The following is a 72089-nucleotide window of genomic DNA, read 5'->3' on the forward strand; positions in this document are numbered from 1 at the left end:
TCCATTATGACTGCTACGTACTTTGGTATCTACTGGTCCAATTATCACCTAACATATTACATTATACAGGTGACGGAAAAACACGTGCCTTAAGTGGGATTCTAAATCTCAACATACTGTATAACAGAGACATAACGTTATTACAATAAAAGTAAATACGTTACAATGATATAAATGTCCAATAATTATTCATCTCTCCTCAACAAATGCGATGTATGATCAAATGGATGTATTTAGAAATATTTTTCTGACAAATATGTATGCTTATAGCTTGTTGATAACCATAAAATATATCCTGGAAATTAATAAAGCCGCATGTAATATGGTCATAAATAACACAAACAAAACAATGCGCACCATTTATGGACATTTATTAAAACAAAATCCAGCAGCCGGTGATAATATGAATCACATGGCGTGACAAAAACAAAAAAAACAAGTTACAGTTCACTTCAAACTTCCAACAGCTCGTTTAAAAAAACTCAGAAAATAATTAACAATGAGCCTATTACATAATTTGTCAATTCGTATACTTATTCCAATATCCACCTATTCAACCAAAATTCGTCAAGCCATTACATCTACCTATCCGACAATCCACCGATGTTCTCTCCCTGTTTACTCAACCATTCATCTTTCTCTTTGTGCATTCTCCTTTCCATCCATCCTCAATTTTTCCAAACCTCTCTATCTACCCATTCTTCAACACACATTATACAATCTCACCATCCATCTGTTCTCTTATTGACCTGCATAACTAACATAACTATCTATTCGTCCATCTAGGCCTGCACAAACAGCGCTCAACGAGCGCGCGCGCTCCTTCGGAGCGGGAGAGCTGTGTTTACCGCTCCCCGAAACGGAGAGGAAGATACGTCAGAATGACAAACTTGCTATAGGCAAGTATTTGCTATAGGTAAAGGAGAGGGAAACGACCACTCATTTATCTAGTGGAGTGCAGTATGTAGGCCTATTCTCAGTAGCTGTTTCACGTTGTTTACCTACGGCTACAGTACAGTATGGAGAAATCTAAAAGATGGAACATAACATTTAACGATTTACATCTCGAACTTATTGATCTTCAGTGTGACCTAAGGACTAAAGATCGTTTCAATAATACTACTAGCCTGGTTGAGTTTTACAAGACTAAACATTAGCAATAATATCCACGGCTACACAGGCTGGCTGTAAAAATAATTGCTATGTTTGGCTCAACATTTATATTTGTGAGCAACTGTTTTCTATAATCAACTTTAATAAAGGCAGACATCGAACATCTGTAACTGATGTTTCATTATGATCAGCAAGCTACTGTTCCTTTCAACTGCCAACAGCATAAAACCTCGTTTTGATTTACTGATAAATAAAAATATAACAAAGTGATATTGTACATTTAATTAGCTATAGAATTTCTATTACTTCTGTAAAATAAATATTTCTTTATTAATTAATAATAGTCCGAGATAGTTTTGCAAACACTGAACGGGAATTCATTTCATAAGCACCTGTAATAGTACTTCCTTTTGTGTATATTTTGTCCAGTCCACCTTTATACAGAGCGCAGCTAATATCTGCATTCCGCTCATGAGCTGTGAGCCGGTTCGGAGAGCGCAAACCTTGTGCAGGCCTGATCTATGCACTTAGATAAATATACATATCGATTTCTTCATATATCTATTCATCAAGCCATCTATTCATCAGCATACCCATCTTGCCATCCATCTCTTTACCTATCCATCAAACCATCCTGTACTAGACAAAAACATGGAGCGACACTAAACATAACTTATGCATTTCCTTTTTATTATTGATTACACTATAAACTTCACACTTTCCTCTCAAGATCAGTCAGGCCATATTGCATTTCTTTGTGAAATGCGTGTACGGAGGGGCGGAAGAAGGCCTCTATGAAATACTTGGCCTATTTCCGCATACAACCCGAGAGGAGAGGGGCAAGGGTGAGAAGAACTCCCTAGATGAGAATTTGCAGGCCCCGGAATGTGTTATGACAAATTATTGAAATAATTTTAGTTTTGTTTTTGTGTAGAAATCTGACCCGAACAAATGTAACTTCTCGTTCTAACTTTCAATGTTACATTTGTTCGGATCAAATTTCTGCATTCATTCCTAATATACGTATTTACTAATTTACAGACCAAGTCATTCTTCCAACCTACCATCATACTTGAAGTCCCAACGTAGAAATCCCACAACGTAATCGTTACGTGTAAGATAAAAGTGCAACTAGGATTCAATATCACACTGTAATTCACCTTTTATCGCAGTTTAAATTAATAAAAACAATAGGTTATAAAGACAAAAGGTTAATATCATTATACAGATAGCTGTAAAATACACAATTGCAGCATATTTATCTAAAACACGACAGAACTTCGCTCATGCGAGAATCCTACGGCAAAAATCGTTGTTAACTGCAGCAGAGCCACAGTACCCGCGAGGGTTTACCACTTCATGTTCGTGCAGTCACGCTCGTGTCAACACTTAACATCAATAAATACGTTTCAAACAAGGTTACACTGCAGATGTCTGCGTATTTGTCAACATTTGCATTAGTCGAGCCTATTCATCGTTAAATGAACTAAACAGATATTGAACACCTATACTGCATTTAAGATCACGCTGAAGCAAATAAAATCAGTACAAGCAATGAAACACACTGTCTAGAAGTTAGCATCCTTTGTAAAAGCAGATTTCAATACAGAAATTTTGTAGTCCTAAATATAAATCGGGTAATTTTATTCCAACTCTAAAATAATGAATCAGAGGTATCTCTAAACATTGGTATTCACATTACTGTATATACCACACCTGTGGAGTAACAGTTAGCGCGTCTGGCCGCGAAACCAGATGGGCCGGGTTCGAATCCCGGTCGGGGCATGGTTGAGATTTTTTTCCGGGGTTTTCCCTCAACCCAATATGAGCGAATGCTGGGTAACTATCGGTGCTGGACTCCGGACTCATTTCACCGGCATTATCACCTTCATCTCATTCAAACGCTAAATAACCTAGGATGTTGATACAGCGTCGTAAAATAATCTACTAAAAAGATTACTGTATATACAAATTCAGGACATTTCGTTAAAACTGAGACAATGAAAAAGAGTTTCCCAAATTATGACTCACGGATAACTAGTGGTTCTGGAGGTGTAGACTGGTAATCAAAAGTGTAATCATACAATTTAGCAAAAAATTTGACCACAACACAGAGAATTTTAACTTTAAATGAGTGGCAGGTCACTGTCTAAGGGTTGACAACTATCCACATAAAATTAATACCGACAAGCTCAAGTCAGTCCGACTACAGCAGAACTGTAGCTCCTCAGAGCGACTGCCTTACTACACCTTCTCACCCCACCCACCTTTTCTACTAGTGCGGTCATGGCGTTCTAGTTACGCTCGGTTGCAACAACATTCATTCTCGCGGCGGCAGGTATACAATACACTATCAAGAATTACAAATGAACAGATAATAAAATCGTTAGGAACATAACTTTGGAAAGTAAGAGAAAAATGAATGAGGGAAATAAATAAGTTAAAAAACATGTAAAATAAATTTTAAAATGTATGTGTGCATATAATGTAAGAAGGTGTACCTATGTACATATCGTCCTATTACTAGTAAAGCCGATTAAGTCCGCTTTTTTTGTAAAATAAGTTAAGTACAGTCCCCGACTTATCTTTCCGTGCTCTGTATTCTACTAAAATGAAATAAGTCCGAAATTTTGCATGCAGGCAACAAACCAATTACTTTATTTGAAAAATGCATTATCATTTTTCGTGCATTAATAAGTTTTAATTCATGTTTTTACAAAACTTGCATTACTGGTCTTAACTGGTTTTACTAGTAATAGGACGATAAATAAATTGTACGTTGATAACTGAGTGAAAGCTATATGACCGGATGTCAATGCTGTCATTCAACATTGTAACGCACTCCAGCCAAATAAATAAATAAATAAATAAATAAATAAATAAATAAATAAATAAATAAATAAAAATGTATACACACATACATAATACGCGTACTGCAGTGTAAAGAGAACTGGAACATGGCAAAATCTAATCCCGTGAAGAAATACTACTTCCAAAGTAAATGGGAATATGATTATTTTGTTATTGAAGACGAAAGAATTGCTTGTGTACTGTGTCCAATTTATTTATACTCGCCATTTGAATATTAAACCACATTTCAACAAAGCCCATATTAAGAATTATGGAATGCACAAAATTTCGGGTAAGTTCATTATTACGAACTGTATATTGATTATTTATTTATATACCTACTGTTAAATTAAGGACGTCACTATTTGTGTTCATTTTGAATTTAAATTAATAGTGACTTTCAAGGTTCATTACTTAAATGCTATAAATTTATATTTCCGTAGGTGATGGTAGGAGGAAAGTTTTCGAAAATCTAAAGCAGATTAGTTGCAAAGAAATCTCAAAGAAACTACCGAGAGGAAATCTAGCATAATTGTAAACCTTGAAACGAGATAACGCATTGAGCGTATTCCGAATCTCAGCGCTGGGCAATCTGATGGCATCACGGTGTTCCAAATTTCAACGATGACGTCACTGATGCTCCACCGGTGTCGCGCTGGTTCCATCAGCTTGCAGAGGTGGTGGCAGTATCCATCAGCCTCCATTAGTGAATCTGATTGGTTCTTGTATAGGGCGGAAATTAGCAGACGAATAACATCGTGCATTGTTGTGTCATGGCGGTGTGTTCTGCTTTGGTTCTGCTGTATTGTTTGTAATGAGCATGACGTAAAAACAATATGTTAATAGCATATGAGCGAACATGTCAACGGACCAGTTATTACTACTGGTTCAAGAAATAAATTGTTTATGCACTCCTTTCTTTGATCGAGATGACAGTACGGAAATTTCGCAAAATCTTGCTAGCGTAGCAGACAACTTGTACAGCCGCCATGATAGCCATTGAACCTTCCAGCAGTTTTGTTCCTATTTCGCTGCAGCGTGACGTCATTGATGTCCACCGCTCCGGTGAGATTCGGAATACGCTGATTATAAATACAATGAATTTATTACAATCCTTTTTGAAAAATATATGCCGCCACTGATGGATCTTTGCACGGGCAGAGAATGCAAACAACTCTAAGCGGAAGTCGATCATCTCAATAGAAGTGGAGTGAGGCTGACATATTTCCCCTACTTACGGGTTCTGCAGGCCTGGACTAGAGGATAGTCACAAAGTGTAAAAATTATAACACTGCCTAACACTCCTCAGGCCGTCCATACTTGATTCTTATCAGAATATTGTAGGTACTTAGAAAATTTGTTTTCAGCACTAATTAAGGATTTTAAAATACGTTACTAATAGTTTTACGAGGACATTACTGGACTATGAAATAACATATTATGTTTTATTAATTTTTTTTGTAATAGTATTTACATGTCAAGTACAGGGACATCATTTTATTTTTACTTCAATTTTTATTGTATCTGAGTTTTTGAATGTACTTCACTCCCACCCCTTCGACTAATGAAGTTCCAACTGTCCTCCACACAGAACCAAGGCCGCATATAGTAAACAGTACTGAGTTAGTGAGTATAGTACGTTCCAGAAATATGTTCGCGTTTTCCAGTGACGAAAGAGATTTCAATATTGAATATTTTTCAATCATATTTTCGCACAGGTACTGTCGTCCATTTGCCTACGTCGCATCCCGGTTTCCCCCACCTGCTTCTGTTCGCCCCTCTGTAAAAGCCAGTGGCTAGGCTGTCTTAGCTCTTTTCTGAAAACATTAATTTCCGTTAGGAATTGGACGTCTACGTAATATTATACCACTGTTAAATAAAAGGGCCTCGTTAAGTAATTAACTGTCACGTGATTTCCCCCCTTTCTACGATCCTGCGACATAACCACTTGGACGGACAGTAAATAGCATGTCTGAGTAATTTTATCTTTTCGGATCAGGCAGAAGTGAAGATTGAATTTACAGTACGTAAGGTACTCTTTTATAGAGTAGGTACAGAACTATTTCAACATGAGTTACTAGTATGAAGGACGAAACTGGTAATTGGAATTAGATGCAATAGTCTATAGTGCGATAATATGCATAAAAGAACTGAAGCCTGTATCGAAATGAACGGCCACCATTTTCAAAAATGTGTTTAAATATCCATATTATGATTATTTTTCAATTTAACTTCATTCTCTATATTGTACTCTAATGTGCTGTAACAGTACAATATACACTGCATAATGAATACGTCCGCATGGATAGCTCAGTCCGTGAGTAAAAACACTTCTTGTTAATACTGTACTGTAATTTGATTAAACAAAAACCTAATGAAAATTATCAAACTGAAAATCGCGATATTTCCTACTTTTCGTAAATGGATGAACTACTTTTCTTTCCTCCTATACCTAGTAAAGTGATTTGTTTGTATTTTACGCCAATATCATCGAACTCCAGTCGTGGAAGGGGTTAGCAAACGGTGTTTCCGGTTCTCAATCTTAATCCAAAGGTATAGCCAGGTTAATATTTAAAAATGTTAGTAAAAATAAAATGATGTTCCTGTACAACTGCGGACCATAGATTCCGTAGATCAAAAGGGATAGGCCTAGTAAGTACGTAATTAAGGATAAGAAAATTGTTTTGGAAACACACTGTACACATGGTTTAACAATATTTTATTGTGCCGCACATTGAAAGAGTTTGCACGGGTTGTCGATGAGACGGTCGCTTTGTCAGGATGACCTGTCTCGAGAGAAAACATCCGTGTGCGTGTTTTCCAATGCGAAGCACCACAATACGCCATTCAACGTACGGGCGTTGCTGCCTCAATGACGCAGCTGCTGTGACAGGTAACAACACGACTCACATCCTAATTACGTTTATATAGGGCTGATACAAGTCCTGTAATTGGAAACGCATTCAAATATTTCTGCACCCATAGCTGATTACTGGGACAGTGGGGGAACATCAACCACCACCCTTACATAAAATATCAATAACAATGATAGGTGTCTTCAATTAATTATCAAATATATTGTAATGCTTTATTACTACCACGACCACGACGACGACGACCACCACCACCACCACCGCCGCCGCCGCCGCCGCCGCCGCCACCACCACCACCACCACTATATCACCGTCCTTCGCAAGTTTTTCGTGGCTCCGACTCAAACGTAGAACTTTACACTCTTTCTTTTTACTCTTTCGAATTCTGCACACCTCAACACCAAATTATTTTTCGTCTCGTTTCTCTTATCTATACCCTAACCACGACGTAAATACCAAATCACTTAACTGTGGCACGCTAAGTATATTTCTTCATAGAACATCTTGTTATTCATCATCTTTTACAGTATCCACCTCGCGACAGTGGAATTTCTTGTCACAAAGTATTAGGGACCGCAAGACAATAAAAATTAAAAAAAATAGCTTAAAGGATAACCTTCTTAGCAATTTACTCTAATTACACTGACTTAACGGTCACTGACTATATGGTAACTTCTTTCTTTAGACATGCATCCTGACAGCGCTGTATTTTCAAAATTGTCTCTCAATAATCTCTTCCTATTATCTAATATTATTTGAAATATATAAACATTCTATGTATTTTAGTTTAAGCCAGCTAAAATAAATCATTATTATTATTATTTTAAAATTAAATTAACCCTATAATGCCCCTTGTTACATGTGTTATTATTATTATTATTATTATTATTATTATTATTATTATTATTATTATTATCACGACAATGCCGCAAAAATGAAGGAAACAATAATAGGCCTAACCTCGAAACTCGCCATTACGGAAAAGTTTTGGCGAACCGCTTGAAATATTTTGCGAACCCCCTGGGGGAAACGATGCACTAAGCCACACCGGATTCCCATCTCGATGTCGGATCGAATCCTCTCAGTTTAAGTTCCACCTCTTGGGTTCCCTATTTTCCAAGGTCTGCTGGAACGTTCGCTGCTAGGGCCAAATGGTTTAATAAAATCAATATAACTAAGTTCTTCAAAATCCTGAAACAAGAGATGGACAAACTGATTTCCCTCCAGACATGATTTTTATGTCAATGAGAGTGGCTTATCTATTGTCAGAACAAGAATGCAGCAGATAGTATTCAAAAAAGGGAAACGGCAAATAGGTGCTCTTACATCTGCTGAAAGAGGAACGTTGATAACAAATGTAGTGCATAACAGTACCGGAAGGACGTATGTTCTTCCACTAATCACCTTTCCGAGGAAGAATTCTATTCTGTTTAATCAGCAGTCCGAAGAGTGTTAACCCTCAAACGATGAAAGGTGCACCGCTCTATATTTTCATTCCATTCATCTGGATGGATTCAAACTTGTTTAGCCTCTGGTTCGACATTTTTCAACAAAATTGAACCTCTCAGCTGAGAATTCAGCACCCTTGATTTTAGACCTACATAACACTAAAACACATATTAAAGTAACAGAGCTGGTCAGTGAAAATCACGTCACCATTGTCTGCTTGGCACTCAATGCACCCATAAGTCCAGTAACTAAATAACCCATTAGGGTGCTATGCATAGGCATTTCGCTAGCCCGCGCTACGAGCGTGCTAAACTAGACCCGGCTATCGAGTGATTATTTGTACAGGATTCAAATTATATCATATCGCTAACTCTAGTTTATGAATACGAAAAACGTTAGTTCGCTGGTCATCCACCGAAAGCCCGCGCTAAGAATGTCTATTAATATGGCCCTTAATGTTTTAAAGGCATATTACAGTAAGGAAATATATGCGTGGGGCTCTGGGTTAATGTTCGTTCTTTGTCACACTTTGACTTAAATTACATTTTTGGAAAAACATATTTGAAGGCACAAACAGTGGCAACAGCAGTCAACGGCGTCAGGACAACAGAACAGTCTATACTCACTTCATCCAAATATAGTTGATGAGCATGAATGCTTGGATGAAGAGCAAAATAAAATATCCTACAATTATGAACTTCTTAGATGTTGTTCATGACAATAACTGTCACCTGTGGCAAATACGTCAACACCAGAAGATCGAGAAACAACGAGAGGTAGGCGTTCTCGTGACATGTCCAGTCCAAAGTAACACGCTTTAATAAAACCAGCTGATATTTTGCCAGTTGCAGAAAAAAATTTGAATCGTTGAATAAAACAAGGAAAAGCAATTATGCCAGGCTAATACGGAGTTGTCCAGATTAGCCTGGGGTAACGAACCCAACAGAGTAGGCGACATCTCTGGTTTTATCCCAATGGTGAAACCTGAATGTAGTTCCGAAACGTCGGAAATGTCAAGTTATAGGACACGGTGGATTACCCAAAAGCCTAATTCCAATCATAGTCACCGTGAAAACCTAAAAACTCATATACCGAAAACACAACTTTAGTGTAATAGCGGGAAATAGCTTTATTTTTACTTGCATTTTTATTGTATTGCGTTTCTGAATGTACTTGACACCCACCCCTTTCACTAATGTCTTGCTCCCGTCAGCCACACAAACTTACGGCCGCTGTTGCATTCGAAGTATGGTAGCAGTGAAGTAAACAGTACAGAATATAGTGTGTTTCAGAAATATGGTTGCGTTTTCTAGAAGAAAGAGCCTATATTATTGAAGCTTATTTTCGCACAGGTACGGTGTGTAGCATGAATGAATAACTTTATCTGTGTGGATTGAGAAGAAGTGAAGATTAGAGTTATGGTACCGAAAGTATGGTAACCTATAATATGGTACAGTATTTAACAACATTATTTAAACAAGAGTTTTGTTTTACTGTTTCTAGGTATGAAGGACGATGATGGAAACTGGAATTACAATATAGCCGAATGTGAACAACAGTTTTCTTCACACTTTCCTGATTATGTTATTACGGAATATTTTCGTAGAAATATCATTAATCTGGTAGATACAATAGAGCAAGAGGATGTACAGAAAGGAAGAAAAGTGTAAGACGGCCAACAAAGGCGACAGAAGATGCTGTAGAAGATGCTAGAGAAAGGATGCAGCGAAGTCCTAATAAGTCGGCCAAGAAGCTAGCTGTAGAAATTGGGGTTTCTTACGGAAATGCTCACAAAATTCTCAGAAAGAAATTAGGAATGTTTCCATACAAAGTATTCACAACAAGACTTCAATAATGTCATTGGTTTCAACAACAGATAACAAACGAAATCCTGAACCTGACTTTTTATACAGATGGAGCATGGTTTCATCTCTCTGGGTATGTCAACATTCAAAATTTCCGGATATGGAGTACAAACAATCGGTATGAATTTATTGAAACACTCTTGCACACAGAGAAAATTGGAGTCTGGGCTGCTATGTCACGAAGAAGAATCACAGGACCAATATTTTTCGATGAAACTGTAAATGCTACGGTATACAGAGAACAATTGTTGCAAAAATTCTTAGACGAAGTCCATGGTGATGAATTGCAAGAGGGATATTTCCAACAAGATGGTGCTATTGCACATAATGCTAGCAGTACAATAAACTTCTTGGAAGAATTCTATGACACAAGATTAATAAGCAGAGGATTATGGCCCCCAGGTCGCCCGATTTCAGTCCTTTGGATTATTTTTGTGGGATTACTGTGAAAGAGCTGTGTTTGCTAAACATTCGGTAACAATAGAAGAACTAAAACATTACATTAAAAAACGATAAATTCAATTTCAGAGAATATGCTTTAAAATGTTTTTAATAATATGCATAAAAGAATTGAGGCTTGCATTGTGATGAACGGCAACCATTTTCAACAACTTGTTTAAAAATTCAGATTAGTTTATTTTGAATTGAGGTGGCTAGAGGCAAAGGGATGAAAGTGACATTTCTAATAACATGAGTTAAGTGTACCCAGGGTAAGATAAAGCCCCTAAAATTTTAGTGGCAAAGGGATATATCTTTTAACCACATCACACATAAAAATTTAAATTAAAAATTTCACCGATTTATTAAGCTTAAATACCGGTACTTTCAACCCCTTTTCTCAAAAGTAACTTAAGTGCACTTAGGCTACATCCCTTTGCTTCTGACCCCCTCAATTTAAATGCAGTCTCTATATTGTATGTTAACCCGGTAATATGCTGAATAAAGTATAATGAATACAACCGCCTGAAGAGTTGAGTTTGTGAAAAAAAAAAAACTACTGTACTGTAGGCCTATTTTGATAAAATACCGTAAAATAATGATCAAACTGAAAATCGTAATACCGTATTTCCCTGTAACATGAAAGGAACACACTACTTTTCTTTCCTCCTATAGCTAGTAAAATGATTTGTTTACATATTGCATTAGTAACACCGAACTCCTGTAATGAAAGCGGGTTAACAGTGTTTCCGAGTATAGTCAGATTAATGATAAAAAATATTGATAAAAATAAAGTTATGTCCCTGTATATTAATATTTTAATAGTGGAATAATGGATTAACTACAGCAAAATTTTAGAGTAGTAGGCCTAGATTTCCTGTTATTATTGCAGACTTCTTTCGCCAGGTTCAGTATGCTAACATAAGCATTAATAAAATGACTTTATACTTACTTCTCTGTAAACACAGCTCAGAGGAAATATACGTCTCATACTATTTTTTTTCGAAAGCTGGCAATTCACGGTTAAAAGATGGTACTCTAGTTATTGTCGTTTTATTACTCTATTGGTTTTGTACCACATTTAAAATTATTAATTTGACGTCCGCGTAACATTTGTTCCGAAAATAAAACAAACATACGTGTGAACTAAAAATTATATTGGAAGCGCGACGCTTCAATCGAAGTTATATACAATACATCGACGTCACTACCCAATTTTACTAACACCACTGTTGTTATTATAACCAAAAGTAAACACAATTACATTAGGCATTAATCTCATTTCTTTCAACACGTTGAAATTCATATAAAAGATTACCAGACTAAAGCCTTGGGGCCGTATTCATAGATATTTTTAGCGCGGGTTTTCGGTGGATTATCAGCGTTTCTCTTCTTCATAAACCAGTGTTAGCGATAGGATATGATTTGAATTCTGTACTAGTAATCAGTGGATAGCCGGGGCTAAGTTAGTACGCTCGTAGCGCGTGCTGCGAAATGTCTATGAATAGCACCCTTGGCTTCTAACAACGGCGCTATGACGCGTGCGTGACAGTGGTGCTCCACAACGTGAAACCGTAAGACTGACTGTGCGTGGAGCGCACTGTCGTGGTTTTTAACAGACTGTCGTTATGATATGTTAATGATTTAAGATTAGGAATACTGGTTTACTATGCAACTGAGGGTGCCACAAATATGTTAAATAGAAGGATAGGCTACATTTCTAGATGTTTTACTTGACTATCCTGTAATTGTACAGTTTTTGCTAACATCATAAATAACAGGAAAACTATGCACACAATCTATTAATAATTTCTCTTCAAACTCTACTTTGAAACTCATGATACAAAGACGAACATTGTCGGCCTACAAATACAGGAATAATGCTGTACAGAAATTCTAACCTCATAATGGGTATGGCTGTAGGGGTTGGAAGTACATGCACTATAAAATAGTATTACTAGTTCGTATATATTTAATCACGTCCCCACATGAGTCTGATATCATATGTTTCTGAATACTTAGCTGTGGTATGGGAAGCAATGCATAATGTTTGTAGTGCTCGGGAAAAGTGACACAAGTAAAAAATGTTAATTTTACAGGAGAAGGAAAAAAAATGTCTTCACACTGATTTATGTCGATTTCATTTTCTTCAGTGTGAATTATTGTAATGGGAGAAATAGTTTCCCAAGCGAGCAGATGTTCCGTAAGTTGTCAATAAATTAATCAAAAATGTTTGTGGAAAGTGACTTATGCCACTTTTCCCAAGCACTGCAGATATGTCCAGTCACAGAAGTCTTTAAAGAAGACAAAACAAATTTAAGCGCAGTGTCTATTTATAATTGCTGTAACGGCAACTTGCACATGCGAAGTGCTCGACCAACAGTTCAATAGGTGACTATTTGCCTCTTTTAGGCATTATTAGATAAATACTGGAAGATTTAAACAAGCACACACAAAGAGAAAGAATAAAGGACGAAATATGCCGAAGAAAAATAAAATCTAACAACATTTCCGTAAATTAAATAACTGAGAAACAAAACAATTAATATGGTATAGACACGTGCAAAGCACGAGAACACTATGAAAACATATTGTGGACTGCAACCTGCAGAACAGAAGAGGAAAACATCTGACACAATGAAAAGGTGGAAGCCATGACGAGTAAAAACGAGCTACAAGAAAGTTAGTGGGAAGGAAAACACTATATGAAATTAGTTACCTCCAGATGTCAATAGTCGGCAAAAGCGAAAAACAAGTAACCCTATTTCAATGGATATTTATAATTTGTATTGTCTCCAAAGTTTATCAAAATATAAAATTGTTTAAACGAAACATTGGACATACAATTCCATGTTTTACGAAATCATGCCTATTTTCCAGTCTTTTCTGCCCCTACAAAAAATTATCTAAATTTCAGAAAGCGAGGCATACCGGAGTTAAACAAATCCTTGCTGATTTAGGATTGAAGTATAAACAGCCTCATGGCACAACGCAAGGACAGCAAAATCGCGCATATTTTTCAATTTTTAAGTCCCCCCTTTTCCTATTTCCTCATTAATTTGAGGGCATTCAATATACCTTCCGTGACGTGAGGTTGGCACGAGATCAGTTATAGTCATAAATTAACACAGGATAACACGTATAGGACGTACACACACGTACATACCCTAAGTGGGAATTGAATTCGGAAAAGCTGATTCCGAGCAACAAAGAATGCGCCTGAATTGCCATATAGAAAAACGGTCTAGGAAACACACTTTATAATGCGATTTAACGATGTAAAAGAAAATTTAATTTGCATTTTTAGTTTAACAGGTACGGTCACGCAAATGCCAAATGTTAATCTACGACAGTACGTTTCTTTTATACGAGAAACTGAATAGCAATGTCCTGAAATATTAATAATGTGATTATTTAACATTACATAGTATAAACTATAGATATTATTCATGGATGGTGATATGCTCAAAAAGGAGAACCGGTTAAACGATAAACAGAAGAGATATAAAATGCTCTTAAAAGAAGAACCTGAATTTTCAGTTCTGGACGAAGCTTCAATGAAGTACATTATATTAATTAATACGTTCTTGTGTGATGTGTACATGACTACCTAAATTCCATATAACAAAATATAAAAAAATAGGTTCTGAGACGTTGTATTGTATGTAAGACACAAAACAAAAGTTTTTTAATTCGTACTTCGTACTGTGGAAGTGTTCTTGTGTGTGTATATTTTAAAAATTCTACTTGTTCTATCTTTCATGAACTGGGCCATATGAACTGTTTCGGCTTCAATTCCATATTTTTCTCGGACGTCCCAGAGGCTGATGAATGGTCTTCTTTTAACATGGGTGGACACTAATCCAATTGCTTAACTCGCTAGTGGAGACCATTAGACGAGTTTCCATCTCAATTTCTTGCCATTTCGAAAGTTGAAAGTTCATAAGATTGCGAAAATTATAATACAAGATTAGAACAGAATAAGAGACACATTCTTGAATTTATGGAATGTTAGTATAGTGGTTGAAGTATGGGTATAAGAAACAAATAGGAATCTTGTTTCACAAGTTTCATTTTATCGTCTTACGGAATCTACACGGAATCGAATCCACGTTTTCGATCTGAAGGACAGTTGTTTGAACCAAAATTGTAGCTAAACGTTAGGGGCTACTTCACGTGCAATGTTACACTCCAAAACATACAAAACACTTGTATCCCATGAAACTCCAACTTAGTATGTTGCATTATTTTTAACAATGTATTCGACTGTAAAAAAAAAACACCGCACTACAACAGTTCCATTGCAACAGGTAACTGATATATCCTCGTTCACAATATATGTATGTTCAAAACATAAGGTTACTCCGTCACAATCACATGATCATAGTATCACAGTGGCCAGCGGAGTAGCAACCGTAGCCTGTAGAAAATGTAAGTACCGGAGAAAACCTGACACACAGACGCTTGGGTCAACTAATACATATATCTTACTCGATAGATAGTATGGTATAGGATCGGATATTCGGTCCGAAACTCTTTCTGACTACAACTCGTATGAATTGAAGGGTTCAGAGCCATAGTGGGCCAAGCGCCATTTATTAAAAACGGAGGAAAGCAAGGGTTAAAATTAAGTGAATGTCATGGTTTAATGAAGATTAACATATCATTTAGTTTTAATGTGTATACTTTATATTACTTGCTACAATAAATAAATAAATAAAAATTTAAAAAAAATATGTTTCAATTGAATTATAATAATAATTTCATTTTAACCCTTGTTTTCTACGGTTTTATAAATGGCGCTTGGCCCACTATGGTTCTGAACTCTTCAATTGTAAGTCAACTTATGAAGTGCTTCGTGTGGAGAAACATGGACGTTACGACGAAATGAAGACAAACGACTAGAAGCATTTGAAATGTGGATATGGAGAAGAATAGAGCGTGTGAAATGGACAGACATAATAAGAAATGATGCTGTGCTAAAAAAGGGTAGGTGAAGAAAAAATAATGTTGAAACTAATCAGAAAGAGAAAAATAAATTGGCTGGGTTACTGTCTACTGAAGGATGCAGTGGAAGAAATGGTGAACGGGAGATAAGTTTGTGGCAGAAGATGATGTCAGATGATAGACAACATTAAGATTTGGTTCGCATGAGGAAACTAAGAGCCAGGCAGAAAATAGGAAAGACTGAAGAATGCTGGATTTGCAGTGAAAGACTTGTCATTGGGCAAACATACTATGAATTAATTAATTATGACAAAGCTATCCTTATATTTTATACTGCAATGCTCAGGTCTTTACAATGACACGAACCACCGCACACGTTGGATGTGTGTGTGTGTGTGTATTTATTCAAACTGCAAATGGGTATATACCCGGTGGCAGTGGTAACTAATTACACTCAATAATGACAATTAATAATAAACACAACTAATAAGAAACAATAATTAATAATAATAATAATAATAATAAAATAATAATAATAATAATGAGAATCCTAAATTAAATGAAGCACGGTCACTTAAAATAACATTTAAAGTAAATCTAATTTGTATCTTAACCCTAAGTTCGAACTAAGACCCACGAGTGTGACAGGTTCATACTTGCACAAGTACCTTTCGGCACTACACTTATTTTGCTGTCAACTCACTCACTGCACTGATTCTACCTGATTTCACTAATACTTCTAAACATTTCACTGTTCAAATACATTGCACAGCCACTTCACTGACACCAACACACTTCATTTACACAATAGACTTCACTGACACAACACACTTCCTCACTGACAGAACACTTCAAATAACAAGATATCAATTACACCCTTTAATTAATGTGTATAATATACTACCGTCTATTAGTAAAGTCCTTAAGACTATTTTAAATACATTTTTGGTTATTGGTAAAGCCTTTAGTAAGTCTGCAGGTAAAGCATTCCAGTCCCTGATAGTACGATTGAGAAAAGAAAACTTTCCAGTGTCCGTCCTCTGTCTTCTTTCCCTCAATTTATATGAGTGGTCGTTCCTTGGAGAGTAATTTGTCGGCTGCAACCTATTTTTTATTTCTCTCCAGGCAGGCTCACCTCTGTATGTTTTGAACATTGCGCATAATCGAATTCGCGTTCTCCTGTCCGTGAGTGTGTCCCATTTTAATGGTGAATTATTACGACAACACTTGAGAGTCCGTTTTTTAATCTTTTTCAGTGTCTTTATATGTTCTAATCTGTAAGGATCCCAACATGCAGCACCATATTCCATTACTGGACGAACTAGTGATTTATATGCAATCTCTTTGGATTTATCAGAGCCTTTCCTTAGTACCCTCATCACAAGGTTTAACGCCCTCCATGCCTTTCCCGCTGTGTCAGTAACGTGTTCCCCCCAGCCGAGATCGCTGCTAAATCTTATTCCTAGGTATTTACATTTGTTAACTTCAGGAATGGTTTCACCCCCTAACATATACGATGCGATTATTTTATTTCTTTTTCTTGTAAAGCTAATGGCTTTGCTCTTTAGAGAATTTATTTTCATTTTGTTGGCCATTGCCCAATCGTTTATTCTATTGAGGTCATTCTGAAGAAGAGTAGTATCTTCATGTCTTTTTATTTCCCTATATACGATACGATACGATGCTATTGAGGACTAAACCTCTTTGCATTACTACGAACTTCTGCACAATGTAACGTGTTTTGAGATTTATAACTTCCTGAATTTGTTTACTACTAGTATTATTATTGATATTATAGTTGTTACTATTACCACAGTCTAGTATATGCAGTCACGAAGCTCAATATGTAGTAAATATGCATCCATAGATAGTTGCTAACCGCTAGGATCGCTAATATCGCCTCATTACAGACAATGCGAAATAATACCGGCACAGTCTATTGTTCTTAGCACCCTCACAACTCAAGCTTCGTGAGTGTATATACTAGACTGTGCTATTACTATGCTTTCACAAGTCTTCGGGGATTTTTTCTGCTAAAAATGCTTATTCAGATAATCCTTAGCCAATATTAGCCATTCAAAAGTAGAGGGATTCCCTGACCACAACAGATCACAGATCAACAACTGAAACAAAACACACTAAACACAAGAAAAGACAATTTTATTCCTCCATAGAAGAGACCTACATCTCACATTTGCTGCTAGGGATCGAACAGGGATCCATTGCACTAGCAATCTCTTCAGTAAAATGTAAGAAGAAAACTGTGAGAAGAGACATAAAATCTAGACGTCGGTGTTCCTTTCAATATTATCACTGTGTTGTCTGAGGCACATTTCTCTCTTCTTCAATCCACGCTTTTCCATCCTCGCTGTGTTATCATTCAATCTTCTTTCTACTCCCACCCCCCTCCTTCATCTCAAGATTGTCGTCATCCATCTTTCTCCTACTGGCTCTCGTAATGTTACCTTCCAGTTCTTTTTTATTTCCTAAACTGCCGATATATTAGAATCCCACGAAAACCTCTAATATGAGTATCGATTGAGAGCCGGCTGTCGCTTTTGTGACAGTTTTATCGCTGCTTCCTCCGAACTAATTTTGGCATCAGACTCTGTTCTGCCGAGGAGCCTAATGGCGCACGGTTCATTAATGGATTATCGGCCAAATGTTTATTCAAGAACTTGTATATTGCGTCCGCTTGCACCTCACAAAGCGATGGCCTGGCTTTTACAATCCCCCTCTCTCTTTCCAGGGAGAGTTTTAATCCAAGAAAGACAAACTGCCACTAAAAGCCATGTAAATTAATACATGCATTCTGTATAACACACGCAAATCCCTGTCTGAATCGCATTCTCTTTCCATTTCAAGTCTACAGAAAACTTTTACAGAGTACTGTAGAAAAATTAATGTTAGAAATATGTACGACTAAAAATATTCATATACATTTTTCTTCCCTAGATCAATAACTGAATCGCTTATTTAAGAAAGGCCCTTTGTCCACAAAATAGGCATTTTCATTTTATTGTATGAATGGAATCCTTATACCAAGGCGCTTCATATAGGCAAGAAAAGCCGCATGTCCAACACATTGTGTGTGTAATATGGGGTTTCGTAATAACTGTTTATTTACGAATGGCCATATGTCCTGGAGAAAAGACCTTTCATAATTAAACTTGGGTTGGTAATGGTTCGTGAACGGAAATTCGAGGTATGTAAGAAAACAATCATGAGTCTGTTAGCTGTTGGTGAGATGAAGATGTGGTTACAAAAACTCATTTTATTGGATAAATCCCCAAAGGACAACAGAGGCAAACAACAGAACCAGAAGACTATTTCAGTCACTACAGTGATGCAAGTAAAAGTTCACATTGCAAGTTTTCCCTCGAAAACAAGTCCTTAGTCTTCCAAGGAAGTACACTACCTTGATGCAGAGTTAGACAATAAAAAATGTATACTCTTTTTAAGGAGAAATATCCAGATTGTTCTGTAAAATATAATTTTTTCTATAACACTTTTAAAGAGCGTTTTGACTACAGGTTTGGTAGACCGCAGCTAGATACATGCTGTGAATGCGAGGAACTTCAGGTCCGTGTTGAAAGTCCTATTCTTAATGAAACTGCTAAGAGAGTGGCAGAAGCTCAACTAATTGTTCACAAAAGGAAAAGCAATAAATGTTATGCATCACTGAAGCAAATGAAGGAATACTGCAAAGATAAAGACAATGTTTTATGTTTAACTGTTGATTAAATGCAGAATATATATCGGCCCCATATTCCAATCCAGAAGGTGTTTTACTTAGGGCCGCTGACACTGAATGTATTTTCTATTCACAATGTTAAGTCTGGTGAGGCCTACTTTTTGTATATCATGAAGATATTGCAAGGAAAAGAGTAGTGATGTGTGCTCTTTCTTGCTCACATATGTGAGAGAAGAGGTGTCGAGCAACATCGATGAGCTGTATATTTACAGTGATAACGCAGCAAAGCAGAACGAAAATCATTCCATTATTTGCTTCTTGATGACACTTGTGGATACGGGTCGCTTTTCAAGAGTTGTGTACATACTTTCAATATGTGCACATTCATACCTGTCAAATAACTGGGATTTTAGTACGGTGAAGAGCAGCCTAAACAAAGTGGATAGACATTATACAGGCAGAGATGTGATATAAATTATTGCAAGTGCAAGTCACAAATTTCGTGTAAGACAGGAAAGAGAAAAGTCTTTGCAATATCAACATACCACGACTTCATCTGGACAAAGAAGAAATGGCTACATAGAGGCATTACCTTACATTGGTGGATTATAAACCAAGCACTTTCTATTTGCATTTGGAGCTGAAATAGCTTTGCCAAACCAAAAGGCTTACACTGATTGTCAACCAATTACAGAGGACAAAGTTCGTGACCAGAAATCGCTTTTGCCCGACTTTCCCAAACACATTCACATCTTCATGGCCAAAAAAGCAAAGTAAGAGGCAAGTGCAAGCAACATAGAAGGGAAAGGGTAAAAAAAATAAGGAAACACAGTCCTACATCTCATGTTTACTGCTCATTTTTGTATTAAATGTTTCATTGAAGGATGGAAAAAAGTGTTTATTTAAGAAAGGCCCTTTGTCCAGCCTTTTTAAAAAGCTGTATACTTGACAATTTTGATGATAGTATATGAAAATTTCCTTAACATGTTCCCTTTATTTTATAGTATAACATATCATGTTTTGAGATTTTTTTAATATTTAGTATTTTCAATAAACAGTTTTTTTTAATTTCCCACAAAAATATGCTTTTGGACAACGGGCCTTTCATAAATAAATGATTCAACTCAGTTCCTCAAAAAATAAACTGATTGGACAAGAGTTCACAAAAATATATCCGGTCTTCGAAGTTAACGATGCACGTAGCTATATGCACTGATTTTTATTTTAACATGTTCTTGATTTCAACAATTAATTTTAGATCTACGTATCTCAATTTTATATGCACATAATGTACATTTGAATAAATCCACTTCATTAAATCAATAAGGACACTGCTGCTATCTTCAACAGTACAGAACTTTTTGTCGGAGTACTTACTTCAAAGCCCCAGTATATTTTAAATTTACATTTCTTATTACTTTTTTATTTGGCTCACTGGATAGCACGTGCGTTCCCCAACAAAGCTGTCAGTGGTTAGATTCCCGGTGCGGGCGGAGATTTATTTCCGTCTCCCGGGACTGGGTGTTTGCTCTTTGATTTCTATCTGTCTTGTGACGTCTCTGCGGTGGCCCTACATCGTGCTGACCGCGGAACGCCAATACATCTAAAAGAAGTAGCAGTGCCTCAAGAATAAGAATTATTTCTTTGTGTTCGAAATTGTAAAATGGTATTTCTTTTGTATGTAAATTGATTGTATTATTAAGATGTATAGTATTTGTCTGTATTGTATTTATCGGTTCTACACTGATTACACTTCTGCAACAACCAATAATACATTAATTCCTTTCTTTAGTTGTTCCACACTTTCCCTTTATGTCATAAATTTTTCTTTTCTTACAACTCGTACATATGCTATCTTCTACACGGGTTGGCAGCAATGACCCTATCCTAAATCGTTATAATAAATTCCATGATTTCACTACATAACTCTCTAACTGAGCCAATGGTTGACTGCTAACAAAAATACTTTTTTTTTTCAAGAAATAAATGCGATATACAATGCAATAAGAATACTATTCAGCATAATCTATAGAATATAATTGAATAGTTGCTTTCATTCCAAAATATAGATATGCTTATCGAATGAAATAAATCTACAATCTCAGAAAACAGTAACCTACAACAATACGGCGATGTAGCCTCTGCATTTCAACTATGTTATCCAGGCACAAAGGCTGAGATCGAGCGAACAAACCGAGGGTCGCAAAGGAATTCAAGTCCCAAAAGTCACATTAATAATAAATCGTCCATCTTTCGCAAGATCGCAGATCAATGGCTGCATTTCGCCTACCATGGACCAAGAAGAAAATGGAAATGCTGAATACCAAGAACAGCTCAGCGCGGCGGAAAACACCTCCCACGTCATCCTTCATGCAAGCGCCACACTCCTTAATTCTTCACTTACCTGCAACAACAGAAACAAACATCATTAAAATTGGAAACACCACATAGTCCTTTTCTTACTGTATGAGATAAAAAAAAAACTTCATTTAATGTATTTATCTTGTTTAATGCATTTTAACCATTTATGAATTTTTTCGTCTAGTCCACAAGTGGAAACTGTGAACAAGGTCGGTGTTTGGATTATGTCAGGGCATTTCTTTTCCCCTAAAATACGTTCCGCACTTCGTTAATCTATGGGTGCTATTCATAGACATTTCGTTAGCCCGCGCTAAGAGCGTGCTAAATAGGATTAATATCATATCATATCGCTAACACTGGTTTATGAATACGAAAAACGTTAGTTCGCTGATCATCCACCGAAAGCCCGCGCTAAGAATGTCTATGAATAGGGCCCTAAATGACGAAACGACTGACTATGAGAAATCAGTGTAGTAAAGGTATCTTGAGCTGAATTCAAATCGAGGGAGGAAAAAAGTAATTTCTTTATAATGTCTGTATTTCTGTGAGCTAAAATTAGTAGAGCCAATAAAATATCTAGATTAGTCTATAAATAAAAATTAAAGGCATTCTCCCAGAAAACTTTATTCGCACTTTTCCGAATTAGAGAAAGCTTAGGCAATATGAATTTCGGTAAATCACCACATCAAGGTACTGCAATTCGGCACATTATAAACTTAATTATCAATGTCACACGCTGTAATACAAGTTGTATTATATATATATATATATAGGTCAATTTTTATTATTTCAATCTACCTATTCAAGAGACCCCGCGAGCAGTGTTTTTTTTTTCATTTGGTTATTTAGCGACGCTATATCAACCACTAGATCATTTAGCGGCGATGGCATTGGTGATAGCGAGATGGGGCCGAGAATTCGCCATAAATTTTCTGACATTCGTCTTACGGTTGAGGAAAACCTCGGAAAAAACAAACCAAGTAATCAGGCCAAGCGGGATCGAACTCGCGCCCGAGCGCAACTCCGGATAAGCAGGCAAGCGCCTTAGCCGACTGAGCAATGCCGGTGGCCCGCGGTGTTCAGAACGGAAAGTCGCCCTGTGTCTGTGAGTGGTAGAAATATTCGTGAGTCAGAATTCTGTCTAGGACATGAATGTTTTGTTACATTCTCAATGTGACATCCTCTAATATCTTAAATGGCGATCCAACGTCTTTCGCCTACTGTACGGTTGACAACCCTAAAATAAAAGGGGGAGGGCAAGATTCAAGACCTACTCATACAGCGTTACGAAGTCTTTCCTTTATTTAAGGCATAAAGTTACTACAATAATATTATGAAGTGTTTAAAGGCTATGTAAGCTTTTTGGTGCTGTCTTCATAATGCTGGAATAGCTACGCCTATTTGAATAGTAACTTTCCTATCACAATTAGGCTTTGGGTATTCCATCGTGTCGTCCGGAGTAGCCATGCGGAACAAGACTAAAGACTGGTTCAAGATAAACCGGAAACGGAAACGACGAGAACGAGAATGGAAATATTGTTAAAATAAATGTATTCCCGGTTTATTGTGAACCAGCCTTAAGACGACCCCCTCCGGTCTTAGTATTTCCCCTCATGATGGAACTTGTAAGCAGTTCCAAAACGTTGTGAATGTCAAGTTCCAAGACACGGTGGAATACCCAAAAGCCTAATTATGACAACTTTCACCGTGAGAGGCTAAAGACGCATATAAGTAACTTTTCTATTATGAACTTTACGAATTTAGGTGTCGATTACTAAGGTGTCAAATAGTAGGGCTGAGGACAGAGCGGTTCAGTTCGGAGCAGTTACTGTGACGTCATTACTCGGTTGAACCGAGTACAAATTTGTGGCGGCAGATTTAAAATTTAGATAGATTGAGTCGATTTTAGACCGTACTTTGGAAGTGGAACCAAGCGTGTTTTAAAAGCGTTGTAGTAAAGCGCTTTCGCTTTGCCAATTGATGAGAAAAGAGTGCTTCTCTTCATTGCAAAATGGCGGTTGCAAATTACATTTGCGTGATTACAACTATTTGCGGAGTTATTTTGTATGAAAGGCCTATTTAACTTTCAGTGTTGTTATATATGAGAGACGAAATAAAATTGATAAAATAATGTATAATAATAACAGCTAATAAATTAACATGTGATGTAAACGTTAAACGCTGCAGCTAAATAAAAAATAAGATAGAAAGAAACGGGCTCCATGAAGAGCTGCCTAAAACACTTAAAAATAATACACAGAATTATTTACTATTACGGAAAGTGGATAAAATAATCAACAAAACGTGGAATCTTAAACTGAAGAACATAATGTTTATTTTATAACATTACTAGCCTTCAATACAACCATGTTCTCTTTGGTGAAGAGTACTATTATTGATAAATTAAAGTAATTAGGTAACATAATTCGTAGAAATAAATACAAATAAAATTATGACTAATGAGGTAACACAAATCCAATAAACACAAATAGAAGAAAAATATAATGCACTCCTTTTTTAACATATTTTAATATTAATCAGTCTAATATGATGATAATAATAATAGTAATAATATTATATTATTATTATTATTATTATTATTATTATTATTATTATTATTATCAGTATGTATGCATGTATGTATGTATAGTAATATGTTCAGACTGTCAATGTTCATTAGGTCCACTTGACAGGTCATATAATAGGATGAAGTCTTCTTCAATACTAGAGGCCTTTCAGCCCGCCTTGGGGATAAGAAAATAATTTGTCCTGCAGCAGAAAATATTTAAATACAACAGTACCTACGTTGTCTGCTAGAATTAAGTAAAACACGCCAACTCTGTATGAATGTTTGAACTGACCGGTAACAGCTACGGTTAACCGAGTAACTTCGGTGCTCCGCTGCCAAGCACATAAACCGATAGAACCGAGTAGCTCAACAGTTCTACTCGCTCCGTCCCCAGCTCTATCACGTAGGTCTACTGTCATTTTCGACGGTTTAATGATCTTCTACTTTTATTTTTTCATTTACTTTTTCCTCTGTAATTTCACAAGAAGATCAATTCCTATTGAGCGTTCAGCTTCAGTGTTAAACATGCTATTTTTTTTTCCATTTAATTTTTCAAAATTCTCTGTTCTCCAGAAATGTTGTGCAAAAGATCTATTTTCCATTCAAATAGTCTCCATTTTTGTTCATATAGGCCGATTTATTTCGTTAATATCTCATTCATTACAGTTCACCATGCAAAGCATGTAATTTAATCCATACCAAAGACGGTAAAATTTTCACACTATAAAATATGTGAAGATAGGTAGTCTATTCTCATTTGGACTGACATAGCAAGTAAGCAAACTTTAAGGTATATCCGTAACTGCACAAAAAGCTCTTTACCCTCTAGAGACGTTCTACTTAATTTATGTTACAATTACAGTTTGTCTTTAAAGTTTCTTTACGGATATTTATATCAAATAAGTAGAACAAATGAATCGATGATTGCAGAAAGGACCTGAGTCACTTTTTTTGTGAAATTCAGTTATGAGCATATTCTGAATCTCTGGAGGTATATTCACCTTTGTGCATAAAAAAGTCCCCAACTTACGGAAATCTAAGATTAAAAAAATGAGATAGAATTTTTGGTTGAGTGCAGAAAGATCAGGACTCCAGGATTGCGGTCCTTCCTCACTCAAAAGTTGGCTGTCAGCTGTTTCGCGAATTGCGCATTTTTTTTTATATGGTGCAGGAGGTGCAAGGAACAGATATATTAGGTTTTAAATCATGGTCCTGCATCTTACAAGCAAAAATTCTAATGGGGGCATATAAAAAAGTTATTTTTTTTTCTTTCATCATCTTAATAATGTCAAAAGAAGTGCTTATACAAATTTTGGCCACTCGGTCGCAATTACGAGGGCCGTAAAAATAAGTTCGCCAGGGCCCGTTAACAGAAAAAAACACAATTTGATTGGAAGAAATTTATTGGAATAGACACAGCAATTGTTGAGCTATTTGTCAACATATCCCCCACTGGAATTCAGACACTTGTCATATCCTGGATTGCTGTATCTGTTCCAATAAATCTTTCCATGCAATTGTGTTTTTTTCTGTAAACAGCCCCAGGGAAAATCACTTTCTGGACGGCCTCGTAATTGCGGTCGAGTGGCCAAAATTTGTATAAGCACGTCTTTTGACATTAATAACGTGGTGGAAAAAAAAAACATTTCACCTGGCTTTGCCTAAAAAACAAAATATTGCTCTGTCTGTGCCTCTGGATATGCAATCCAGAAAATGCAGTTCCAATCAATGTGCAAAATGCCTGATATTAAGAAATCAGCTGCCTATGTGTCAGAAACTGCAGAAAATTGAAGAATTCTGGAATGATATCTTCCGATGCCAACTATGGAATGTAGAGACAAAAATGTAGGAAATGTTATCAGATATTGTATTACAGAAACTTTGTTTAAATATTTTTCAATGTAAAATGTAAAGAATGTTAGTAGCAACTTGAAATGTTTGTGCTTTCAGTAATGGAATAACAAAAGTATGTTAATTAATTTTCACACAGTAATAACTAAAAGCCACAGGCATAGTTCAGGCGATAGAGCGTTTACCTGATGACCCCGGATTGCGCTCGGGCGTGGGTTTGATTCCCGCTTGGGCTGATTACCTGGTTTGGCTTTACTGAGGTTTTCCACAATCGTAAGGTAATTTTCAAGTAATCTATGGCGAATCCTCGACCTCATCTCGCCAAACACTATCTCGCTATCACCAATTCTATCGACACTAAAAATAGCTCAGTAGTTGATAGAGCATCATTAAATAACCAAGTGAAAATAAATAATAATAATAATAATAATAATAATAATAATAATAATAATAATAATAATATAAGTTAATACTTTATTCTCAGAACAAAGATACATATTGCTTTTTTATATAAAAGCATTCTAGCACCCCCAGGAACATGAAGTTACATACTCGTGCGCAGGGGGCATTCCACATAAATAACTGAATATATTGGTTTGTACATTAATTTTCTACATTAATATAGGTAGATATTTACTATGATTTGAGGTGATTTATTATGATATTTTATTCCCTATTTCCATTGATTGCAGAAAGGACCTGGAGCCATCAATTAAACATTAGCCTATAATCACTGTTTTAATTGTCAACATATAGCTTTAAATGTGTCTTGCGGTATTCTTTCCAGAGAAATTAACTACATACATATAAAAATACCGTGGGAACATTCAAATAGTTTCTTCCTTATATCTCAAAACTGTACTGAAGTCCTTTCTGCAATCATCGATTCAAATGTTTAAAAATATTATCAAATATTAATTACCATATTTCCAGAACAATTAACTTGACTCTAATTTTGACAGGAAAAACTGTATAATTAATATTGTTACCTTGTATAACATTTGTTTATTAACCTCTTAAACTTCAAGTATACGCTAGTAAAATATTATTATAAAATGTATTAAATAGAACAATAGATTTCGATGGCACACACTATACACAAAGGTTCTAAAACCAACACTTTCGAAGTTAGATGTGATGTTTCCATTTCACAGACCATTGGACCTTCATTTTCCAACTGTCGTTGCGATCTGGTGAGTCACACATAGTGAATTATTAGGGTAAACGGTAGAGTTTAAAAATTGTATTTTCACTATACTATCATAAGTACAATCTTCATAAACGAAGGAGTCCAACTCGTTGTAGGTATCTAGAGTTCGTTCACAGCCTTCGATGAAGATGGAAGGGATTCAAATCTTGAAAGAAGAATAAGGTCACAATCTACAGTATATAATCTGATATCACATCGAATTTAAGAAATGTGCTTCTTATTTATTATTATTATTATTATTATTATTATTATTATTATTATTACTATTATTATAGTTATTACTTTATTATTGTTAATGTTTTCACTTTATTATTATTATTATTATAATTAATTAATTAATTAATTAATTTGTATTACTATCTTTGCATTGTATGACTTGAGGCTTTCCCGGCGTTTGATATAGAATAACTCTTCTCGGGTTCTAAGCCAGGTGAGTCGAAGTCTTCGTCCCTGAAGAAGATGGCAGAGCTAGCCGTCGAAAGCTTGGAAGCTAATCTCCAACTCACCTGGCTGAGAACCCGAGAAGAGTTATTCTATATCTTTGTATTATCTCCGTCACAGTTATATTATCATTATTATTATTATTATTATTATTATTATTATTATTATTGTTACTATTATTTCTATCACCAACATTATTATTTATGTAGGTTCTACTGGACTGTACCCGAGCACCAGCACATGCTCATTTCGGGTATCTATTCAAATGTATCATTTCAAATTCAAATTATGAACAAATTTGAATTTGAATTTATATTTCATACTTCATACATTGGTCAACAATGACAAAAGCAGACATAAGTAATTATGACCAGGTCAAAACCCACTCTGGGTTCGAAGTCAAGAGAAAAAGAAGTAACTATTACCTAAGCTTTTCATGTCCTACACTTATTACTCTATTATTGATTAAGAATATATAAAAAATAATATTTTATTTCACTTGTGCTTCACAAATACAGTCTTTTTTATATCTTTCCTGCACTTTTGTCTGTTTTAATCACTTTTAAAGCAAAAAAAATTTGTAGACTGAGTGAATAAAATGTAGCCTGTGTAAACGTAAGGGATTTCTTAACAATATATTAGCTGCAATAATAAATCTGATGCAATAGTGAAATAAAAAGAACAATGCAAATCTGTCATCCACAGTATGTTATAGCGAATCTGGGAACTATGGTAAATAAGTAATAAAGATAAAACACGAAATACTGATTAAGAAGTTTAAATCTTGTGGTACGCAGCATTCAATTTCCTTAATAGTGTGCTACAAAACGCAGTTTGCTCTAATAATTTGGCTACGGCTGTGTGATAGGATCTGATAGGCTAGGCTGGTGTGCAGTGACACTTACTATGAAATGCATTATGGGCAAGGCAAGCCTGATCAATCTATCCGTAATAAAATTAAGCCAAATGTAAATGATACTCATTAAACTACTGGGGACTAATAAGCATGAAATTGTGATGTGTGTGCATGTGTAAGCGCGCGCATGCGCGTGTATACACACAATATACAGCAGCGCTATAATTGTGAAGCAGAACTTAAACTATTAATAAGCATGAAATTGTTTTGTGTGTATGTGTAGGCCGTGGTTGCATACAATAATGACAATGAATAGTAGCTCTTTTGCTTGATAGCGACAACTCTATAACGAACGCATAATACTAAGGTAACGCTACAATAACCTACACCAAAAATGGACAACGCCATTCATTTAACTGAACTACAGGAATTCCTGAGTAAATCTCTGGAACTCCTGATTCTGAAAATATTTTAAGGCTCTGGTGTATGGTACGTTAATATACAGGCGTCCCATTTATCTTGCTAACCCAAAATATTTTCTTCTTAGGCGCTAAATAAAAAAGTGTTTCAAACAAAAGTCGTTTAATTACAATGGAGATTTAATACTATGAGTATATCTTTCTTGTAATCTTTCATTAAGGAAATACTAGTAATGACTTACTTTTTTTAATGACGCAATGTTCTTTTCATTCAATGAATAATTTAACCTCTTCAACGTCTGTTCGAACATGCATAACAATGCGGGTCTCCCTGGTTCAAGCCTTGTTTTTCTGAACCGACGCATGCGACGTGCGAGGTGTGAGGCCCGCCTTGCACAAATCCGGGCTACACGAGATATAGTGAGTGGTTTCTATAACTGCGAGGGACCTTGATCTGGCACAGAAACCACTCACTATCTCTCGTGTAGTCCGGATTTGTGCGAGGCGGGCCTCGCATCTCGTACGTCGCATGTGTCGGTTCAGAAAAACAAGGCTTCACAGGATCGGTATGACGTGGGGCCACTGCTGAGACATCATAAGACAACAGACTAACACAAAGTCCTGTGGAAGGATGAATATGTCTTGCAATTATCCCGTCGTTAATCGAACCTCGAACAGTTTGGTTGGGGGGAAATAACGCTATCCATATGGCCGTAACGGTTGGCCTGTATGATACTTTTATTTACAGTAGGCCTAGGCATTAAATTTACTCTCTCCCATTTTTTTCCTTCTAATTTTAATTGCGTCAGTTACGCTTCGATGTTTGGTCTTCAAATAAAATTTTTTGGACGTCACTTCTGAAGAAAAGCATCAAATTAGAAGTAATTTAACTGCCTTAATAAGTATCTTGTTAACAAAACAATGAAGTTAATTTATTGTATGGAAAAAGTGGCAGATATACAGTTTCAATATGACCGACATTTTGGTCATCATTCGATATCCTCCCTTCCAGTCTCTTTATATCATTCAGATTACAGGGCCCATAATCACTCACTGCGGTTATCTGGCGTGACTTCCAGTTTATGGGAAAGACAATGAGTCATTCATGCCTGAATGCTTTAGTGGCAGTCAACGCCCTTACAGAAAAAGAGGAGGAGGAAGAAGATGAATATTTAGAAGTCCAAATTTTCTCTATTGCATTCAACGCCCAATAAGATCAAATAGTATCTGCAGAGACTATATAATTATTTCGGAGAATAAAATGGAGACAAAACGATTAACCCATGCATGCGTCACTGAAGTACGATGTGTCATTTTTATTTTAAAGTTAACTTTGGCACCTACCATTTAAAGTCGTGTGTCAGTCTGTACGTGATACGAGTTTATACCTAAAGCTTTAGAAATTAGATAGGCCTATTTATTATTTGCATTAGGCAATATTTAAATGTTAAACAATTTGTAAAGCAAACAACATCGAAACTGAACGTAAACCATTCAACTCCAGAAGTTTGTGCAAGTTCCAATTGTACCACACTTGAAGGACATTCGTAGATTTCTTCTCAGACAAATTGACATAAATTTCGTTAACAATTTTTCAATTACTTTCACTCCTACAGTAAAGTTAATGATGAAATGCAAAGAGAGAGAGAGAGAGAGAGAGAGAGAGAGTGTGTGTGTGTGTGTGTGTCTAATGCCTACCCACTTCACTTTGCGTGATTCGGGTTCCACATACTGCGGATAGATGGCAGAACTGTGACCCATTTTCAAATTGCACACCACTTCCTCGGGCCACGTTATGCATGTCGTGTACTAGAGTGAGTGTATGCTATGTTGTTCGTGTAAGTGTAGTGTAGGGAATGGGTGAGGATGATGATAATGAAGATGAGGAAGGGAGAAGGGAAAATCTGGTGCCGGCACGTAGCCTACTCCTGTCGAATAGCACAAAGTGGACCGCCAGGCTTAACGTCCCCATCCGACGGACAATCACAATCAACAGTGGCATATGCCTTCTCTTCATATGCATTGCGGGGAGATTTGGGATTTAACCCAGGCATATTGGTACACAATTTAGTCATTAGAAGTTGTGCACCGCTATGTATGCTAGTCCTATGGTATAAATTTTACAAGAAAAATTTCTGACCACAATGAAATGCGGATCTTGAAATGCAAAGTAAAGGTAAAGAAATCGCCGTTTTAAACCAAGAGGAAATCTAATGTATTATTAGTATTAATAGTATTTTATTTAACGATGCTTTTAACTATAGAGGCTATTCAGCGTGGGTGAGAAATGGCCGATGAGTATATCCGTCTTTCAGGTTCATAAATGAAGTTCAATTTTACAGTTCTATCTACTGTTTCAGGTAAATGTGAAAACTTGACATCTCAGTCTAAAAGTTGAGAGGAGGTATATTTGTATTTCAGAACTACGCGCTGCAACATGGTACAGTGGAAGATAAGTAACAAGTACTTTTGAGCAACCAATTCCAAGATTATTAAATCACACGCAGACAGGAGAGAGACAAGAAGTGAATTCAAAGTTTCGATTGGAAAGCCCTAAGGGAGAGGGTGACTGGGTTGGTCGATACGGATATCGGCTGTGAGAATTTGAACCGGGTTTATCTCACTCGGGTTTATATGAAGGCCGTGTTGTAACAAGAGAAGGAACTTCTTCAAGAGTTGAGTGACAATCGATTGTAGGCAGAGCCCTCACCCGTAACGATTCCAGGCGAGTCCAGTCTCCACAATAGAGCATGGTCTTATCAGCGACGCTGTTTATCTTTTGTAAACAGCCGGAATTTCTGCAATATGAATTTACATGAGCAGAATCCGTGATGGAGATAACTTAATTTAATTATATGCGATATTATGCTATGCTTTCAAGGGTTCAGGATAGCTTTTGCGTTGGAGACAGTTCCCTCCAAAAATATAATATCACAATTACTCATTTCACCGACACTATATTGCATGAACTTTATGCATCAAAGATATGGATTTTAATTTTGAAGATTTTTTTATTTAAAAACGATTATACTGAACAAGTTATACCGCAGATCACCTTCTACGTTTTGTAAAAAAAAAATACGACTACTGCAAAAAGTTGTTAGTTTTTTAACTACAAAGTGTCGCAAATTGATGTTCATACATTTTGAAACACTATTTCTCAGCAACGAGATTAGACAGAAATACGATTTTTGCGGTTTTATGTTCCTTAAGCCCTTACATGTTCAAAATTATACCCTTCCGCCACAGTACACTCCCAACAACGACGTACAACAGAGCGACATACCACCTGGATTGTTGCTAATGTAATATCATTATAGGCATGTTCAATCTGAATTCTCAGTTCCTCCAGTGTTTGTGGTTTTGTAGCATACACTGTATCCTTTAGAGCTCCCCATAGGTAGAAGTCTCGAGGGGCTAAATCCGGAGATCGAGGCGGAAACTCCGCAGCACTTCCTCTTCGTCCTATCCATCTCTAGGTCGTCCTCATTTAGTGCGTGGACAAGTCTCGGAATTTAAGGCTTTCATTTTTGAGCTCGCAAAATTCTATGAACACTGGATTTGCTGATACCAGTCTCACGAGAACATTGCCTCATTGACTTCTTTGGGGATTGTGCAAAAGCCTGCATGACTGCATCAACACTCTCATTATCGGTGGAACTTCTCTTTCTTCCGCACCGCCCTTTCAACACATCTTGCACCGTTTCGTCGACTTCAAACTTGTCTCGGATTCTTGTGATAGTTAACCTTGTTGGTGGTTGTGTTCCAAATTCAACCCTCTAACGTCGTTGAACCTCAACATTTTCCACTTTCCAGTAACATTTCAATATCCACTTACGTTCATCGAACGATCATTGCACTGTCATGTTTGTTTATAAACAGATGAACATGTTTCCATGCTTTCCACTGCCTTCTGAATCAAAGACCGCAAAAATCGTATTTCTATCCCATTTCTTTGCTGTGAAATAGTATTTCAAAGAGTGCATAAGCTTACATCAATTTGGGACACTCTCTATATTCTTTTCATTCATTCATTCATTCATTCATTCATTCATTCATTCATTCATTTATTTTATTCCATAGATCTTACATGAGCAATGAAGCTTTAAGATGTGGAACATGTCAACATTTTACAATATTACAATTACAATTTTCACAAATTTAAGTAATGATGCCACTTAAAATAGAACAATGTACTATTATACTGATATTAACATGACAGTAGCGTACCTTTGGGTAGAGCTTATCGTCAGATTACTTCTAAAACCTCATAAGTCCAATTTTTCCTGGATATTGAAAATTCTGTATATTTTCAAAGTGCGTCTATTGACAAGTCTCGTAAGTCTACAAATGTTTATGTATTTTATAAATAACAAATGCATAACAGTTGTTATCTGGGAAATAAATAGTTATTTTGCTCTCCTGTACAATTTCCTCAAACTACAGTCGTGCACAACCGGTTACGAAAAATAGAAATAATACATTACTGTTGAACGCCTGGCGCTATAGTCAGTATGCAAAACTCTCCCATCTCTTGGAGTGTCTCAGGGTCGGTTTATCGAATATTCTAGTTGTTTCTCATTCTTTGTAGGTGGATGGCAAAGGCAGACCACACTGAGTCATGCAGGAGTTACAAGAGTCCTTGCAAGGACGCGTTTATTATCGTGTAGGCCTACCATTAATTGATAATTCTACCACTTTCAGTTCAATCAATCTATCATCCATGGATTCATCCATCATCCATTCAGCCATCCATCGACTCATTGATTTATTCATGTATGGATTGATTGACTGAGTCATTGATTCATTAGTTGATTCATTCATAGATTCATTGATTCATTCATTCATTCATTCAGTCCAGGTATTACAGTTGGGTACCTTCAAGGGCAACAACATGCTTCGTGAAAGTACAAGCATTTGAGCTTCAGAGTACTTTTCTTTTCGTTAATAACACTATCTTCTTAAAAAATTATATATTAATGAAACAAAGTTGAGGTGACATGAAGACAATGGTGCACTCATGATAAGAGAATGGCACCGAAGACTGACATTCTATGGAAAAACTTGCATCACAGCCATTCTGTCCACCAAAAATCTCACATCGAGCACTTTGCTCATTTGAAAACAATTCACCAGTCACCTATACTACAGTTAGGCCGAAGATGTTAGAGAGAGACCGGCATAATTGAAGTATTCCGATACAAAATCTAGATCTACCCCATTGTAAGTTATAGGCCTAATTGTATCAATCGCAAAGAATCAAACACATCAGTTTCTTTCACGAGATCAGTATCTTAAGTAAAAATGTAAGGAAATTGTTTCACCATATCTCTCACACCATTATACCAAATCGAAAAACTTCATCTTTAAATTGAAAAATGAGTTCTATTCAGTCAATACTTAACATAAAACACAATAAAACATGTTATAATAACATTTACACAGATTTAAAAACAAACGTTTTCGCCAATTTTGATTGGCATCTTCAGGTCGTGTAGGTCGAATGGAACATGTTATAAAAAGTGAACACTTGGTATATGACGTTAAAAACCAAAGTTACAACTGTAATATCACTTAAAAACAGAGAATAGAATATAGCAAAAAGCCTCCACGATGTGTGTAGAATCACTGTGTTGAAAGAGGCGTGTGTGAACCAAGGAAACAGCAAAACTCTTCTGTCATTGCAGATACAGTTTCCAAGATAGATTTGAAGATGCTACGAACAGGTCGGTCGTGTGGTCGTGTGGCCGTCTTGGAAACTGTATCTGCAATGACAGAAGAGTTTTGCTGTTTCCTTGGTTCACACATGCCTCTTTCAACACAGTGATTCTACACACATCGTGGAGGCTTTTTGCTATATTCTATTCTCCGTTTTTAAGTGATATTACAGTTGTAACTTTGGTTTTTAACGTCATATACCAAGTGTTCACTTTTTATAACATGTTCCATTCGACCTACACGACCTGAAGATGCCAATCAAAATTGGCGAAAACGTTTGTTTTTAAATCTGTGTAAATGTTATTATAACATGTTTTATTGTGTTTTATGTTAAGTATTGACTGAATAGAACTCATTTTTCAATTAACATTGAACTTAACGGAACCAATATGCCTTTGAAATTTCATCTTTAAAGTTATATCAGGATATCCTACTGTTTTATTATCTTTGTACGTTCGCCTTAAAGAATCCCACAGACCTGTTTACGTTGTGATTTACTTTTCCGTTGATTTGTAGTGAAGATTATGGTATATAATTAGTGGAAACTGTTAGTAATCTGGGAAAGCCAAAAAAATTACTTGCCCCAACATTGCTTTTATTCGCCACATTTCTTTTTGGTTATCGTCGACATGAGATAATACTTTTCCCAACTGTCTTTTTTTTTTAACTTCGTTATTTAACGATGCTGTATCAACTATGAGGTTATTTGGCGTCGATGAGATTGGTGATAGTGAGATGATATTTGGCGAGATGAGGGCGAGGATTCGCCGTAGATTACCGACATTTGCCTTACGGTTGGGGAAAACCTCGGAAGAAACCCAACCAGGTAATCAGCCCAAGTGGGAATGAAACCCGCGCCAGAGCGCAACTCCGGATCGGTAGGCAAGAGCCTTAGCCGACAGAGCTACGCCGGTGGCTTTCCAAATATCTTAAAGACGAATGGATCTTTTGGGCTGTTTCGTCATCACACCTATAATAATTGGATAACAGATATTTATTCTGTATGTGTCATAACGTAATGTCGCTCCTTAAGTTAACACAAAGTTGGCGTGTTTGCCTACTGGCCCGGAGCTGCGTTCTGCGTTCTGGCGTGGGATGGTTGCCCGAGGTTTTTCCAATGTAAAACGAATGTCACATAATCCCATTTCCAATTCTCGGCCTCATCTCGATATCACCAATTCCACCGATGCTAAATAACCGTATAGTTCAAACAGCGTCGTTCAATAACCGAATTAAAAGAATGATAGAGACCAGGCACGAGACAAGAGATATGGGGTAAAGGTTGGTCATATTGTGATATGAGTAATATTGTGATAGTTCTTTTTGAGAATTTATTACAATTTTACTGAGCGAGAGGAAGATCGGTTTTTTGCGTCAACGTATTAAGGGGATGTTCGTGGACAAGTTTCTGCAAAAAAAACCGGTCCTTCTCTCGCTTAGTAAAATTGTGATAATTTCTCCAAAAGAACTAACACAATATTACATGTATCACAGTATTACCAACCTTTACGCTATACCCAGTATCTGTGTTAGACATAAATTTAATATTCACTTTTCTGTCAGGAATCGAATCCGAGTCCGCTGTATTTGAGCCACAGGAAGAAACACAAATTCGTGCCAGAAACTTTTAATCATAAAAAGTCTCATCTCAGCGACGACCGCAGTTGATATTGTGTCGTTAAATAATAACGACGACGCAGGTTCTTGCTGCATAATAGAAGCTGGAGAGTTTGATGAATTGTCGTCTCTTCCAAGGCAAGGCGAGAGGAAGCAGAGTTTGGGAAAGGACAGCCTTCAAAGCCGGGGGCTCGGGAATGTTGCTAACACAATATAAACACAGGACACAGAGCAGAAGTGGCGTGATGAATGAGTGATCCCACATTGTGGCAGTGATCGATATCGCCCGCAGCGCCAGTCCGTGCTAGAGTGCTCGGACTCCACAGATTGCATCAAAAACCAGAACAAATTCACTCTTGTCTTATCCCCTTCCACCTGACATGTTTCTTGAGTTTTGTTATATTAGAGACAGACGTTCCATTGCTGGCCAAATGGCTAGAAAGTCTCATTCCATAATGGAAACCCTGGTTCAATTCACGGCGAGTTCATGAGGAATTCGTGGCAGACAAAAGCCGTATGTACGATTTATTTTGCAGCACTCATTTCACATAATATAATTCCATAATTCTCAATCATCAGACTTGTCACCGATGCTTAAAGCAACGGAAAACTATTAAACTGCATCACTTTGCCGCCAAGACCTCACAGAATTCCTGCATAAAGAAAGTAACCACAGAGATACCTAAAGATGACTGACACCAGAGTCCTCATGTTTGGTCTCATTGATTGGTTTCTTCCGACACTGCGCTTACAAGCCTGCGTTTTACCCCTGATCACATATTACAGATTGATCAGTCTAATGCACTTTCAAGATATGTTTATCAAATTCACTATGCTGCCATCTAGCGACTGCAAAAGAAGTCACGTTATAACCCTGATGGAATTGTATAGAGTAATAGCACAGTCAAGTATATGCAGTCACGAAGCTCAATATGTAGAAAATATGCATCCATAGATAGTTGCTAGCCACTGGGATCGCTACTATTGCCCCATTACAGACAATGCGAAATAGTACCGGCACAGTTCCTAGTACCCTCAACAACTCAAGCTTCGTGACTGTATATACTAGACTGTGGTAATAGCTTGCAGCAGTACTACCCATCTAGCGGCTGTTACCAAAACATTCATTTTCGACATTGGAGATCCTAGTGGTTGTTCTCTTTTATATGTTGCTATTTCATAACATGGGAATGGCCAATCTATATATGTGATCAGGGGTTTTACATAGAGAGATTCGAAGCCCTTCTTTGTAACGAGAAGAAAGAGCTCTATCGCTAAGCCATAAAGCCTTCATAGAGAGTATGTCGCTTCGTGACATACAGCTACGTTGTTGCTACGACTTGACTTCATCCTAGAGTTCGCATAATGTAATTTTAAAAAACTGGGACATATCCAATTTCTTTACTTAAAAACCTGGGACATTTTGTGAAACAACGGGACACAATAAAAACTGCAAATTTTTAAACAAATCCATCACATACGTCACAACACATTTTAATCAAATTATAAAAATACATCCTAATGCCCATTCGGCAAACCTTCAATTTATTATTATTATTATTATTATTATTATTATTATTATTATTATTATTATTATTATTATTAAAATACAACTTGATGATAGGTACTGTAAACAAGAGTGAAGATAATATTTTAAGATGCATTCAAGTATTTCTCAGATTTATGGACGTGATTGACTATGTCTTACCGACCACCATGTGAAATGCAAAATCGACAATGGACCTTCATGACTAGATCGACACTCCGCACAGAAAGGAAAGCTTTCGTGTCGTTTCAATAGCTCAGACGCTAAGACTTCTGCGTCTCGTGTAAAAGAGTGCGAGTTCGATTCCTAGTCTACACAACGATTCTTTTGTTTAAATAACTTTGAAATAGCTAAATAACGTTGAAATAGAGTTTTACAAAGTCCTCAGATTAAGCGTTAATGATCACAGACAATACAAAATTACAAGTTATAATATTGTAAACGATAATCTAATGAATGCATTTATACATACAGACACATACAATGTAAATGCATATATATTAAAAACAATTAAAATGAAATTAAAAAATATTCCTAAGCCACACAGACAAACTTTTACAAAGGTTTAGAGTCCTTAGGCTATGTCATTTGTTGAGTAGTTATTACAATATTTTATCAGTAGCTTTCCCATATGTGTAAGAATTGCATTTGCACAAATCAATTTTTGTTAAATGTGTGGCTTTGGATTATTTCATTCTCACCCCTTCAGTAGATTTTAACTATTTTATCTACGTGTTTGCAATAGTGTTTAATTTAATGTTCATTCAATTTTATTCATGTTATGATTGAATGAAAAAACGCTGTTGCAGTTATTGACTAATTACATATATTAATACTAATTATTAAATGCATCTCTTAAATAACCAATTGCAGTATCTTTTGCAAAATCTTGAATGTTTAAGTTGTCAATAATATTTCTATACTATATACTATAAGACATTAAAAGAATTCGCAATAGATTTGGGATCCTCTAGTTTATAATCACTGGTTTTAATGAAAAAATATTTTCTTTCTTAGAATATCTACAAGTTTAACTTCAATAATATTCCGAGTAGCTTTAATTGCATTATCTGAATGTTGTACTTTTCTATTCGAATGTATTCTATTTCCCTCTTTCATAATGTTTGATAAATTACACCGTACTTCTTGTAGTATTTAAGAACATGAGGATCATTACATTGCAACTCATTACATAGAGATTCTTCTTTTTAATACATGAGAGTTTTAAGTCCCTGCGTTATCTACATGTTTTTACTTTTGAATTTTTTCACAACATTGAGTGGAGAACATCCACTAAATTGATTCTGAAATTAAAGTGAAAAATACAATACATTTACTCTTAATATCAGTAGTACCACTATCATATACGTTTTTCCAAGATTCATTTTGTAGACATAAATGTAAATAGTCACTAGATACAGCATTTACGATTATTTTTTAGTTTTTAAATTAATATTTTGAAATTGTTTAGTGACATTGGAAACACTTAGGATTTGTTTATCATGTTCAGACAAGACATTGATTATAGGTTCTGTCGAATAGGAATTCAGTCTAATTCTGTGTACAAAACTTTTATCAATGGCTGTGCTACTTCAGCTTGTATGCTGGTGGGAAAATGGCTCTACGACTAAGGTTTCCAGTTTAAAGGAGTGAATTTAATTTACTTTTACGGAAAAGTTCCGAGAGTTAATCTATGTTTATGTCTCTACAGATCACAAATTCCATATAAGATTTATAAAGTCTTTTCTTTACAAATTCAATGTTGGCTATAAATATAAATAAATAATGTAAGAAATATGAATGATTGTAGTTAGAAGTCTGATTTACATTATAAAAAGCAAGAAGTTACATTCCGCGGCAACATTCGCACTTTCGATGTTTGGTTTTGTCGTCCAACGCATAAGCACGGACCTATTCAATGCTTATGTTAATAACATAGAATTTAGCTGTAGCAATGTGGTGTCATGACTTGGGATTTGTTTACTTAATGTAGTTAGATTTAATTTGATTAGTTTCGCAACAACAATTGGATTTCCTGTTATATCCTGTTATTGAAATATTTAATTCAGGGTTGATTTATTAAATTTTACTATGCAAGATGCCTGTTATTTCAATAATTCTATATCATGTTAAATAGTCATTGTCTACACTAAAGTATTATCGTCATCCCTCATTTCTCATCGTAATGGCGTACCGACGTGACATGAGACAGCGAGTTATAGCTCTAGTTGAGGCTGGATATGGGGCTAGATCTGCTGGCCGTTTGGTCGGTGTTCCTGGAAGTACAGCCGCGAGGGGGTTCATTGTTACAAAATTCAGGGGAGGTCAAAAATCGCCCTATTCCTGGGCGTCCGCGGATTTCTTCATTGGAAGAGGATGCTCTCTTATTCGAGACAGTTCGACTGGACCCCTTTCGGATTGCTAACGAAATAAGAGCAGCATCTAACTTTCCTGGTTCTTCACAGACTGTGATCAGCAGGTTGAGGAACCGCGGTATTAGGAGCCGGAGGGCTGCGCAAATGGAAATATTGGGGGAAGCACAAGCTGTCAACCATCTTGCCTTCGCTACCAATCGAGTGGATTTCGATTGGTGAAATGTATGATGGTATGTGTACAAGATTTTAAGTTAACGGGTCTCTTTTTGTTTTTTATGATTTTTGTTTCAGGAAGAATACTTTTAACTTCCAAGTAAGATTTATTTACTTTTTGACGAGATTCAGCCCACTTGTAGATAAAAATTTGGGCATAAATTATTCCATATTTTTCGACAAATTATACAGTCGATGAACTCTGAACAAATTAATTACACCTCAATAAAAAAAAAAGAGTTTCACCTGGGATCGAACACGAAACATTTCGGTTATACGGTGGAACCGACACGCTGCTATATGAGCTACCGAGACAAGACAGTGACAGCAGCAGTCCAGAATGTAGATCCGATAGCAGGCATTTGCCATTCGGTACAGAGAAGCAATGATATTTTGTTACCCGAGCTATGTTGTGAAATCGTGGCCTTAAATGACTGTCTTCTTCGTGATCCTTATTCTGATCCTTGTCCTTGTTGTGGTCCTTGTAACAATTCTTGTTCTATTTGTCATGGTACTTATCGTTATACGTCGATATCGAGTGAACCGCGCTGTAAAACTTTAACTTCCGACAACCAAGAATCGTCTCATTCTTTTTAAGGGTAACTGTACATTCCACATTTTTATCTGCACCTTTGATGAATGGAAAATCTCTTCTGATACTATCGTTTATATTGCACTTAGCCTATGATCCGGCATGATGAAAAACGATACAAAATTATAATGCACTATACAATCTCAACTTTCGGCTATGATGCTATGATACTGAATGTAATCGGGAACGGAAATTATAACTAATACTGCCAACCTAAGTATGGAGAGAGAAGAAAAGAGCATCACTCTAAGTATCACCAACATTGCAATAGAAATAATGTTCTATGAATTAGTCACCAGGTGCGTTGCTTATTGAAAAGAGAACAATTTTCGTAATTAATTTTTTAGGAAGGCTATTCAAAAGCGGGACATTTGAAAAAAAAAAGTCGGGACACCGGGATACATGATCAGAAAACGGGACTGTCACGGGAAACACGGGAACGAATGGGAACCTACTTCATTCTCGGATCAGACAAATTTACGCTACAGGAGTGCGACCATTTTCAGTGTCAAAGGGTGTACAATAGGGAAATGAATCTTGAGATCAAGCAGAAGAGACATTAGTCTGGTATTTCTGACTAATAGTTTTGCTAAATACAGCTACACACACACTACACAGTCTGCGAAGAAGGAAAAAAGACCCGTACCATTTGTCACTTCATTCATTCATTCATTCATTCATTCATTTATTTTAATCCATAGATCTTACATGAGCAATGAAAATTTAAGATGTGGAACAAGTCAAAATTTTACAATATTAAAATTACAATTTTTACAGTTTTCACATTTAGTAATTTTCTACAATTTTTACAATTTTTTACAATATTTTGGCGAGATGTAGTGAGATGAGGTGAGGTCCGAGGATTCGCCAAAAGATTACCCGGCATTTGCCTTTTGGTTGGGGAAAACCTCGGAAAAACACAACCAGGTAATCAAATCAAAGGGGTTGATGCCGAGGGCTCGCCATAGACCACTGTTGCTCTATTCTCAAGTAGAATCATGTCCCTGACAAAGAAAGCCCTACAGATCTTAAAATGTCTGATAAAAATAATTGCTTAACAACGTTCTGCGGAGATTGAACCTAGAACGCTTGATTGGAGGAACCGTATCGCACACAGCATCGGAGAACTATTCCGTGCATTTAGGAGAAAATAATGAAGCAGAACTCTTTTTACCGAGTAATTTAAAATCTTCCTATCAAAACACATTCAATCACTGTCTGCTAGGGGCGAGTTCGCGAAAGATGGCGACGAGGGTAAAAACTGTGCAGCAATTACACGGTCGGGAAAACTCGTGCTAGGACTATGCTTAATTAATTGAAGGCCGTGCGCCGCTTTGTCGGAGAACGAGAGCGTATTTTACTAATTTTAAGCGTTGTTAAAGTGAATGTCGTTAACCGAGAGGGACAAAACACTTTGTTCGACAGCGTTATCTGCCATAACGCTAAGCAGGAGTTACTTTGGCGCCACCGCACACTACTGCGAGTGTACGCCGGCGGGCGTGCTGCAGTGAAAGCAGACATGACCTCCGAATAAAATGAAATATAGGCCTAGTTAATACAAAAACTACCAGACTGTAAGTATGCACATTTTTTAAAATACGAAATATCACACTATGTTTATTATATCACCAGAGACCGGAAGTTTAGGCATTATGAATCATTAAAATAGGCAGGCAAAAAGGCATCATAAATAGCTAAAATAGGCAGGCAAAAAGGCATTATAAATAGCTAAAATACGCAATAAAAGGCAATTACAAAAACCTTTCACTAGATCCACAACCTTGCACTTTCTACAAAGGGATTTCGGCAGCAAGAAAAGCTTTACGCAAGTCAAATGCAAATTGAGATTTTCGACTCGATGTTGCAATTCCTGTGGGAAGCAAAGAAATCTTCTTCCCAGTAGCTTTGGAAAGTACATTTTGTGCTCGGTTGTACTGATATGTTGCGATATGAAATATTTCTTTTCGTAGTTCACTCACTGCTCACATGTTTTGCATGTAGAGTAAGTAATTTACCGTTAGTACAAAATACGTCAGATCCAAAAGTATTAACGTAACTTTGCAATTTACTGCGTAAAGGAACACTGAATTTCGATATCTTGCTGCTAGCTACAACAACGTCGCAATGAAAACTGAAAGAAAAATAACCGTTAAAAATAACGTTAGACCCGCACTCAAATAATAAACACAAGCGATAATTCAAACGCTTAGCCTACTGTTATACATTTTTGCATGGCAGCACTCATTGTTGCAAAGAGAATATGAACTGACTGAAAGACAATAATATACATTCGGTGAAGTCACTTTCATTGCGGTTATAGAAATAATTTAAAATATATCTGTAGGAAATTTTTAATAATAAAGTAATAGATAAATAATCAAATAAAGGCAAAAAAGCATTTATTTTGTAAATTAGGCATTTACATTAAAAAAGGCAGAAAAAAATGTAAAGGTATCCCCGTAACATGCCATGAAGGCACTTGGGGGGCATGGAGCTAGAGCCCCATACTTGCCATGACCTCGGCACTAGAATGAGGTGATGTGGTCGGTACCACGCTCTGACCGCCTTTTAACCCCGGGAAAGACCCGGTACTCAATTTTATAGGAGGCTGAGTGAATCTTGGGGCCGTTCTGAAAGTTTGGCAACGAGAAAAAATCCTGTCACCGCCTGGGATCGAACCCCGGACCTTCACTGTCCGTAGCCAGCTGCTCTACCAACTGAGCTACACAAGAGTAACATAAAACTGTGACGTTTCAATCACAAAAGTATAATTCGTACAGATTTACTTTCAAAATGAAGTTAGATTTAACAAATTTAAAAAGGCATTCTGCCAAGTTCCGGTCTCTGTATATCACTATTATTTTAAGTCGCAATGATTTTTGAAGCGCTGGATGCGTCAACTGCAGAGCCGCTGTTTGACACTTCATTCGTCTTCAAAAACTTCTGAACAAAACGTCCTGAAAAATGTTTCTGTACATCAACTAGATTTCCTTCACTGGTAGCTGAAGATGCTCGCAGAAGATAAAGTGTTTTTTCATGTCAGCCCATTCATAGAAATGACTAGTCTACTGATATTATTTTCAGGACATAAAAAATCGGTTCTCTTATAAGAAATTAACTTTATTTCCTTACTTTTTTATTTTCCATTGGTCTGAATAATAAAAACTAATGTTGTGGGATTTAATCGATTAATCGATCAATTTCTGTTGTAAGATTAATCGATCAAAAATGTTTAATCGAATAATCGAGTCGATTAAAATTAATCGGTTGTAGTTGATATTAATTATTATTTTGTTAATATAAACTCACACTAAAAATTCGGACAATATTCCTCTCTCGGAAACTGCTTATTCAAAAGCACAATAGTACTGTTATTTTCTAACTGTAAACCAGATATCGTAGCAAAAATGTTTAATCGAATAATCGAGTCGATTAAAATTAATCGGTTGTAGTTGATATTAATTATTATTTTGTTATTCCTCTCTCGGAAACTGCTTATTCAAAAGCACAATAGTACTGTTATTTTCTAACTGTAAACCAGATATCGTAGCAAAAATCTCTGCACAAACACTTCAGAAAAAGCTGGAGATAGTATGAGGACAGTGACCTAGTACCTCTATTGAAAGATGAAACACAATGCGAAACCCTTATTAAGTTTTATGGCTTTCCAAGAAAACTTCCACCTTGTTGTCAGCTCATCTTCCTAGCATATGAAATACATACTTTTCTGGCATTAGTCCCCCTCATCCCTTATAAAACAGGCATGTCTACACTGCGTGCAAGTGAGAGAGTAAATACCTTCTTCTCTTTCTAAAATCTGCTAATTCGATTACAATAGGGGCCAGTCTTCTGTTTCGACCCCTGTAGTTTTGCAGTTGCAGTTTCTGTACTTAGTTTGTATATGAAGGTTGTGTGTGTTTAGTTTGATAAAGAAAAAAAATCAGTTTTCTGTGTTTTGTGAAAAGTGTAAACTCCATTATGTTATGAGAATTTGAGAGGTAAACTCGTAAAACGCTTGAGTTTAAATTCAACGATCGTGGAGAAGTGCTTGGCAGAAAAAAGTTTTTTCGTGTTTAGTAATGCAGGAAACATTGTTACTAAATGTAGAACGGCACTTATTCGGAGTATGTGAATGCACTCACATGTTTAAAATCATGGATGAAGCACTATTAACTAGGTGAGTCTTCATACTTTTTCTTATTTATGTTCGTCTCAAAAATTTCCGGAGAAATTGACACAATTAATTATAAGCCTCATAATAAATATGTTAGTAATTAAAATAGTTATTTTGTAATATAACGATACAATATATACAGATATACAACATTTAATACTTATGCGTATCACCGAACACAAGTTAATAACAATAATCGTGTGTTACAGTAGGCTATATTAAAACATTTTTTCAACTCTATCAAAACTCGATTAATCGATTGAATTCAAATAGTTGATCGATTAAATATTTTGATCGATCAACAGCACTAATAAAACAGCTACAAGTAATCAAATGTATCAGTGTCATTTGCGGAAGCAGAGGATAAGTCTACTATCTGGTCTATCATTTACTCTAAACGGACCATCGTGATAAATTACGATCAGGACTGAAACATTGTTTTCTTCCGTGTCCTATGGAACAAGAAAACGTTTACAACTAAAAACGAGTAAACTGGGGTTCCATTTAAGGCACGGCATATTTCTCTGCATACATATCGAGCTTTTATAGGCCTATCTTGTATTAACTTGTATTAATGCCATTGCGACATACCGACCACATGTCAACAACAAATACACCGTGTCCTGCTTAGAGGGATTGAGAAATAAATGCTCACCATTTAAAATCAGATGAAGATTTTGTTTTGATTTACATCTGACAAGAGCAGAAACTGTTCAAGTTTATGCAACAATGGTTTAAAAACAGCTGCATGTTCATGCGCATGCGCACTAACGTTTATCGTGAAAACAAGCCTGGAGCCATTCAGTAGAACATTCCGTCATTGGACCATTCTCCTTCATCGAGGCGACAGTCACAGGGAATGTGTACCTGGACATGTTGCAGAACTTTTTTTGTTCAATTCCTCCTAGAATCGGTTTTTCAGCAACATGGGGCTCCACCCCATTACTATGGAGTAGTGTGTGACTTCTTGAATGCAAACTTTCCCAATAAGTTGATCGGAAGACGAGAACCCTTGCCTGGCCACCTAGGTCAACCGACTTGATGCCTATTGACCTTCCTCTGGAGCTTTGTGACAAGCGTTGTGTACCAACGTGTTACAGTTGATACTTTGGAAAAACTGAGACAATGCATTATAAATGCAGCTGCGCTAATCACTTCACAAATGTTACGGAACACCTGGCAGAAGGATGAATACCTTTTAGATGTGTTCAGGGTAGCTGGAGGCGCACACATCGAGTTGCACTGACCATTCTCCGAAACTCGGAAAGTTTTTACATCAGGTTATATAAAAAGTTTTGTTATAAAACCATTATTTATACTTTAACTTAGCACTTATTTCTCGATCCCAAGCGGGACACGGCGTAATGATAATAAGTTATGTTTGTCTCGACTTGTAACAGCAATAATTACCGAGATTAAGTAGAAGTAATAATAATAATAATAATAATAATAATAATAATAATAATAATAATAATACTTACTATGGCTTTTAAGGAACCCGGATATTCATTGCCGCCCTCACATAAGCCCGCCATCAGTCCCTATCCTGAGCAAGAGTAATCCAGTCCCTACCATCATATTCCACCTCCCTCAAATCCAGTTTAATATTATCCTCCCATCTACGTCTCGGCCTCCCCAAAGGTTTTATTCCCTCCGGCCTCTCAACTAACAATAATAATAATAATAATAATAATAATAATAATAATAATAATAATAATAATAAAAGTTCCTTGTACTGAATCAAGTGGTGACCTTGGGTTTAATTTCCGGCAAAGAAGAGGAAATTCACCTTCTTTCCATAGGAAATGGATTTATATGACCCATGTTTGCGTCTGTCTTCTCTCGTTGTAAGGGTGGCTTACGTCATAATGGTCATACGATGGGCTACCGCTACTTGTGAATAAACCAGTGTTTGAATGTTAGTTAATAATACTCGTAAAATTGAGACTTAACTGGCCCAAAAGTCAATTTTCATTTAAGTTAGAAGATGATTCCTTCTATAAACATCATAGTTATCAAAGAACTACTGACCAACACAAGGCGTTTCAGCCACCGGCGTGGCTCAGTCGGTTAAGGTACTTGACTGGCGGTCTGAAGTTGCGCTCGGACGCGGGTCGATCCCCGCTTGGGCTGATTACCTGGTTGGGTTTTTTCCGAGGTTTTCTCCAACTGTAAGGTGAATGCCAGGTAATATATGGCGAATCCTCGGCCTCATCTCGCCAAATACCATCTGGCTATCACCAATCTCATCGACGCTAAATAATCTCGTAGTTGGTACCAACTAAAAACGTTTCGATGTAGAATAATTTACTGGTCCAACACAGTAGTCAAAATCGCGCAAAAGTAATGTCTGTAAAAATAAGGGACAAGCGTAAAAAGAGGACGCATAATTACACTTCGTTCATTTCGGCTATTTTAAGAAAAGGAACAAGGATTAATCTATCATGGCAGTTGGCCGCTTGACTCTAACTGCGAACCTATAGCCTAGTATGAATCCACCTACATACATAAAAATGTTAATACCAAGAACTACACAGTGGAACATATGACTTCCTTTTAAACTTAAAGGTATGCAATCCTTAATTTAGAAGTTCAAAATAAAGGGACTGTTTTCAGAGTTTATTCAACCTCATGTACGAAAAAAGGATGCAGTGGAAGCAACAGAATAAATCTAAGTACTTAGAGAAAAACAGACTCACAGATGCTTTGTTCTCGGTGATACATCTGATAACCAGGCAACTTTTCCACAGCGTAAAATTTTTCCTTGTTCAGGGACAAAGAGGGGGGCGACAAATTTAATGATATTAATGACTATGTGCAAACTGTCATGGCAGCTATTATAATTTACGCGACTCGTTCTTAATGTGTTTGCCCTGCTGCGAGATTCACCCCCCGGTGATGCATGGGTCAGCCTACAATTAGGCTCAGAAAATTATTACGCCCGCCGAAGTGCTATCACGTCCACACGATTTGCTTTGTGCATCAGCAGTATGAGTGCCGACCAGGCCAACCTATTTGCTGACACACACTACACCCATCCGTGAAGCCTGTCACTTCCTGTAGCTTTGTTTTAGATTGCCACACTGCTGCTAATTTCTTGCCACCAAATTAAAAGTCCATATGAAGCCCATTATAGTATAACTACAGCACTGTCCAGAAGTTAATAAGAAGGCTTATAGGTCCCTTGACTTATATTTGCCCTTTATAGCCTCAAGCATATATTTTGCGTCGTGCTGATTATATAATCAAGTAGTTCCGTTAATTGTGAAGGTCTAGTGTTAGATCATAAACTTAATGGGCCAAAGAGATTGCCTTTTTGTCGGCGTATAAAACACTCCGTTTTATAAGACGCAATGTTGAAATTAAAATAAGTTTCCGGAAAAATAAAAAAACAAAATTGAAAGACAAAAATATGAAATAATTAATTATTATTAATTCACTCCGGAATATTCTACGAAATGGAAATATAAAAATTGGAGATTTATCTTTCGAAGAGGTGGAAAAGCTCAAATATCTTGGAGCAACAGTAACAAATATAAATGCCACTCGGGAGGAAATTACACGCAGAATAAATATGGGAAATGCCTGTTATTATTCGGTTGAGAAGCTTTTGTCATATAGACTGCTGTCAAAAAATCTGAAAGTTAGAATTTATAAAACAGTTATATTACCGGTTCTTCTGTGAAACTTGGACTCTCACTTTGAGAGAGGAACAGAGATTAAGGGTGTTTGAGAATAAGGTTCTTAGGAAAATATTTGGGGCTAAAAGGGATGAAGTTACGGGAGAATGGAGAAAGTTACACAACACAGAACTGCACGCATTGTATTCTTCACCTGACATAATTAGGAACATTAAATCCATACGTTTGAAATGGGCGGGGCATGTAGCACGTATGGCCGAATCTATAAATGCATACAGAGTGTTAGTTGGGAGGCCGGAGGGAAAAAGACCTTTGGGGAGGCCGAGACGTAGATGGAAAGATAATATTAAAATGGATTTGAAGGAGGTGGGATATGATGATAGAGACTGGATTAATCTTGATATCAGGATAGGGACTGATGGCGAGCTTATGTGAGGGCGGCAATGAACCACCGGGTTCCATAAAAGCCAGTAAGTAAGTAAGTATAACATGTGGGGCGGAAACGTGGCATTTAAACACGAATCTGAGATTGAAACTCCTCTCAACTGAACTGAATTGTTTTAGACGTTCCACTAGACATTCTAAATTGGAAAAAATTCGAAACACAACCATTAGACAAGAAATGGGAGTTAATAGTACATTTTTAGATTTCGTTTGGTAGAAGCAATTAGAATGGTACGGTCACGTATGTAGAATGCCAGAAACAAGATTGCCCAGACAGATTTTGGAGTGCATTCCGCCAGGAAGAGGAAAGAGGGGAAGACCAAGGAAAACCTGGATGGACGATATAAGAAGTGGAATGAAGGAGAGAGGCTTGGAAGAACGGGATTGGGAGGCAAGAGAAGAATGGAGGAAGTAGATAAGAATTTAAACACTTTGGATACAGGAAGATGTAGTTTACAATGTAATCCTGTTAATAAATAATAATAATAATTATTATTATTATTATTATTATTATTATTACTACTACCACCATTATTATTATTATTACTACTACTATTATCATCATCATCATAATCATGGCAGTGATTAGGAACTGGTACATAAAACACATTCCATGATGGCAATCGTTGTACATTTGGCTCATTTTTACAAATGGAGTAACTGACGTGACCAAACTCACATGATAGCAAATTTCTTAGAATTATTCCCCTTAAATATGAAATTAGTTGACTGCCCCATATTCAATCTAGTCTACTCCTCAAACAGTAACTCCTGGTGTGATCAAATAGACTAAACCTTGTATGGAGCAAATGGTGAAAGTAGAGGAAGAAATTAATCGTTTTACATTTGGCTCATTTTTACAAATGGAGTAACTGACGTGACCAAACTCACATGATAGCAAATTTCTGAGAATTATTCCCCTTAAATATGAAATTAGTTGACTGCCCCATATTCAATCTAGTCTACTCCTCAAACAGTAACTCCTGGTGTGATCAAATAGACTAAACCTTGTATGGAGCAAATGGTGAAAGTAGAGGAAGAAATTATTTAAAAATCGATTCCGTTGACCTTGTAAATATTCTTTCCTTTCAGCATAAATATGTGAGTTCCATGTCCTAGGTCACTTGTCTCATAACAGGGCATACACTCTCACTGTATAGATGTAACAAATTGTAAAAGGAAGGTAAGATCATGCCATAAAGTCATTCACAATGAAAGGCAAATGCAAACGCGATGTGAATGCCAAAGCTTGCAGTTGGGTTTTTAATGTAACTATTCACTATGATTTTCACAAACGTTTACATTAGAAATGAACGAAAACGTAAACGCATAAGCTTGCAAATTCAGGGTTTTTCTTTTGCGGTAGCGTGAATGAATGTTTGCAGTCGTCTATTAACGTCAAGTATCCATTGTGAGTGCTGAATCAACTGCTGACTCCTGTAACGTTTATGTCCTCGAGTTAATATTAACGTCTTCATCGTGAATGGATCCTAACCCTGCTTTCATCAAAATAACTGTAATTCGACCGATCTAAATTCTAAATCATCACCTCGTAAGTAAGTGGTAATACTGAGATGGTGATAATTATAATAGTGATTGTAAAATATTGCAAATAGGGATATTTTATATGAAAACAATTGTGACCTACTTGAATCACATCTATATGGAACGGGAAAATCTTTTAAAAGAAATAAACCTGTGACATCTATGACCTAAAGCTACAGCAAGAAACCGAAAAATGCCGTGAAAGGTAAAATACACAATCTCAGTTTAGTGAAATGACAAGGCGAATGGGAAAACACAGTAAAAGGACAAATCACAAAATCATATTTCCCAAATATAAACGATCGGTTAAAACTAAAACTTAACATAAGCTCGAACTTCACAACCATAATAACAGGACACGGAAATATAAAATCTTATCTACATAAATACAAAATTATAGATAGCTCATTATGTCCATTCATCAATGACGAACAAACAATAGACCATTTGTTATACAATTGCAAATTATTTATTTGAGAGAAAAACATTCTGAAAGCAGCAGTTTTCAAGACTGAAAACTGGCCAGTGAATGAAGACAAACTAGTGCACAAATACCATAAGAACTTCATAAAATTTACTAATAATATACAATTTGATCAATTACAATAAAAGAAAAGTACAAAATTTCATCCACCTATCTTGCCTATGAAATAAGTCTTAGAATAATATAAAGTAATTACTTGTACGTAGAGTAAGATAAACCAATGCATGTATAGTATTACTCCACAGTAATGGAGCATGCTGGTTGTAAAAAAACAACAACAAAAAAGTACAGACTAGGTTGGCAATTAGGCAAAATGGAGATAAATAACTCTCAACAAACACGATTCTTGTGACTTTGCAAGGACTCGTCGGATTAATTTCAATGAGATGCGACTCTAGAATTCACGAGACCCTAGGCGAAATTAATTTTGAGGTCCCTTAAAACGGTGTTGATGAGAGAGAGTAAGCATAGCTCAACAATCGTAATATTAACATTTGTATCGATCAAATGTAGTAAGAGACAGTACAACTGTAAAACGTAGAACAAAGTATAAGAACAATTATGTACAACAATAAACAATGAATTGAAAAATTATGTACAATAATATATTAATGAATTGAAAAATTTAACAAGTGTTAAGAAATTCACCTACAAATTTGCTATCATGCTTTTAGAAGCGCTGAATGCATCAGTGACAGACGAAAGATCCAATACTGCTGCAACATATCTTTCAATTGACAAGACTGAAAGTGACGAAAATCTTTGACACTATTCATCGGAGGTAGTTTTTGATCAACTTAAATTTTTTAAATGATCGCTCGGTAGATGCAGCAGATAGTGACACAGTTAAAATAATTCCCAAAGTCACGTAGTTGTTTGCGTACACATTCACTAAATCATTTTCGATTACAATCTTCAGTGAGTCAGCAGCCCTTGTCACTTCTGGTACAGTTCTGGCATACATTCTCAGTTCTTGATTAAGCTCTTCAGCAACTATATCGGAGTACTATGTACCTTCAAAACATAGTTACTTCTTGAAGGCGGTGACAACAATGGAGAAGTTTGCTTATCCTTCAAAGATGTTATCTTGTACTGGAAGCCAAAGTTTTCCTCATACTTTTTCGCCAACGCTGAAAACCTTGTACGCATACTTTCGCTGATCATGACAACCACTATATAAAAGTAGTATGTTCTGTAAACATCCTGTGCACTCGTAGGACTTACTTCATTTCTTTTCTACAATCAGAAATGATATTTTTCTTTTTACAGCGAATCTGCTTAAATTCTTTGGCAATGTCAATGTTATCAGCTACATCATTTGCTGTGATCACAGCAGAGACAGGTCCACTTTTTTTGTACTCTGATAGCCAAGAGAGAAACTGCTCTGTCCACTCTCTGACATATTTTACTTATGAAGTTGATCTTTATCAATAATGGAAACAACAAACTCATATGATAATATTTCATTCATCAAAGAAGTAGAGTCACAACTTTATTTTGGAATCTTTGCTTATGTCTGAGAGTTCTTCGAGGCACTCAGCCAATAATGTACAGCCTTAACACTTTCCACACTGCATTCCAATCTTCTTTCAGGTAAAGTCTTCAGAGTGATGTTAACTCTTTTCTTTAATATGCTCCATCTCTGTGAGGATATTGAGAATATGGTTTGTCTTTGGGCACGATGATACTGTATCACAAAGTAGGAGGTTTCAGCTATGACACCCACAAGGAGTAAAGACAGCTAAAGAATTTTTTCCATAGTATTCTGGTTTTAACGCCACTGTATTCTCTCATGTTGGAACTATTGTCATATCCTTGGCCCCGACAATTTTTATGTCCGAATATTTCCAGTTATGCCAATAAAGATCTAGTTACCTATTCACCTGTAGTTTTTTATCTGATAAGAATCCCACGAAATGCTCTTCAATGCTGTCAGACATTACTTCTTCATAACGTTATACGAAAGACATCTGTTCAATGCAACTAACATCTCTAGTCCAATAAAATATAATTTAATAATATTCTGCCTCTCGAATACTTCAGGATTTCTGATTTGACATGTTTTGTCATTAGTTTAATTAGTTGATTCTGAATGTTTTCTTTTTTCAGATAGCGGTCATGGGGCGGTTCTCCTCAATTCTCTGTAAATGATCTCTCATAATGAGATTACAAGACCTAAAAATTACCATTATTTTCCCTTTCCAAACTTTCCCTATGACCTCTAAACGCAAGATTATATGTCATCTAGGTACTGAATGATGGCAAGTAGCATTTCTAAAATACCTCTCCATCGTTTCCTTCCTGCTTGTAGTTAAGTTTGAAGTTCACTTCTATATTCTAACTCAGGGAAGGGGAACTCGTACTCTAACAGATCAGCCTGAAACAGTACCTACATACACAGCAACTAAGGTAGCGGGAGAAGCTAAGCTGTCTGAAGGAAGCTGTTTCCCGTCGCTTAACCACTTAATTACACTATCCAAATGATCACTGGTGTTTTCATGAGATTTTTGGTAAGCACCAATATTTTTTCAGTCGCTTACACCACTGTCTAGATATAAACAGGTGTTGGATGGTGAGAAAAGACGACAAGCAAAACAATAAATTTAGTTTCTTTTTAGTATACCAACCAACGTCTATCTTGTTTTTCATTGTTGCTTAGGACTCCAGTGTAAATAAAATCTGAGAAATATCTGTTATCTATAGTCAGAGGGTAAATTATTTGATCAATTCGGACTAGATCTTGACGAACTAAACCGGTTATGTCTTTGTCGTGGACTGATAAAAGCCAATTACCAGTATCATTACTTACATTCTACAGTAAGCCTATCAGCATTGCTTGTAGGCATACTGTTGTTTGAAGATGAATTTAAAGTTGAAGGTTCAGTTAAAGAAAAGTCTTTCAATTCAGAACTGTCCCATATTTCTGCACTGGTACTGCTAGTAACAAATCTTTCCAGAGAACCAATTATTTTACTTTTACAGTCTTCCCACGTGGCCTTTTCTTTCTCTTTGTCTAGCCTGACTCAAATTTCCTACCAATATCCCTGTCCCTCTTTCCACTTCCAGACATTTTCAGAGACAACTACAAAAATCTACCAGAATACTTATAGAATATACACCAGCCCACGACATAAAGGCGAAGAGAAAAGAAAAGGAGATACCACCGCCCATGTCCTTTTCGCTTACTCCGCTTTAGAAACAAACACACAGTCAGAGGGGAGTTGTGGGATACTCTGCAGTGACTCAATCGAGTTAGTGACGCCCAGGTCTGATATACACAATACAGAACATCCCTACTAGCGACACAAGTAACTTACCGCTCACCTTCAGACACAAGAAACTGCAACAAACTACCGCTAAATTCAAGCCAGCATTTTTGAGCTGCCACGCAAGGAATACTCGGAAAACAGTGGAGCCAACATTCCTTGGGCCAATTAAATTTTTACCCGCCGCGCTAGGGCTACTGCAAATACAATGTCACCAACATTCCTTGCCCCAATTAAATTTTTAGCTGTCGCTCAAGTGTTACTGGAACAACAATGTCAACAATGCAGTCAACTCTATCCTCATGCTCACCGCCTATAAGGTAATTTACGTAGTTTTTAAACAAAATTTCCTAAATTCGCAAGACCCTAGGCAGCACCTTTTTTGCCTTAACGTAGGGCTGCCTCTGATTTTAATTCAATATCAACTTTATGTACGCTACTTACCTGTATGTTTCTTCTCTATATCGTCGTAAAATTCTGAATGAACAATAGTGGTATCATAGCTTAGATTTAAATAACAGAATCAGGGTAGAATCCCTCACAAATCCTGTGAGAATGGTTATAAACTGAGACTACGGAATATGTTTTTAATTGGGTTATTTTACGACGCTGTACCGACATCTCAGATTATTTAGCATCTGAATATGAAAGTGGTAATGCCGGTGAAATGAGTCCGGGGTTGAGCACCGAAAGTTACCCAGCATTCGCTCATATTGGGTTGAGGGGAAAACTCCAGAAAAAATCTCAACCAGGTAACTTGCCTCGACCGGGATTCGAACCCAGGCTACCTAGTTTCGCAGTCAGACGAGCTGTTATTCCATAGGTATGGACTGGAACATGTTTCTCCCCGCATATGTTATACCGTTTCGTCTGTCAATTTCATTTAATCATTATTCCAGTGGTATTATAGCTCGCAATCTCAATATTTTCTACACATGAAAAGCGTGTCGATACTTCACACATGGTAAGATATGACTATGCAGTGATTTATTTAACATTGGTTGCAAAATAATATTAGAAAGAAGGGAGGATAACTATCTTTGAACGCCAACTAGATGCACGAGAAACGCTGTAGAGAATAAATAAGGCACAGCCGCGTGTATATTTACTGCGCTGTTAACTGCTCTGGACGACGAAAATATCGGAGAAAGTTTGGCCAACGTATCAGCCGACAGCTTGGAGGATAACTTTATGCACGCTTTGCGCTTCACAAGATAAAAGTGCTCAAGAAAAACAATGTGAAAATGTTTCTCTTAGAAGTAAAATCTCGCTCTCTACTTTAAGTATGGAATGCAAAGAATTAAAAAAAAAAATGCTGCGAAACAGGCAGAAAGCAAATGACTATGCAGTGTGTTCCTGCGCATCGGCTAAGGCCTAAGGTAAGCGAGCAACTTTGATCAAACATCGAAACCACAGTCAAGAGTTCGTATACTATTACGAATAAAACATTATCCAAGACTGAAATAAACGTTGGAAAGGGTAACGAAAATAAATAATTAACAAGCAGATCGACAGCTCGTGTTTAACATAAAATTATCATACGAAGACTAAAATTCGTAACATTCATACGATGATTTCACCGAACGTTATATCCTACCCACCCCTAACTTCGTCTGCAAATCCATTAAATACCTCCCACATGTCTCGACTGTTATTTGGGCTGCCTAAGCAAAAATGAACTGCACCCTGCACAGTCTTATAAAAAAGTTTCGCATACATACTTCAGTTCCAGAAAGGAGGCAATGCGCATGATCAGAGGACGAGCGACCTGATTCACAAGAGAACGACTAGTTGAAGTAATAAAATTAGTTTTGTTTCGTTGTATGTCTGCTCATCCGCAATGCTTCCTTCCTGGGACTTATAAAGTATTTAGTAATAGTATTTATTTAACCTGGTAGAGATAAGGCCGTCAGGTCTTCTCTGCCCCTCTACCAGGAGATTCCAACTATAATATGAAGAATAAAATTACAATTAATATTAAATTTACAATTACAATAAAAATTAAAGTACGACAAGATTACCTGATTAATGAAAGCTAGACATTTTATCATAGAAGTTAAGAACAAAGAATATTTTAGTATTTACTGAATTACAAATTAAACCTAGAATAACAAAATTCTATAGCGATGAAATTACCGGATATTGAAATATTTTATGATAGATTAAGAGAACTATTTACAAGAAACCATATCTGAACGAGTCTCAATTACTGACCAAGTGCCTAGTAAGTTTACGTTTGAATTCACTTTTACTTCGACAGTCCCTGATGCTAGCAGGTAACGAATTCCAGAGTCTTGGCAGTATCTGTGCGACAAAACATTTTTCTGATATTGTATATATATATATATATATATATATATATATATATATATATATATTTATTTATTTATTTATTTATTTACGAACAAATGTTTTCTAAATTTAATTTTAATTTAGATGTGCGCAATCAGTGGAATGAACGGGTATCAACTACACAGACGGGTAATTCGATTTCTTTTGAAAATAAATTTCTACTCATTAACTTTAAAACGATTCTAGAGATATTTAGCCCCTAAATAAATTATCATCAGCTTCAGTGCAGTTTGTACCGCCTCAAATGTAATGTTTTCTTACCTATACGTAAGTTCAGATCACTTTAGTCTCTCTTTTTCAAGTCTTTCTAACGCTTCAGCTTTTGACAGCCTATTCTAACGCAAAGCAATTTTTCTAATTTATTTCCGTCTGTAATGACACAAATTACCTGCAATCTCAGTCGAGAGACATTAATTGTCCGTAAACCAGCTAATAATAGTGATCTGTTAGGATTCCCAATAGTGAAGGAAATCCAGTTACATCATTCGCTTCTTTACCTGCATCCTAGATCATATATACCCAGATAGCTCGGCCATAAGGCTTTGACGGTAACAACTTTTGTCAGGTTTACTATGCTGCCATCTAGTTGTTTCATAAGGAGTCACGTCATAATTCCCATTTGAATTGCATTAGCGACTGTACTGCCATGCTCGTGTTGGTTTACGGCGGACGGGTGGCGATCCTGGCGGTTGTTCTCTTCAAAGTGTTGCCGATTTTAACATTGGGATGAGCTATCTGTTACATATATGATCTAGGCCTGCATCTACTTGGAAACAGAATCAATATGGAGTGCCATGTAATAAACATCCCACTTCACCATGCGGCTATTGAAACACCCAAAAATCACTTAGCAAGTTATGAAAGACTCGCGTACCATGTTAAGTACCGAAATTATTTTCCTGAAGAAAAAAAGGTATTACTTTTGTAACACCATGCTTTAATATGCCATCATTACAAAGGAGGACTATTTGTTACATTTTTACTTTGCTTCAGTTAGCTACAATGTAGATGTCGCTGAGGGAAATTGTACCAGAACAATGGAAGGAGTCCATAATCGTCCCTATCTTTAAGAAGTGGGACAAAACTAACTGCAGTAACTTTCGAGGAATATCACTTTTGTTAACGTCGTACAAAATTTTGTCCAATATTCTTTTGCGAAGATTAACTCCATATGTAGATGAAATTATTGGGGGTCATCAGTGTGGTTTTAGGCGTAATAGATCAACTATTGACCAGATATTTTGTAATTGAAAGATAAAGGAGAAAAAATGGGAGTATACGGGTACAGTGCATCAGTCATTCATAGATTTCAAAAAGGCATATGACTCGGTTAAGAGAGAAATTTTATATGATATTCTTATTGAATTTGGTATTCCCAAGAAACTAGTTCGATTAATTAAAATGTGTCTCAGTGAAACGTACAGCAGAGTTCGTATAGCTCAGTTTCTGTCAGATGCGTTTCCAGTTCACTTTGGGCTAAAGCAAGGAGATGCACTATCACCTTTACTTTTCAACTTTGCTCTAGAGTATGCCATTAGGAAAGTCCAGGATAACAGAGAGGGCTTGGAATTGAACGGGTTACATCAGCTGCTTGTCTATGCGGATGACATGAATATGTTAGGAGAAAATCCACAAACGATTAGGGAAAACACGGGAATTTTACTGGAAGCAAGGAAGGAGATAGGTTGGAAGTAAATCCCGAAAAGACAAAGTATATGATTATGTCTCGTGACCAGAATATTGTACGAAATGGAAATATAAAAATTGGAAATTAATCTTTTGAAGAGGTGGAGAAGTTCAAATATCTTGGAGCAACAGTAACAAATATAAATGATACTCGGGAAGAAATTAAACATAGAATAAATATAGGAAATGTCTGTTATTATTCGGTTGAGAAGCTTTTATCATCCAGTCTGCTGTCAAAAATCTGAAAGTTAGAATTTATAAAACAGTTATATTACCGGTTGTTCTTTATGGTTGTGAAACTTGGACTCTCACTTTGAGAGAGGAACATAGGTTATGGATGTTTTAGAATAAGGTGCTTAGGAAATTATTTGGGGCTAAGAGGGATGAAGTTACAGGAGAATGGAGAAAGTTACACAACACAGAACTGCACGCATTGTATTCTTCACCTGACATAATTAGGAACATTAAATCCAGACGTTTGAGATGGGCAGGGCATGTAGCACGTATGGGCGAATCCAGAAATGCATATAGAGTGTTAGTTGGGAAGCAGGAGGGAAAAAGACCTTTAGGGAGGCCGATTCGTAGATGGGATGATAATATTAAAATGGATTTGAGGGAAGTGGGATATGATGATAGAGAATGGATTAATCTTGCACAGGACAGGGACCAATGGCGGGCTTATGTGAGGGCGGCAATAAACCTCCGGGTTCCTTAAAAGCCAGTAAGTAAGTAAGTAAGTAGATGTCGCTGAGACAGAAACAATAACTGCCGATACATTTCAAGTCACTCCACAATTGAACTACCCAAAAATCACAACTTAATTAACCAATCACCGAAGTCTCAAATCCCGTGCCAACATCATAAGTTTGTATTACTTAGGGTAAATGCGATCAAAGCGTGCCACCAACTTTTCACTTCTACTCCTACTTCTTGTGTTCATCCTCACACTTTCCCTTTTCTACACCTCTCCCTAACGTTGTACTTAACTCTCGCGGCTCTACCTTTTCATTTCTACGCAACTACATGAAGCTGAGAGGGAAACTGTAACTTCACAGCACCAAATAACAGGTTTACAACTTTCAGTAGTAGGCTGTTTCAATGAACGCAATTTTCAATATAAAACAATCGCCTGTGATTTTCGCAGAGGACATTGAAAATGAAAACACATTAACAGGAAGCACATAAAAGCGCCATCCATAGCTTAAAGAGGATAGCTTCCATCCGGCAGCAGCGTCAGATCGGTCCGTTAAGATTTTATGTCTCTCACTACCGACCCAAAATGGCTCAACTATCGCTGCGATGTGGCCACCGGAATGCCGGTGGGTACACAAGACACACCCTTAATTATTTATTTAGTGCACGCTGCTTCTACACCATGTACCGCGTATAAAATGAACCCAAAATCCTTTTAACAACGCACTAAGCCTAACATAATTACAAAACTGAGCTTCTCCTGCCTCACGCAGACGATTAAACCTTCTTAAGTGATTCCCTGTACTGTAATTCGTATTATACAAGTTTCTAAATAACATTCATCGATTTCCATGGGATAATGGCTAATCCTTCATCTTACATCTTTTTTAACATAATAGTTATTCATACGACGGACACGACGATAAATGAGTTGTGATGGACAAAATAACAGTAAACGGAAATACACGGCAAAATCCTAATCCACGTCTTTCCGTTCACAAGATTTCACATGATGTACTGAAATTACAAATCCAATTGCTCCTATTGTGAAATGAGGAAGTGTTGATAACATCTTATCCTAACATAGAAAAGTTTCTGTATCTCAAAACAAAGTTTTATTTATTCCACATAATTATATTTTTATTACGTACACATGGCACAACGGTCAGCTAAGCTTCCATTAAAAACACTGTTTGTCTTGGTCCGCAAACAAATTTCTCACAGAACTTATTGATTCAATCAACGAAAACATTACCTCCGAATAAAATTATTTCCTTTTTCAGTTTCGGAAACAGGTGATAGTCTGAGGGTGTTAAATCTGACGAATGTAGCAGATGGTCATTCAATTCAAAGTTAACTTTATCATAGTTCTGCAACGTAATCAGAGACTTGTGAGCGGGTCCATTTTCCATATAACCAAAAGTCTGGTAAATATCCACAGCTTCCATGTGATTGTGTTATTCCAGTTGCCACACAGTTTTCTTTTGTCCTTCAGGAGAACATATGGATTATGGTATTCATTAGCATTTTAGGAGGAAAGTAATGAGATTCTTGGACAAAATGTATCCTGGTAAATGTATTGGAAGAACAGACACACTGAGTGACTTACTAGATCACCTGACTTCAAATCACTGAATTTTTTTCTATGGGGCCACTTGAAGTCTAGCGTGTACCGTGATAAACCAAAAAAATGCTGAAGAACTGAAAGGAAGAATTCGACATGAGATGAAACACATTAGCCCCGTGACTGTGAGCAAGAAAATGAACAGTTTCTTTTTAACTATTTTAACACATTCAAATTTTAAAGTTTTATATATATATATATATATATATATATATATATATATACATATATATATATATATATATATATATATTTAAATTAGTCGTGATGGAAACAGAACTTTCTTCAGTGAATCCACACATGGTAACACTATTAGCTTTTGCAGATCTGCTGAGAAGCACATTGTGCCTTGCATATGAATTTCAGTATGATATGTATACAAATCTTTAGAATTTGAAGTGAGGTCCAAATGTTTTTCTAATATATGCAAATAACACATTGTAATTCGAAATTATTTTTATCATGAAGATGAAGATTACATTCTTCGCAATTTTCCCATCCCTCGTTTCCAAGTTTCGCAAATGGAATTTTTGTTCATTTATTATTCACTTATATAATTCATAATTATGATTTATTCTGAAAATCGGGAATTTTTTCTAGGAAATCATTGTTTATTAGTGTCATTATATCACTCGGTAAATATCTGAATTTGGAGCACGCTTCCTACAGCAGTATGAAATGCAATGTTTAAACAATTGATAATTCTTCGATGGGGCCATTTATTAGACGAAGAAATTGTTTTCATCTTCCAGGGCATTTAGATTTTCACTTGGTGTTTTCGACAGGACATCATGAAGGACTCTGTCATTTGACTTCTTGCACACCAAAGTTGTTGAAGAAAATATATTACACACTTCTATCTTAGATTCATTGCCATCAAGTCTGAGAAAGTACTCAAAGGAATTCTGTTTCCTACTAGAATCAGTTGTACGATTCTTGATGGGAAGACGTTCGCATGAATCCAGAATAAAGTCTTTACCTGTAACCAAGAGTTGTTCTAAAATTGCATATTAATTTCAATGCTGTGATTCTCATCGATTCGGATTATGTAATCCTATGTACACATATCTCTGACACAAGGAGAGAGGACTCCATCTTTCTATACGTGTATTTCAACTTTAACTTTACGCTCTTCGAGATTAAGAGCTTGGTTCTTACGTTTGAATTTAAAAATTATATTGGTATTAGTGTCCTGTTCCTTTGTAATTGAAGGAGAATTTGATGCCAAATTGACTTCATTCAAATACAGGAACACAGGAATCTGTCCTTCTGAATGGTCATTATGTGGAAAACAGAAATCTCGGAAGTACCATTAGAATTTATTATAAAAGTAAATGCTCTTTTCATGCATAATTCCACGGTCATTTTTTTACTTCGGACTTGATTTCAATCTACAACTACTTGAATATGTTTAGAGGAAGTAGTTGTGTTTAAATGAACGATGCTTTCAATTGTTCAAATGTACAGACTATTATGCGTCACAATTTAATGTGGAAGAAAAAAATAGTGGCCGATAAATCTTGCCTGGAGCACTCTGTCAGAAACAGGATTCTTTTAATAGTATTTACTCTGCGACATGGAATTCACAGCTTTACATCCCTCCCGAAATTTATGCTAATGATTTTATCGCCCATGTCAGAGACAGGGTTATTTTACGTGCCGTAAATTTGCGAAGTGGAATCCACAGTGTTACATCCCTCCCGAAGAAAGCTATGCTAAAAATGTTATCGTCCTATGTCAGGATCAAGGTTCTTTTACATGATGTAAATCTGAATCGTGGAATCCAAGTGTTACATCCCTCCCGAAGAAAGCTATGCTAAAAATGTCATCGTCCTATGTCAGGATCAAGGTTCTTTTACGTGATGTAAATCTGAATTGTGGAATCCAAAGTGTTACATCCCTCCCGAAGAAAGCTATGCTAAAAATGTTATCCTCCTATGTCAGGATCAAGGTTCTTTTACGTGATGTAAATCTGAATCGTGGAATCCACAGTGTTACATCCCACCCGAAGAAAACTATGCTAAAAATGTTATCGTCCTATGTCAGGATCAAGGTTCTTTTACGTGATATAAATCCACGTCGTAGAATCCACTGTTACATCTCTCCCGAAGCAGGGTTATTTCACGTCGATGTTATCGTCTTATGTCAGGATCAAGGTTCCTTTACGTGATGTAAATCTGCGACGTGGAATCTACAGTGTTACATCCCTCCCGAAGAAAGCTATGCTAAAAATGTTATCGTCCTATGTCAGGATCAATGTTCTTTTACGTAATATAAATGTACGTCGTGGAATCCAGAGTTACATCCCTCCCGAAAATTCACGTCTATGTTATCGTCCTAAGAAAGGATCAGGATTCTTTTAAGTGGCGTAAATATGCGACATGGAAACCACAGTGTTACATCCCACCCGAAGCAGGCTTATTTCACGACCTTGTTATTGTCCTATGTCAGGATCAGGGTTCTTTTACGTACCGTAAATGTGTGTCGTGGAATCCACAGTTACATCCCTCCCGAAGAAGGCTCTGCTAAAGATGTTATCGTCCTATGGCACAGACAGGTTTCTTCTACGTACTGTAAATCTTCTTTGCTAATGATACTCTTATCTTGCAATATTTGATGAGGATGTGTAATGCCACCAAATGTTAAGACGTACCTATCGAATAAATACTGAACTAAACGTCTAATATCAATCTTGACAATCACAGACAGCACGTAACATTAGATCTTCAAATCTACGAGAGATGAAATGCGGGAGATGTGAATTTGGTACGAAGTATCAATAATAACAACAATAATACGTCCGCCGAGTTAGCTCCGTGGTAGCGCGTCTCCCTCCAGACTAGCCGGCCCGGATTCAATTTCCGGCGGAGCAGAAACTTTCGTGTAAATTTCTACCTTGGGACTAGAGATGTGGCGGTGCACAACTTCTAATCACTAGATTGTGCGTCACTATGCCTGGATTAAATCTCAAATCTCTCCGCAGTACATATGAAGAGAAGGCATAGTATGTCACTGTTGATTGTGATTAGTCCGTCGGAGACGTTAAGCCTGGCGGCCCCCTTGCTGCTATTCGACCGGAGTTGGTTATGTGCCGGCACCTTCTCCCTTCCTCATTTTATCATCCTCACCTATTCCCTACACTACATTTACACATTCACTCACCCTAGTACATGAACATAACTCTCCACAGATAGGCTACACATCATGTACAGCGTGGCCCGCCGAAGTGGTGTGCAACATGAATATGGGTCACAATCGTACCATCTGTACGCAATATGCGGAACCCACATCACGCAAGTGAAGTGGGTACGCACTAGATAGACACAATAATAATAGCTAATATGAATGGTACAAAAATATATGACGAAACATATGACGACCTCTAAATCCGTGAGATCATCGTGTCATGCGGGAAGCTGAAATCATGCGCTAATTGGCGTGACGGGCGCATTATGTAGGATCGTTTTAATATAACTATAAACTGAACATAACAAACCGACAGCAAACGACTTCAAGCGACTTGCTTGCGATACGGCTCGTCCTTTGGACTCAAAATGAAAGAGCACAAGTGCGCGCCCGCAGTGGTGAAGAAAATGTCAGTCGCGAACACACTGTGGCTCACAGTGATAACTATGCATGTTTCTTGCTTCCCAACTCACCCAACCCCCACCCTCTCACTCACTGGAGTCAAACTCCGGTCCATTCGTATTTGTTTCTGACCTGCGAGCGGCGCATCGTCGCAATGTCTCTCTCGAAACCATGTACCTCTACAAAAACGAAAGTTTCAAGTAGGATGGGAGGACGCATTTTTTTGCTTCCCATATGATGAGAATATTAAATGTATGATTTGATCACAAGTATTACGAGGAAAACGGTTGCATAACATAAAACGGCATTATACTAACTTACATGTTATTCATGAAACATTAAAAGGTTAAGTGTTATTATTATCATTATTATTACTATTACTATTATTATTATTATTATTATTATTATTATTATTATTATTATTATCTCTGTACGTCGATCCTCTTTCAGCACATGTACGAATAATGCGGTTAGATCTTCAATTTAAACTCACAGATTTACAACGTGATGTTAAATGAAAGCTAGATGTAAGGACTTGACAAATGATGAACTTTTCAAATCTTTGCCAAAAAATAAATGTCCGAAGCTTCGTTCTTTCGCTTGCTCTGTTGAAGCCATGTTCGCTACAACTTACGTTTGTGAAAAGTTATTTTCAACAATGAAAATAATAAAAGCCAAATTTAGATCACGACTGACAGACAAATACCTTCGTGATCAATTACGACTGGCAGTAAGTGACATAATTCCTGATTTTGAAACTCTGTCGCAGAGATATTCTGAAGACAGTTAATTTTCGGTTGTGATAATGTGTCCTATGTTTTCATATTCCTTTCTTTCTTCGTTACAAATACTGAACATTAGTTTGTAACCTTATACTGTATAAAATTATATTTAAGTACTTGACGTAAGGAAAATGAAAGTCCGTTAATAAGTCAGACACTTGGTTCACTTCCCCTTCGGGTGTCCGCCTCCCTCCATAGGTGCTATGCACGTTGCAGGTTACAAAGTGCCTCGGCGCACGATCACATTTTCGCCACGGCTGGTATAATGAATGTCTCAACAAGAACGCCGGATTTAATTATGTGAATAAATGCAACAAAACAAGTAACAGTGCCACCAAATCAACAACAAGACAATGGCGCAATGTTCCAACAATATCTAGTTATTGTTGGGTTAGGGGCACTATTATCTCCTTTGTTATCTGTTTTTGTTGAATTTATTCACATTAATAAATCCGGCGTTCTTGTTGGGTCACCCTTTACAATGAACAAAAAGCAAAATTATGTAGGAAATTCAAGTCGACAATAATGTAAGCGCACGCGTGACAAGTTACCCACACTCACTCAACTCATCAAGTTCCGAAGCGCGTATAACGGAGCTGTGTTTACAGCAGATAAGACTGTGGTTAAGGGCGGTACAACTGGTAAGTGCTTCCATGCATCAGAGCAACGACATGCTCTTTTTCCTCCCAAAGTTTTCTAGGATACATTTATTTTCAAGAACGACAACATCTATAATGGTGATGACTACAACCAAGAAGGAGAGAGAAAGAGAGAGCTGTTAAACATTCGACGATACAGAGCACGTTCCTTCAAGAGACCAAGTTTTTATTGGAGAGGTGGTGTATCTGTCTCGCATGACAAAAACAAGACACAAGAACCACGTATTACTTTGACAATTCGAATGCTTTCGGTAGCCACTCAGTTACAGTGGGGAGAGTGGTATTTTTTAAAATCCAGTTGCCTTGATTCGCATTTCATTTCACTGGGGGTTTTACATGATGTAGTCAGAATTATGACTCTCAAGTCGTTGCTCAATCGAAGAAATTAGAATTTCGACACATGCACACTTGTGAGATTCGCAGTACTCATCCTCTAGGACAGCGGTGACCAAAGCGGGTGTCATGATTATCATCGTGTAATCACAGACGTTCAAACGGGTACGAGGAGTTTCCTGGACATTGCTGAGTGTTTCATTCACGTACTGAAGACAAGCAGTGGCGGTATCATGTCGCTCTACAAACTCTGTCTCTACAAGCAGTAAGAAGTGGTTTCGTAAAGAATGAGGAGAAATATTTTGTCGTTCTGTCGGACAAAATGTAATATGTTTACTTTGCTCAACGGTTCAATTAGGACTATATAGAAACATTAATTGCCACGCTGAATAATGTATTATTATTATATTATTATTATTATTATTATTATTATTATTATTATTATTACTGAGCACTAAGTATGTGTTTCTATAATTCTTCTGTACGTGCATGAGTATTGATATTTTTATATCTTCTCCCTAGAAGGATAAAATTATTAGGTTTTATCTCAATTTTAATCTTCTTAATCTTTACATGAAGGTAACTATTTATTAGTCATTCATTTAATAATATTATTATAGAAAAATTGATTCAATATTATGTGCCAACGAACTGTTAAACGCCAGGAATTGACATGTCTTAAATCATAGCCAGGAAGATAAAGATGAGATAAATAAATGTAAGGAAGTCAGCTACCTAATGGGTTTTGAAATATCTCGTGCTCTAAAGCCTTTTAATAGAACAGAATTTCTCAAAAGAGTAATGATTAAAATAGTTTAAATAACTTACGAATTTTTCGACCAAGCATCGAGAGAAGAATTTATAAAATATCTGATTATATTCAAGAGGAAGGTTAGAAAAAGAAGAAAGAAAATTCGTATATCATTCACTGGCTCTTGATGATAGCAGTGACATTACTGATTCAGGAAAGCTTGAGATTTTTATCGGCGAGATTGATGAAGATGTTAGTACAGGAACCACCACTGGTTATAGTTTTTATGCTAAGTACCTTTCCTCAGTCTCCTTACTTCATAGGCTGTCTGTCGCATGTAATCACTGCAGCTCGAGTTTTGGTCACCGCTGCTCTAGGAGTATCATTCGTGGTTTGAACTAATCGATCTATTTTAAAAAACCCGTACCTTTAATGCCGGTTAATTAATACTGTCATTTTTATCATCACACGATCGTATAGATTTTTGGCTAGTGATTCCAGGAATTGTTATGAGACGTCCCATAATGCCAAGATATTGATTCCATATTTCTATCCAAGATCCTTAGTGGTAATACAGGGTGTTCAAAAAAGTATCCAATATTTTAGGATGTGCTAGTATGCATCAAAACAAGAAAATAATGTCTAATAATCATGAGTCCTACAACATATACTTTCTGAGATCTGAACACTTGTTCGTAGGAGGTGCTCAATGTGACGTCCATTCATGGCAATGCATTCCTCTGCCCTTCGGCGTAAGGAATCACATTCCTTGAAACTGACCTGGTTGTTCTTGATAACCAAAAGTCTTGGGGATTTAGGTTTGCAGAACGAACAGGCCAAAGTGTGGGGCCTCCCCGATCAATCAAAGAACGCCTGCCCATACGTTGATTGAGAATCGGTGCTGATGCCTTATTTCTATCTGCATGGGGATTTTCACCAGCCCACACATGCTGATTACGAAAATTCACACCATCATCTCTGCTGAACCCCGCTCATATCGGCAACAAAACTTTAGTTTTTAGTACTCCTTGCGACGTATCAGTAGTCCATCAACTACGGTATGATTATCTGGTAGTCTGCTGTATTATAGAACAGAAAAATGTATTACCATAAATGGACGTAGTGACTGTTTTTGTAAAACGATTTTATTGCAAGAGCACGTTCCTCACCAACCATTTATTCGTCCACTAAATGGTACTGTTGTGGGAACAGAGTAGCATAAATGGTTTTGAAATGAATAAATAAAAAAATCAAAATCTCCCGTTACCGCACGACAACTTGTACTTACGGGATGGATGAGATGAACCTATACCCAGCTCCGATTCATCTAGTGAGAATTGTGTGCAAAATTTTAGTTCAATAATAATAATAATAATAATAATAATAATAATAATAATAATAATGGATGGATAAATGGCTTTTAAGGAGCCCGCAGGTTCATTGCCGCCCTCACATAAGCCCGCCATCGGTCCCTATCTTGTGCAAGATTAATCCACTTTCTATCATATCCCACTTCCCTCAAATCCATTTTAATATTATCCTCCCATCTACGTCTCGGCCTTCCCAAAGGTCTTTTCCCTCCGGCCTCCCAACTAACACTCTATGAATTTCTGGATTTGCCCATACGTGCTACAAGCCCTGCCCATCTCAAACGTCTGGATTTAATGTTCCTAATTATGTCAGGTGAAGAATACAATGCGTGCAGTTCTGCGTTGTGTAACTTTCTCTATTCTTCTGTAACTTCATCCCTCTTAGTCTCAAGAACCTAATTCTCAAACACTCTTAACCTCTGTTCCTCTCTCAAAGTGAGAGTCCAAGTTTCACAACCATAAAGAACAACCGATAATATTACTGTTTTATAAATTCTAACTTTCAGATTTTTTGACAGCAGACAAGATGACAAAAGCTTCTCAACTTTATAATAACACGCATTTTCCATATTTATTCTGCGTTTAATTTCCTCCCGAGTGTCATTTATATTTGTTATTGTTGCTCCAAGATATTTGAATTTTTCCACCTCTTCGAAGGATAAATCTCCAACATATCGTACAATATTCTAGTCACGAGACATAATCATATACTCCGTCTTTTCGGGGTTTACTTCAAAACCTAACACTTTACTTGCTTCAAGTAAAATTTCCGTGTTTTCCCTAATCGTTTGTGAATTTTCTCCTAACATATTCACGTCATCCGCATAGACAAGAAGCTGATGTAACCCGCTCAATTCCAAACCCTGTCTGTTAACCTGAACTTTCCTAATGGCATATTCTAAAGCGAAGTTAAAAAGTAAAGGTGATAGTGCATCTCCTTGCTTTAGCCCGCAGTGAATTGGAAAAGCATCAGACAGAAGCTGGCCTATACGGACTCTGTTAATAATAATAATAATAATAATAATAATAATAATAATAATAATAATAATAATAATAGGCCGAATAATAATAAACTCTTATTCAAAGGCAGGGTCCACAATAAGGTCAACATACACGTACTGTAGTTCATGACCGTAGTAAGGGGCCAAAACAAGTCCAAGGAATCAAGAACGAATTTGTTGTTTTTTTCATTCGTAAGTGTTAAATAATTAGGTATAATCGCCGGCCCAAAATAATAACATGCATAAGGTCAAAGTATTTATTACGGATTAACACATTTCAATTGGTGGAACTTGAAACAATACAATCAAGCCCGACAGTGTAGAGCGTACATCGACAAGGCATTAATCTGTCATCGAACTCGCGTAACACATGCGTTGCTGGCCTGGGGCTTCACGGGAGATTTGTATGCTCGGATACATAAACAACCCGGAGAGAACGCGGGACAGATCGCTCGAAATCTTTCACTCTTGGACACTAATGCTACAGAAATATCAAACAATACAGCAGTATATGTATCCCCAGTGTCTTTCCGTAATGTGGAGTGGATAAAAATCAACTGAATCAGAGATAAAACGAACTCAACCAGAATTTCTGTGAGATGAAAGTAAATGCGAACAATCCACACTTCCATGAGCCCACACCAAGCTTTATACAGTGCCGATGACAATAATGATGATTGCTGATGACAATGATAACGATGACAAAAACATTAGCTAATAGAGATAATATAACGATCATCATTGTACCACAATTGAGATGAAACTTCCTCACATACCGTGTTTCAAAATCGTGAATAGGACAGAATGAGGCAGAATCTGTTTAATTCCTGAGGATTTAAGAGGTATTAAACTAACCAGTGCATAGGCTAAAAGTTTACACTTTCCTATGTGTAACCTGTTTAATCCCGTTTTATGGAACAGTCTATGTACAATGGTCCCGAAAGTTAAAAAATCTGACAAGAAGTGATTTTTCCAATAGTTCATTTCGCATCTCTATTATCGATGGGACTAGCACATTCTTACCAAATGAACATCATAGTGAACGGATAGCTTAAGATCTAAGTGCTTTGTGCTGCATCGTGACAGTGATCTCTCAAACCAGTTTTTGACAGTGTTGAAGAATGGGTAGAACGGATAAAAATTCTCTCCGGCATCGGGACTCGAACCCGGGTTTAAAGCTCTACGTGCTGACGCTTTATCCACTAAGCCACACTGGATTCAAGTTCCGATGCCGGATTGAATCCCCTCAGTTTAAGTTCTACCTCTCTGTTCCCCTTTGGTAGCCTACCCTCATGTAGGCCTACTGTATCAGAATGTGACAGTGGCATGACTATGTACAGAGGTTCACTAGCTGAAAACCCGGGTTCGAGTCCCGGTATCGGAGAGAATTTTTGTCCGTTTAACCCATTCTTCAACATATGGTAATGCAGAATTCCTGCACGGAAATATCATATGTACTTCGATACATCACAGTAATTTTGACAGTGTGTTTCTCTATTAATAGAGCAGAATATTCCACAAATAGTGAGCTGTTTGGTTATAATTAATCTCTATGATACAAAAATAACATATTTTAAGTAAATCTGGCTTACTATGTTACTGCAAAATGTAAATAATAACCAATGGGGTAGAACTCTTTGAAAGAACTAAATGTCAAAGGTATTGTACGCCTACAAAATATGCTCTGCATTTCTGGGTTCTGGTTTATTCATTAAAATATCCTATGTAAATTGACTCTGAAGTCATAGGTAAAAACAATTCGTTCTTTCTCAGTTCCGAAAATGACTGTAAAAATATAGAGGAGTGTGTCTATGCAAAGAATCGTACGCAGGAACAGTGTTGGGAACAACTAAATATTTTTAATTAATACATGCATATGTGTGAATGTGCCTAGAAGTGCGCACTGTAATATGAAAACGTAGTTCATTTTATTTATGATCATATACATTTAAAAATCAAATTATCAAAATTGAAGAATACAAAGTAAGATGCTAAGAGAAATCAACAGTTTATGCTACTTACTTTGTGTAAGTCAAATATGGAATACAGATGCTAGCAAATACATTGTTACACTATTTAGTTACAAAAACTGAGGTGAAAAATTATTCTGAAAATACCATACTATTATAAAAAGCAATATCTCATTTCATAACAAAATTTTTTCACAGACTCGATAAACCTGACACGATATCAGATTGATTCTGAAAAAAAAATCATGATTAAGGATTAATTTGAGACTCCCTGGCAAAACCCTTGCACGTACCTTATAAATAATACAATTAAACAAGACAACGAACAGATTTTGCAGAAATTAGCTGAAGGTCGAAATGTAGAAAAATTCTATATTTCCCTTTGAAATCCAGTATCAGCATTGAGAAATCAAGCATCGCTGATCTATTAATACTGACTGTATCAAATTTGTAGATACTCCAAGGTGCTAAAAAAATAGACAAGCACCTAATTCTGCAGGAATCAATAATTTCAGAATAAATTATGTGAAAAAAATGGTACCACGAAAATTACATACATTTCTCGGGCTTTACACCAATTTAGTCCTTTTCCTCTTAGCAATTCTATACCTATAAATGTAATTCATTTTGCTCATCTATCGTTCAAAAATAAACAGAAATCAAATTATTTATCGTACAGCTAAATAAAAAGACAAATTCATTCCTTTCATTGTGCATGTAAGGTACTTT

This window comes from Periplaneta americana, chromosome 1, assembly GCF_040183065.1.
Source record: "Periplaneta americana isolate PAMFEO1 chromosome 1, P.americana_PAMFEO1_priV1, whole genome shotgun sequence".
Lineage (NCBI taxonomy): Eukaryota > Metazoa > Arthropoda > Insecta > Blattodea > Blattidae > Periplaneta > Periplaneta americana.